Source organism: Aegilops tauschii, chromosome 7 (genome assembly GCF_002575655.3).
Source record: "Aegilops tauschii subsp. strangulata cultivar AL8/78 chromosome 7, Aet v6.0, whole genome shotgun sequence".
In the NCBI taxonomy this organism is placed as follows: domain Eukaryota; kingdom Viridiplantae; phylum Streptophyta; class Magnoliopsida; order Poales; family Poaceae; genus Aegilops; species Aegilops tauschii.
The window spans coordinates 62,580,042-62,650,959 of record NC_053041.3 but is presented as its reverse complement, the minus strand read 5'-3'; the positions used below and the strand labels follow the sequence as shown (position 1 = coordinate 62,650,959).

Genomic DNA, 70,918 nt, shown 5'->3' with positions numbered 1-70,918 from the left:
CTCCCTAAGGAGAAGTGGTTTAAATATCATCCTCCCATTGAAGTAAAAGTAGTTGAACCTATTAAAAGTTGAAGAAAAGACTATCACTTATAATGTTGATCCTATTGTTCCTACCGCTTATATTGAGAAACCACCTTTCCCTGTTAGAATAATGGATCATGCTAAAGCTTCAACTATGGTTCCTAAGAGTAATGCTAGAACATCTACACCCTCTGAGCAAATTAAAGTTGAACCTAGTATTGCTATGGTTAAGGATCTCTTGGTTGATAATATTGATGGGCATGTTATTTACTTCTGTGATGAAGCTGCTAGAATTGCTAGACCCGATACTAAAAATAAACATAGACTTGTTGTCGGCATGCCTGTTGTTTCTGTTAAAATAGGAGATCATTGTTATCATGGCTTATGTGATATGGGTGCTAGTGCGAGTGCAATACCTCATTCCTTATACGAAGAAATTATGCATGATATTGCACCTGCTGAGATAGAAGATATTGATGTTAGAATTAAGCTTGCCAATAGAGATACTATTTCACCAATTGGGATTGTTAGAGATGTTGAAGTCTTGTGTGGGAAAGTTAAATATCCTACTAATTTTCTTGTTCTTGGTTCCCCACAAGATGACTTTTGTCCCATTATATTTGGTAGACCCTTCTTGAATAATGTTAATGCCAAGATAGATTGCGAAAAGGATATTGTTACTGTTGGTTTAGGGGATATGTCTCGTGATTTTAATTTTGCTAAATTTCGTAGACAACCCCATGATAAAGAATTGGCTAGTAAAGATGAAATTTTTGGTCTTGCTTCTATTGCCGTGCCTCCTAATGATCCTTTAGAACAATACTTGCTTGACCATGAAAATGATATGTTCATGAATGAAAGAAGGGAAATAGATGAAGTATTCTTTAAAGAGGGACCTATTTTGAAACACAACTTGCCTGTTGAAATTCTAGGGGATCCTCCTCCACCAAAGGGTGATCCCGTGTTTAAACTTAAACCATTACCTGATACTCTTAAATATGCTTATCTTGATGAGAAGAAGATATATCCTGTTATTATTAGTGCTAACCTTTCAGAGCAGGAAGAAGAGAAATTATTGAAAACTCTAAAGAAGCACCGTGCTGCTATTGGATATACTCTCGATGATCTTAAGGGCATTAGCCCCACTCTAAGCCAGCACGAAATAAAAATTGGAGAAAGACGCTAAATCGGTTGTTGATCACCAACGACGGTTAAATCCTAAGATGAAAGAAGTGGTAAGAAATGAAATACTAAAGCTTCTGGAGGCAGGTATAATTTATCCTGTTGCTGATAGTCAATGAGTAAGTCCTGTCCATTGTGTCCATAAGAAGGGAGGTATTACTTTTGTTCCTAATGATAAAGATGAATTGATCCCACAAAGAATTGTTACAGGTTATAGAATGGTAATTGATTTCCGCAAATGAAATAAAGCTACTAGAAAAGATCATTACCCTTTACCTTCTATTGGTCAAATGCTAGAAATATTATCCAAACATACACATTTTTCTTTCTAGATGGTTATTCTGGTTTCTCTCAAATACCTGTGTCAAAAGAGGATCAGGATAAGACCACTTTTACTTGCCCTTTTGGTACCTTTGCTTATAAACGTATGCCTTTTGGTTTATGTAATGCACCTGCTACCTTTCAAAGATGTATGACTGCTATATTCTCTGACTTTTGTGAAAAGATTGTTAAGGTTTTCATAGATGATTTCTCCGTGTATGGAACTTCTTTTTTCTTAAGCAACCTTGATCGAGTCTTGCAGAGATGTGAAGAAACTAATCTTGTCTTGAATTGGGAGTGTTGGGGAACGTAGTAATTTCAAAAAAAAATCCTACGCACACGCAAGATCATGGTGATGCATAGCAACGAGAGGGGAGAGCGTTGTCCACGTACCCTCGTAGACCGAAAGCGGAAGCGTTATGACAACGCGGTTGATGTAGCCGTACGTCTTCACGATCGACCGATTCTAGTACCGAACGTACGGCAGCTCCGCGATCTGCACACGTTCAGCGCGGTGACGCCCCATGAATTCACGATCCAGTAGAGCTTCAAGGGAGAGCTTCGTCAGCACGACAGCGTGATGACGGTGATGATGAAGCTACTGGCGCAGGTCTTCGCCTAAGCACTACGACGATATGACCGAGGTGAGTTATGGTGGAGGGGGGCACCGCACACGGCTAAGAGATCAATGATCAACTTGTGTGTCTATGGGGTGCCCCCTCCCCCGTATATAAAGGAGTGGAGCATGGGGAGGAGGCCGGCCTCCTAGGCGCGCCCCAAGGGGTGTCCTACTCCCACCGGGAGTAGGATTCCCCCCCCCCCCCCACCTTCCCTAGTTGGATTAGGAGAGAAGGAAGGGGGAGGAAGGAAAGGGGGGCCTGCCCCCCTCCCAATTCGGATTGGGCTTGGGGCGCGCCCCCTCCTTTGCTCCATTCTCCTCTCTCCCACTAGGGCCCAATAAGGCCCATATACCTCCCGGGGGGTTCCGGTAACCTCCCGGTACTCCGGTATATTCCCGATCTCACCCAGAACCATTCCGATGTCCAAATATAGTCGTACAATATATTGATCTATATGTCTCAACCATTTCGAGACTCCTCGTCATGTCCTTGATCATATCCGGGACTCCGAACTACCTTCGGTACATCAAAACACATAAACTCACAATACCGATCGTCACCGAACTTTAAGCGTGCGGACCCTACGGGTTCGAGAACTATGTAGACATGACCGAGACTCATCTCCGGTCAATAACCAATAGCGGAACCTGGATGCTCATATTGGTTCCTACATATTCTACGAAGATCTTTATCGGTCAAACCGCATAACAACATACGTTGTTCCCTTTGTCAACGGTATGTTACTTGCCCGAGATTCGATCGTCCGTATCTCAATACCTAGTTCAATCTCGTTACCGGCAAGTCTCTTTACTCGTTCCGTAATGCATCATCCCGCAACTAACTCATTGGTCACATTGCTTGCAAGGCTTATAGTGATGTGCATTACCGAGAGGTCCCACAGATACCTCTCCGACAATCGGAGTGACAAATCCTAATCTTGATCTATGCCAACTCAACAAGTACCATCGGAGACACCTGTAGAGCACCTTTATAATCACCCAGTTACGTTGTGACGTTTGGTACCACACAAAGTGTGCCTCTGGTATTCGGGAGTTGCATAATCTCATAGTCATAGGAACATGTATAAGTCATGAAGAAAGCAATAGCAATATACTAAACGATCAAATGCTAAGCTAACAGAATAGGTCAAGTCAATCACATCATTCTCTAATGATGTGATCCTGTTAATCAAATGACATGTCTATGGTTAGGAAACTTAACCATCTTTGATTCAACGAGCTAGTCAAGTAGAGGCATACTAGTGACACTCTGTTTGTCTATGTATCCACACATGTACTAAGTTTCCGGTTAATACAATTCTAGCATGAATAATAAACATTTATCATGAAATAAGGAAATAAATAATAACTTTATTATTTCCTCTAGGGCATATTTCCTTCAATCTCCCACTTGCACTAGAGTCAATAATCTAGTTCACATCGCCATGTGATTTAACACCAATAGTTCACATCACCATGTGATTAACACCCATAGTTCACATCGCCATGTGACCAACACTCAAAGGGGTTACTAGAGTCAGTAATCTTAGTTCACATCGCCATGTGATTAACACCCAAAGAGTACTAAGGTGTGATTATGTTTTGCTTGTGAGAGAAGTTTAGTCAACGGGTCTGCCATATTCAGATCTGTATGTATTTTTGCAAATTTCTATGTCAACAATGCTCTGCATGGAGCTACTCTAGCTAATTGCTCCCACTTTCAATATGTATCCAGATTGAGACTTAGAGTCATCTGGATTAGTGTCAAAACTTGCATCGACGTAACCCTTTACGACGAACCTTTTGTCACCTCCATAATCGAGGAACATATCCTTATTCCACTAAGGATAATTTTGACCGCTGTCCAGTGATCTACTCCTAGATCACTATTGTACTCCCTTGCCAAACTCAGTGTAGGGTATACAATAGATCTGGTACACAGCATGGCATACTTTATAGAACCTATGGCTGAGGCATAGGGAATGACTTTCATTCTTTTTCTATCTTCTGCCGTGGTCGGGCTTTGAGTCTTACTCAATTTCACACCTTGTAACACACGCAAGAACTCTTTCTTTGACTATTCCATTTTGAACTATTTCAAAATCTTGTCAAGGTATGTACTCATTGAAAAAACTTATCAAGCGTCTTGATCTATCTCTATAGATCTTGATGCTCAATATGTAAGCAGCTTCACCGAGGTCTTTCTTTGAAAAACTCCTTTCAAATACTCCTTTGTTCTTTCCAGAAAATTCTACATTATTTCCGATCAACAATATGACATTCACATATACTTATCAGAAATGTTGTAGTGCTCCCACTCACTTTCTTATAAATATAGGCTTCACCGCAAGTCTGTATAAAACTATATGCTTTGATCAACTCATCAAAGCATATATTCCAACTCCGAGATGCTTGCACCAGTCCATAGATGGATCGCTGGACCTTGCACAATTTATTAGCACCTTTAGGATCGACAAAACCTTCTGGTTGCATCATATACAACTCTTCTTTAAGAAATCCATTAAGGAATGTAGTTTTGACATCCATTTGCCAGATTTCATAGAATGTGGCAATTTGCTAACATGATTCTGACAGACTTAAGCATCGCTACGAGTGAGAAAATCTCATCGTAGTCAACACCTTGAACTTTGTCAAAAACCTTTTTCGACAAGTCTAGCTTTGTAGATAGTAACACTACTATCAGCGTCCGTCTTCCTCTTGAAGATCCATTTATTTTCTATGGCTTGCCGATCATCGGGAAAGTCAACCAAAGTCCACACTTTGTTCTCATACATGGATCCCATCTTAGATTTCATGGCCTCAAGCCATTTCGCGGAATCTGGGCTCAGCATCGCTTCCTCATAGTTCGTAGGTTCGTCATGGTCAAGTAACATGACCTCCAGAACAGGATTACCGTACCACTCTCGTGCGGATCTTACTTTGGTTGATCTACGAGGTTCAGTAGTAACTTGATCTGAAGTTACATGATCATCATCATTAGCTTCGTCACTAATTGGTGTAGGAGTCACAGAAGCAGATTTCTGTGATGAACTACTTTCCAATCATCAAGTTCTACTTTCCTCCCACTCACTTCTTTCGAGAGAAACTCCTTCTCTAGAAAGGATCCATTCTTAGCATCGAATGTCTTGCCTTCGGATCTGTGATAGAAGGTGTACCCAACTGTCTCCTTTGGGTATCCTATGAAGACACATTTCTCCGATTTAGGTTTGAGCTTATCAGGATGAAACTTTTTCTCATAAGCATCGCAACCCCAAACTTTAAGAAACGACAACTTTGGTTTCTTGCCAAACCACAGTTCATATGGTGTCGTCTCAACGGATTTAGATGGTGCCCTATTTAACGTGAATGCAACTGTCTCTAATGCATAACCCCAAAACGATAGTGGTAAATTGGTAAGAGACATCATAGATTGCACCATATCTAATAAAGTACGGTTACGATGTTCGGACACACCATTACACTATGGTGTTCCAGGTGGCGTGAGTTGCGAAACTATTCCGCATTGTTTCAAATGAAGACCAAACTCGTAACTCAAATATTCTCCTCCATGATCAGAACATAGAAACTTTATTTTCTTGTTACGATAATTTTCCACTTCACTCTGAAATTATTTGAACTTTTCAAATGTTTCAGATTTATGTTTCATCAAGTAGATATACCCATATCTGCTCAAATCATCTGTGAAGGTCAGAAAATAACGATACCTGTCGCGAGCCTCAACACTCATCGGACTGCATACATCAGTATGTATTATTTCCAACAAGTCTGTTGCTCGCTCCATTGTTCCGGAGAACGGAGTCTTAGTCATATTGCCCATGAGGCATGGTTCGCAAGCATCAACTGATTCATAATCAAGTGATTCCAAAAGCCCATCAGAATGGATTTTCTTCATACGCTTTACACCAATATGACCTAAACGGAAGTGCCACAAATAAGTTGCACTATCATTATTAACTTTTCATCTTTTGGCTTCAATATTATGAATATGTGTATCACTACGATTGAGATTCAATAAACCATTCACCTTTGGTGTATGACCATTAAAGGTTTTATTCATGTAAATAGAACAACAATTATTCTCTGACTTTAAATGAATAACCATACTGCAATAACCATGATCAAATCATATTCATGCTTAACGCAAACACCAAATAACATTTATTTAGGTTTAACACCAATCCCGAAAGTATAGGGAGTGTGCGATGATGATCATGTCAATCTTGGAACCACTTCCAACACACATTGTCACTTCACCCTTAACTAGTCTCTGTTCATTCTGCAACTGAACTAGTATCAAATACTGAGGGGTTGCTATAAACACTAGTAAAGTACACATCAATAACATGTATATCAAATATACCTTTGTTCACTTTGCCATCCTTCTTATCCGCCAAATACTTGGGGCAGTTCTGCTTCCAGTGACCAGTCCCTTTGCAGTAGAAGCACTTAATCTCAGGCTTAGGTCCAGACTTGGGCTTCTTCACTTGAGCAGCAACTTGCTTGCCGTTCTTCTTTAAGTCCCCTTTCTTCCCTTTGCCCTTTTCTTGAAACTAGTGGTCTTGTCAACCATCAACACTTGATGCTTTTCTTGATTTCTACCTTCGTCGTTTCAGCATCACGAAGAGCTTGGGAATCATTTTTGTTATCCCTTGCATATTATAGTTCATCACGAAGTTCTAGTAACTTGGTGATAGTGACTAGAGAACTCTGTCAATCACTATCTTATCTTGAAGATTAACTCCCACTTGATTCAAGTGATTGTAGTACTCAGACAATCTGAGCACATGCTCACTGGTTGAACTATTCTCCTCCTTCTTGTAGGCAAAGTACTGTCAGAGGTCTCATACCTCTTGACACGGGCATGAGTATGAAATACTAATTTCAACTCCTGGAACATCTTATATGCTCTGTGGTGTTCAAAACATTTTTGAAGTCCCGTTTCTAAGCCGTAAAGCATGGTGCACTAAACTATCAAGTAGTCATCATGCCGAGCTTGTCAAAACGTTCATAACGTCTGCATCTGCTCCTCCAATAGTTCTGTCACCTAGCGGTGCATCAAGGACATAATTTTTCTGTGCAGCAATGAGGATAATCCTCAGATCACGAACCAAGTCCGCATCATTGCTACTATCATCTTTCAACTTATTTTTCTCTAGGAACATATCAAAAATAAAACAGGGGAGCTAAACGTGAGCCATTGATCTACAACATAGATATGCTAATACTACCAGGACTAAGTTCATGATAAATTTAACGTTCAATTAATCATATTACTTAAGAACTCCCACCTAGATAGACATCCCTCTAATCATCTAAGTGATCACGTGATCCATATCAACTAAACCATGTCCGATCATCACGTGAGATGGAGTAGTTTTCAATGGTGAACATCACTATGTTGATCATATCTACTATATGATTCACGCTCCACCTTTCGGTCTCAGTGTTCCGAGGCCATATCTGCACATGCTAGGCTCGTCAAGTTTAACCCGAGTATTCTGCGTGTGCAAAACTGGCTTGCACCCGTTGTATGTGAACGTAGAGCTTATCACACCCGATCATCACGTGGTGTCTCGGCACGAAGAACTGTCGCAATGGTGCATACTCAGGGAGAACACTTATACCTTGAAATTTTAGTAAGGGATCATCTTATAAAGCTACCACCGAACTAAGCAAAATAAGATGTATAAACGATAAACATCACATGCAATCAAAATATGTGACATGGTATAAAGGTATTCTGCTGTATCAAGGTGGACTAGCAACTGCATCAAGGCATTCTGCTGTTGGATCAACTGAGTGAACTTCGATGGGAAGACGCATGCGGGGTCACGTCTCGGAGGCATCTGATAGGTTTAGAGGGGTGAGAACAGAATAGAGTGAGTTATAAAGGAAATCACTACCCATATGCACATGAGAGAAACACATTCATTTCACACCACTCAATTCAAACAAGATCATACAATCGATCTAAGATACCGTTACAAAATCTCATGGACTATTACTATATATATGGCAGAATACTAATGGTAATATGGTGGTCAACTAGAAATTTTGATCGGTGGAAGACTCCATGATGTCCGCTCCAGCTTCGTCTTCATAATCATCACTGTCTTCATCATTGCTGTCGGGGTCAGAGCCTGTGTCATCTATAATGATGTAGTCTTCAGAACAGATGTCCTCCTCAGGTTCGGGATCACCCATGAATATCCCTAGCTTCTTCTTCAGGTCTTCATTCTTCTCCAGTAGTACGGCAATTTCTTCTTCATATCCATCGCGCGTAGACTTGAGTTCCTCTTCTAACTCCATGTTCCGGGTCATCACCTTCTTCATGCCTATCATATTGGCGCACATTTGGTTCTCCTAACGGTGAATGTGCTAATTTAACTCCTCGATGTAGGCTGCAATGGATCTATCCCTCCTCATGCAAATCATCTCCCATTGCTCATCGCGGCATCCACATATCTGGTAGATGGTGTCTTTAAGATCCTTGTTGTACACCTCGCCGATGCGTCCAATGGCGATGTGGGCGGCCATGCTCTTTCCTAGACTCCAAGATGGTGCATCCAAAGAAAACTCTATGGGCTCGGTAACTGGCGCGAACGTCCTTCCTGGAACATGAACTCGAATCATCCAGCACTCCTCTTCTGGTAAAGTGGTGGTGTAGGTGCCGGTGAAGCTTGGTATTCCGATGCTCAGGTACCTAGTGACTTCCTTCAAGTGTCGTCCGAAAGGGGTGTCGTCATCCGGTTGAGTGAACTTGTTCCTTGGGTCAGCCATCTATAGAGTAGAAATGGAGAAGAGTTAGAAATGAGTAGAGAAGAGTATCATGTGGCTTGTCCTAGTGGTCGTGTCCTACAGTCAGCGTGTGCTCTGATACCATCTTGTAGCGACCCGACCTCAGACGGTCAAGTCTCTGTGCTTAAGTGTCATCCCTGGATCGGTATTGCTGACACACACAGTACTCGAGGATTTATAACAGAGTTCAATCACACACTTATTACATCGAGTGTCTCAAATAGAGTACTTAATTATTACAATAATATGGCTGAAGGCCATCTAAATAAGATAAATGCGAAAGCATCGAAGATAAATGAGTCCATCCAACTCCACGGCAATACTGACTACTCGACAATGACCCAGCGCACCTTACTCTTCGTCTGAAAATTCTGCAACATGACCCACGCCTCGCACTCTGGATACTCTATCATGAACAAACAATAGCATACATAAACACTCAAGCATAATATGCAAAGGTAAAACCAAGAGAAAAGATCTAAACAAAAAGTTCAGGCGAAGAGCTTCGATTTGCAAAAAGAATCAATTGAATCGGAGCTACGAAACTCAAACTACGATCAAAAGAAGTTCCAAATTCAAATCTGCTTGAAACCAAATTTTAAATTTTCAAAATCATGTTCAAGTTGTTTATCTAAACAGAGGGGAACAAGCCGAAGATTTTGGCGTTGGTTTCACTGGATTTGGATAAACGAGCAGAAAGTAGTGAGGGTTTGAAGATCACGAACTAATCTGCGATAAGAATAATTACGGATAGGTCCCTGGACGAAAATAAACAAACAAAATCTATTGAATGAACGTCCGCTAACAGAGACTAACAAAAGAATTCGTTCGTTAACAGAGAAAATCGGGTGAACGCCCGCTAATTAACGAAACCTAAAATAAAAACCGATCTAAACGAAATAAACCGAACTAAAAACACTGGGCAGGTTAAATCGGTTTATACCGGTTCGGTGTGGGAAACTGGCGGCGGCGGTGGCATTCTCCGGCGAGCGAGCAAGGCGGCGAGGCAGCAGGCGGCGGTGTGCGGCTGCGGCGGCGGCGGTGTGCGGCTGCGGTGGCGGAACGATTTGGGGGAAGAGAGGGGGGTGCGGCTGGCTTGGGGAGGGGGCAAGGCGAGGCGGCGGCGCAGAGGAGGAGTCCGAGTGGGACTCCGCCGGTGGCGCGGTTCCGGGCGGGAGCCGCACTCGGGGAAGGCGGCGGTGGCGCCCTGGGCCGTGGCCTGGCTCGGCTGGGCCGGCCCAGTTCGGAGTTTTTTTAAGAAAAAAATAAATAATTTTGCCGAAAAGGAAAAAATCTAAAATAAGTATAAATAAAAATCCTAAAATCCCAAAAAAAAAATTCACGGTTCTCTCCTAATATTTAGGACAACATGAACATTTTTTTGGGCAAAATGCAATCTAAAATGCAATTTTTCCCTAATTTAACCGAATAAAAATTCAAATAAAAATATGTCTTTATTCAAAATTAAATTTCCATTATTTCCTCTGTTTTGAAGAAGTCATATTATCTTCTCTCATTATTTTATTTATTTTGAAATAATTGGAAAAATTAATTTCGAATGAAAATCACTTTGATCCATTTTTACCAATTTTGAAAATTCAAAAATGGAATTTTATGAAAACCTCCAACTCTCTCAAATGGTCCTTGAGTTGCTTAAGGTCTTTAGGATCAAAATGTTCAAATAAAACCAATTCAAAATGCAAGAATCATGGATGCATATGATGACCTAATGATTAACGTCCAAATTGAAAATTGGGATGTTACATTCAAGGTGTTGACTATAATGAGATTTTCTCACCTGTATCGATGCTTAAAAGTCTGTCCGAATCATGTTAGCAATTGACACATTTTATGAAATTTGGCAAATGGATGTCAAACCTGCATTCCTTAATGGATTTCTTAAAGAAGAGTTATATATGATGCAACTAGAAGGTTTTGTTGATCCTAAAGGTGCTAACAAAGTGTGCAAAGCTCCAGCGATCCATCTATGGACTGGTGCAAGCATCTCGGAGTTGGAATATACGCTTTGATGAGTTGATCAAAGCATATAGTTTTATACAGACTTGCGGTGAAGCCTGTATTTACAAGAAAGTGAGTGGGAGCACTAGAGCCTTTGTGATAAGTATATGTGAATGACATATTGTTGATCGGAAATGATGTAGAATTTCTGGAAAGCATAAAGGAGTGTTTGAAAGGAGCTTTTCAAAGAAAGACCTTAGTGAAGCTGCTTACATATTGGGCATTAAGATCTATAGAGATAGATCAAGACGCTTGATAAGTTTTTTCAATGAATACATACCTTGACAAGTTTTCGAAGTAGTTCAAAATGGAACAGTCAAAGAAGGAGTTCTTGCCTGTGTTGCAATGTGTGAAGTTGAGTAAGACTCAAAAGCCGACCACGGCAGAAAATAGAAAGAGAATGAAAGTCATTCCCTATGCCTCAGTCATAGGTTCTATAAAGTACGCTATGCTGTGTACCAGACCTATTGTGTACCTCGTGATAAGTTTGGCAAGAGGGTACAATAGTGATCCAGGAGTGGAACACTGGGCAGCGGTCAAAATTATCCTTAGTGGAATAAGGATATGTTTCTCGGTTATGGAGGTGATAAAAAGTTTGTCGTAAAGAGTAGCTTCTGAGTCTCGATCTAGATACATATTGAAAGTGGGACCAATTAGCTAGAGTAGCTTCGTGTAGAACATTGTAAACATAGAAATTTGCAAAATACATACGGCTATGAATGTGGCAGATCCGTTGACTAAATTTATCTCACAAGCAAGACATGATCACACCTTAGTGCTCTTGGGTGTTAATCACATAGCGATGTGAACTAGATTATTGACTCTAGTAAACCATTTGAGTGTTGGTCACATGGCGATGTAAACTATGGGTGTCAATCACATGGTGATGTGAACTATTGGTATTAAATCACATGGCGATGTGAACTAGATTATTGACTCTAGTGCAAGTGGGAGACTGAAGGAAATATGCCCTAGAGGCAATAATGAAGTTATTATTTTATTTCCTTATATCATGATAAATGTTTATTATTCATGCTAGAATTGTATTAACCGGAAACTTGATACATGTGTGAGTACATAGACAAAACAAAGTGTCCCTAGTATGCCTCTACTAGACTAGCTCGTTAATCAAAGATGGTTAAGATTCCTAACCATAGACATGTGTTGTCATTTGATGAACGGGGTCACATCGTTAGGAGAATGATGTGATGGACAAGACCCATCCTTTAGTTTAGCATAAATGATCGGTTAGTTTTATTGCTATTGCTTTCTTCATGACTTATACATGTTCCTCTGACTATGAGATTATGCAACTCCCAAATACCGGAGGAACACCTTGTGTGCTATCAAACGTCCCAACGTAACTGGGTGATTATAAAGATGCTCTACAGGTGTCTCCGAAGGTGTTTGTTGGGTTGGCATAGATCAAGATTAGGATTTTGTCACTCCGTGAACCGGAGAGGTATCTCTGGGCCCTCTCGGTAATGCACATCACTATAAGCCTTGCAAGCATTGCAACTAATGTGACTAATAAGTTAGTTACGGAATGATGCATTACGGAACGAGTAAAGAGACTTGTCGGTAACGAGATTGAACTAGGTATGAGGATACCGACGATCGAATCTCGGGAAAGTAACATACCGATGACAAAGGGAACAACGTATGTTGTTATGCGGTTTGACCGATAAAGATCTTCGTAGAATATGTAGGAACCAATATGAGCATCCAGGTTCCGCTATTGGTTATTGACCGAAGATGAGTCTCAGTCATGTCTACATAGTTCTCGAACCCGTAGGGTCCGCACGCTTAACGTTTGATGACGATCGGTATTATGAGTTTATGTGTTTTGATGTACCGAAGGTAGTTCGGAGTGCCGGATGTGATCACGGACATGACGAGGAATCTCGAAATGGTCGGGACATGAAGATGGATATATTGGAAGGTTATGTTTGGACACCGGAAAGGTTTCGGATAGGTTCGGGCATTTTCCGGAGTACCGGGGGGTTACCGAAACCCCCCGGGGGGTTAATGGGCCTTAATGGGCCATAGTGAAAGAGAGGAGGAGGCGGCCAAGTGGAGGGGCGCCCCCCCCAAGCCCAATCCGAATTGGGGAGGGGGCCGGCCCCCCTTTCCTTCTCTCCCTCTTCCCCTTGCTTCCCCTCCCAGTTGGACTAGGAAAGGGGGGAACCTACTCCTAGTAGGAGTAGGATTCCCGCCTTGGGGCGCGCCCTATGAGGCCGGCCGACCCCCTCCTCCACTCCTTTATATACGGGGAGGGGGCACCCCATAGACACCCAAGATTTGTCTTAGCCGTGTGCGGTGCCCCCCTCCACAGTTACACACCTCGGTCATATCGTCGTAGTGCTTAGGCGAAGCCCTGCGCCAGTAACTTCATCGTCACCGTCGCCACGCCGTCGTGCTGACGGAACTCTCCCTCGGCCTCAACTGGATCAAGAGTACGAGGGACGTCATCGAGCTGAACGTGTGCTGACCACGGAGGTGCCGTACGTTCGGTGCTAGGATCGGTCGGATCGTGAAGACGTATGACTACATCAACCGCGTTGATGAAACGCTTCCGCTTTCGGTCTACGAGGGTACGTGGACACACTCTCCCCGCTCGTTGCTATGCATCACCTAGATAGATCTTGCGTGATCGTAGGAAATTTTTTGAAATTACTGCGTTCCCCAACAATCTCCCCTTCAACCATCTCTTTATCATAACTCTGTTGTTTGCTACATCACTGCTTGACCCATGCTGCAAAGGCTGCCTGACACTTTCATGAAGATGTTGGACGGCCATCAGCCAAAGAATGTGAAGCTGCGACAGGCCGGTAGCGGGCTTCGCAGGCTGTGGGACGTGGAGGTGGTGTTCAGGTATGACCACATGTACCTGTGTCGTGGCTGGGAGCAGTTCGTCCGTGCCTACGACCTGCGGCACGGGTACTTCCTTGTCCTCAGGTACGACGGCAACGCCACGCTCACCGTGAAGGTGTTCAACATGACTATGTGCCGCATGCGCTACCAGGACAACGACGATGCCAGTACGCTCTGCCTCTTCTTCCTCTCCATTTGGCTTTGTCTCACACTGATTGTTAAAAAAAACTTTGTTGCATTTGGTCAGGCAATGGGAGCAGCAGCAGCGACTCTGGCTACAGCAAAAGCAGCAGCGAGTCTGGCTACAGCGAAAGCAGCAGCAAGGATGATTCGAAATGGAGTGGGGAAGAAGAGGAGCAGAGTGGGGATGAGGAGGTGCAGCCTATTCTGTCTGACGATGACCTCGCGATGGTGGTGGCTGACGATGGCCAAGAGATGGTGGTGGATGACGATGGGCAAGCAATGGTGGTGGCTGACGATGGGCAAGAGATGGTGCTGCCTGAAGATGGCCTCGCGATGGTGGTGGTGCCTGACAATGACCTCGCGATGGTGGTGGCACCGGCGATCCCACAGCCGGGCGACATGACCATGCCAATTGTGGTAGAAGACTACATCCCACTGCCTCGCCGCTCTAAGCGCATCAGGATGATGAAGGAGAAGGAGAAGAAGGAGGAGTGAAGTATGTCAGATCTCCAAAATGATCCATACTTAGCTTTGTTTCCTTCGGAATGACCTAAGTTAGCTCTAATATGCTAAGTTATCTCTAATATGCTTAGTTACCTAGGTTTGAAATGGCATAACAATCTTGGTAACCTCATATATGTCGTATAGTAGCTTATTTTCCTTGAAAATGACATAATAAGCCTAATTAGCTCCAAAATGATCAATTTTACCTAAGTTAGCTCCAAAATGACCTAAGTTAGCTCTAAGTTAGCTCTAAAATGCTAAATTAGCTCTAATATGCTTAGTTGCCTGGGTTAGCTCAAGAAAGACCTATACTTAGCTTACTTATGTCAAAAATGGCATAATATGCTTAGTTAACTCAAAAATGGCATAATTAGCTCCAATATGAAGACCAATTTTACCTAGGTTAGCTCCAAAATGACCAATTTTACCTAGGTTAGCTCCAATATGATCCATTTTACCTAGGTTAGCTCCCAAATGACCAAGTTTACCTGGGTTAGCTCCCATATGATCCATTTTACCTAGGTTAGCTCCCAAATGACCAAGTTTACCTAGGTTAGCTCCCAAATGACCAAGTTTACCTAGGTTAGCTCCAATATGATCCATTTTACCTAGGTTAGCTCCCAAATGACCAAGTTTACCTAGGTTAGCTCAAATATGATCCATTTTACCTAGGTTAGCTCCAAAATGACCTATTTACCTAGCTTAGCTCTAAAATGACCTGCACACTTAGCATTTTTACCTAGCTTAATTAGAAGAAGAAGAAGAAGATAAAGAAGAGGAGAGGAGAAAAAGAAAGAGAAGATAAATTCTTCTTCTTCTTTTTCTTCTTCCTTTTCTTATTTTTCTTCTAGCTAGTCTTCTTCTTCTTCTAACTTTCATCTTTCCCAATTTGCAGATTTGCTTTAGATGAGGAAGCTTGCATTGATGGAGTGTACTCTTCTCCTTGTGCTTCCTTTTTGTTTATGGAAACTTGTTGGAAACTTCTTTTGGATATGTATGTATATATGGATATGTTGTTGGAAACTTGTTTTGGATATGTATGTATATATGGATATGTTGTTGGAAACTTCTTGTTCGAAATCATTGTATGTTGGATATGTTGTTGGAAACTTGTATGTTTCTTATGTTGTTGGAAACTTTATTGTTGGTATGCTTGTTAAAATTATTTTGAAATGTGTGTGTGTGTGTGTGAAATTTTGTCAAATTGAATGAATTTAAGAAAATTTGCTGGCAAACGGCAAAGAACTTTGCCATCAGCCAGCAGATGACAAAGCTGCCACGTGTTAGCTACTTGTGCAACCTGTGGGGCACTTGGCTGGCCTATATGGTTTCTTTGCCATCTGCTGACAGACGGCAAATTGCATCTTTGTCGTCTGTCAGCAGACGGCAAGGCGCACCGTTAACCCCTTAACGGCCCTAAGCTGCCATGTATGCCGTCCAGGCTCTTTGCCATCAGCCAGCTGACGGCAAAGGCCTTTGCATCTTTGCCGTCTGCCAGCCTTTGCCGTAGCCTATTCAGTCGGACATGTTGTCATCCGCTGGCTGACGGCAAAGGCCTTTGCCGTCCGCCAGGCATGCCTTTGCCGTCAGCCATGGCAGATGGCAAAGTATCTGATTCCTGTAGTGTATTGCTCTGTTTATTGCTCTGTTTTAATGTGTGTACTCTGTTTTCCGTTCTTATATGTTCTGTTTCAATGTGTGTGTATATGCTTTCCATTCTGTATATGTGGATGATAACAGCTAGATACAAACTAGTATATGAAAACAGATAGAAAATAGAATTCATAATATATATTAATTATTCATTAGTTCATCACAGAATATATATATATATATAATATCATCCCATATTTATTCTAAATTTTCTTTTCTTTTCGTGTCTGGTTTTTTAGGATGTTGCCGGGCCGGCCTCCTAGTGTCGCCCGTGAAAGCATTTCTTCTAGGCAGCATGAAAGCGCCGAATAGGAGCTCCCCAAAAACTTCTCCAACTTTTACGCTACGAGCACGGTAGTGAATATCTTGTAATTTGGCCCTAAAACCCAAATGGAAGGAGTAGCTCATTGTAAGTAAAGGCACGAAAGGCCAAAGCAAGTTTCAATTATTATTTTTCACAAAATATTATGTATTAGATGACCAGTTCTACTCCCCCTTATGGAGTAGAGGACATGATTCCTAGTAGAGGATTTGCATGTAACCATATTGATCATTAAATGTTTTTACATGTGATGATTAAATGTTTTTAAATGTAATCAACGGTCGCTAAAGGATTTGGTTGCAATTAATAACCAAATGGATGTATCCACAATTGTGTCATACATTGCAATAAAACTTTGTTATATTTAACCCCTTATTAGTTGCTCAATGGTCTCGAGTGAGGATGTGGATGTGCTCACATAGCAGGTATTTAATGGTTCCATTTTTCTAATTTGTTTGGAAGTGTTTTAGTGGTTCTAAATAAGGATGTGAATACGCGCATATAGCAAAACATATAATTGTCAGTTCCAAAAAAATTAATGTCCTCATATATGCATAGTGTGGCTAACAACCAATATTATATAAAACTACCATCTTTACGAATTGTGTATGTTACTATTTACTACAGATTTGCATGATCCATGCATACACAAAAAGCAACCGTTATGTATCAATTGTTACTAAATTTGGATGTATGGATAAGGATGAACTTTAATACCTTCCATGTCATGCAAAAAATTATTGATCACCAAAGTTTCTTGTACACTATTCTAAAAGTGTCTCTGACAATTGGGCCTAACATGACTACACATAGATGAAACTCTTTTGACTGAACTATGTAGTATTAGTCAAACCCTCTTGTGGAAAATGGACAAGTTTTATGGTCCTTGGGGTGATAATTTTGTTTATAAATGTCCACTTCTATATAAGGGAAATACATCTCCACATCTCTCCCACTAATATGTCGTTAGCCAACGGTTTTAGTAAATCTTGTAGATCCTTTTGGTTCCTACTTATAGTAGTAAGTTTGTTTGTCATTATAGGATTTGGTATGCCAAGGAGGGGTAGGCGGTTGGTATCGCTTATGTCCATGACGACAAAGAGCGTGATTTCACCTTCTTCAAGTGACGTGGCGGTTTATTCAAGAGCGCTGCCGACCTCAATGCCATCACTGGTGCTAGGGTTGTTGTCATCCTGGAGACAGGAAATAAGAAAATGCACTCATTCGGGATGCCATCAGCTGGCCCCATTGTCGATGCTTTTTTGTCAGCAGCACCGCTAGGAAATCGACTCACTGAGAAGGAACAAGTGCCAAGATTGCCCGACTACAAAGTGAGGTGGCTCGACTTGATATGGAGCATGGGATGGAGGATAAGAGAAATCAACTCTCCATCCAACACGTGAAACAAATCCAAGAACAGTACCCAAGTATGGTGGCAAACCTTATCTTCTCGAAGGAACAAGATCTCAAACTGGAAGATGATAAAAAGCTCTTCAATGAACTCTCTCGTGTCCATGAGGACACTAGACGCCGGCTGCCTAAATTGCATCATAGCTACAAAGCCATAACTGGTGGTGCAAGCGTGATCTAAAACATGTTACCATCAAGTGGTCCACCGCCGAAGAGCTTGAAGACTATCCCTTCATCAGTGCACTCAATGTGGGATCACCATCTTCCGCAACACCATATGCCTTCCACTCCGCTAACACTGCTAGGGAAAATCCTAGCAGTAGCGCGTGTTTTAGGCCTATCAGTAGCGCGTGCAGGGGCGCTACTGGTATGGCTCTACGGCAATATTGACTTAGTAGTAGCGCTTTCTCCAAAGGGCGCTACTGGCAATTACTAGTAGCGCTTCTCCCAGCCCGCGCTATTATTCTGTATTTTACTTCTTTTTTATTTCATGTTGTATTCATACACCTTTATACAAGTTTTCATACAGCAGCAATTTAGAGATTGTTTTTACATCATATTGAGTTATTACATCACTGGGTGAATGAACCGTGGACTAGTTTCAAGTGGATGGACATCCACTTGAAACTAATCTGCGGTTCTTTCACCCAATGATATAATAAATATCATCATCATATCATTAACAACTTACCATCATAATACATCATTGTCATATAACACCTCCTCATGATCATCGTTTTCATCAATGAGACATCACATAGCAAGTTGGTCACTAGTCATAATCACAACTACTCCTCATCATCAACTCTAACACATTGTACCACATAATAAACATTGTACCTCATAGGACCTACTACATTCTCTTAGGACCTACTATATTCTTTTAGGTAAAATAGCATAAAACAAGATAGCCCCTGACTCTCCATTATGGAGAATGGAGACTATCCTGTCTCCAATTCTTGCCTTTCGCACAATGTTGCTTCCAAGAACCTCCTTACGACTGTCCATACATTTTTTCCATTCTTTGATTACCATGTGTTCACCGGTTTTAGAAATCTGATATGGACAGGTGAGATTCGTAGGATGACCTGGGTGTATGTTCAAAACATCAAGGCGACCATTCTGATACATCAGATGAGGCACACAATCCTTCGGGATTTTCTGTTGAAAAACATAGTAATAACTTCGTAGTTAGCAATGTAGTTCAGTTTTAGAAGTATGCAAAAGATGCACGGATGTCGTAATAGTAAAAAATCTTACCATGGCATCTCCATGGATGTTACTGTGGTTCAACATGTGCACTAGTGGCACGTATTGACCATAATGTGGAGGAGTTTGATAATAGGTATTGTAATTCTCAAGTTCAGTACAAAATGCAATCGTTGTAGTAGGTTTTGTCTACCATCTTCCGCACGTTGTTTGAAGAATGAAAATAAGCTGTCAATGGAAATAGGCTGTCAACTATTTTGAAATAAACAATATAAATTAGTTAATAACTATGTTTGAGAAACTCACATTGCGGTAGAATTGAAAGCATGTCAACAAGGACCTAAATGTCCATATTGTCTTGCTCGATGTCAGGATCACCAAGATCCATGGTGACAAGCATATCCTCATAAAAACCATACATCTTGCAAACTGCTTCCCAATTTATGCAACCAAAATGGGTTACGCTCTGAGAATTGTACAGATTTACTTCAAATCCATACCATGATGGGTCCTTAGGTTAATTTTCTTTGTTTCAAAACTTTCATGGTCTTCAAAACCCATCCTCTCCAAGACATAGCGTCTTGCATGGCATGGGATAAGTTAGTCGAATTGTAAAAGATGAAAATTACACGTTGAAATAGTTGAAGTCGTGCTTAATTACGAAAAAACACTTGTCGTCGTTGCATACCGTTTCAACATCGAAGATCTCCTGGAGCTTAATGTTGAAGCGCCGATCTTCGTCCAGGTGAGGCCTGTCGCACAGACCTCGGTCGTCGTTGCACCAGTCGCACTCCCCTGGAAGACTTTCGTCGTCCGAGTACGACATTTCCTATGTTCATAATTCAAATATTAAACTTGTACAATTAAATATATGTACTACAAAAACTAAATTAGATCATTATTTTTCATCACGGGTTGACTATCGGTCTGTCGAGTCTTTTCTTGAAAACTCTCAGCTCACGTGGTGTATACATTCGACCGTTGGTGATGGTCGCTCCTCCTTTCGTCCCCGAGTGCATTACACCAAAATTTCTAGCACACGGGAATGAAGGAGAAGCGACCCCACGACAACAGTCGGGATTCTTCGTCCTCTCATATATGGTGGAGACTCTCCCTCACTAATTCCTCTCTGACATTTGCGACCATCGGTGATGGTCGTTACTCCTCCTTCCCCTAGTGCATAACAAAGTTCTAGCACAAGGAAAATAAGGAGAAACGACCCCCACGACAACAGTCGGGATTCTTCGTCCTCTCATATATGGTGGAGCCTCGATAGACTTAAAGTCAACCCGAAATATCGTTTAATTATCTTTCTAGAAAATCCAGGCCACTCGATATTTCCTACATATTCTAGCACAAGTCATGCCAAAATTCATGGAAAAATCCGGCATGACCTTTGCTACAAAAAGGACATATCGAGCGCCTGAAATTTGCCGGAACAGAAATTAATCAACACTCCGGCAAAACATAGGCCACTCGGAGGTGTAACCTGCAAACATGACCGGCCACTTGGGCAAGCACATATCCTATATATTTGAGCAACACAAGATATACATGTTTTTATCTACATCATATCTTATAGGACTCATATTGACATGGAGATTTGGCTGGTCTCACCTCGAGGTCGGAGGGGGTCAGTGACGGGGACGACGGCGGGGATGATGAGGGGCTCCTAGATTTCTGCAGAAACAAAAACCCTATAAGCTATCAATGAATCAAATGCATACGCCTTGCATAGTGGGGTCCAATTTGAGCATTCAAAATAGGAGTACTTCTCCAATTTGAGCATTCAATAAGCAAAACCAAATCGTAAAATAAATAAGTATTCAAATTAGCATGCATTCAATAAGCAAAAGTAAATCATCTCTTGCGTCCGTACATCGTCGAATATTATCACTAATACATCCCGAATAGTATCATACATATAGCATCACTAATACAACTAAAACCCTAGCGAACGACGGGTATCGGCGCGGGCGGTGGACACCCAAAGAGAAGGAACCATCACAGGATCATAGCTCCAGTGAGATCCCTGGAGAACCTGCCAGGTATTGGAGAACCAGTGCTGCAACACAACCAAGTAGCGACGGACGTGCGCGTCCTCCTCGCTGACACGGTGACGTACCACCTCTGCGGGGTCCTCAAGCCTCTGCACCGTCACTGGCCCACGCGACCGCCACCAAAGAAGGTTCGGGTCAACGACGGGCTGGCTCCTCACCAAGTTGCGCCCCTCGGTAGGTAGCGCCTCCCAGTACCAGCCCGGCGGAGCCCAGTCCCGGACATGGCCATCTGGTCAAGCAGGTGTCCTCCGCCAAGTCGACGACGAGGATGCGGGATAGGCATCGTCGACGTCGATGCGGGAATAATTGCTTTAACTAAAAAAATAACAACAAATGTGACATGTTCAACTAGTTCTATTAATTCAACTAGTTCTTACTAAAAATAAACTTACTATCAATAAAAATAAACTAGTTCTTACTAAAAATAAACTAGTTCAACTAGTTATATTAATTTTCTTACTAAAAATACACTTGTTCTATTAATTCAACTAGTTCTTACTAAAAAAACTAGCTCAACTAGTTCTATTAATTTTCTTACTAATTCTATTAAACACTACTGCCCTAGTTCTTACTAACTAATTAGATGAACCTACCTAGGAACTACTGCCTAATTAGCATCTAATTTGATGAACCCTTGATGCAATCTAAATTTTGAAGAACCCTAGGAACTTTAGCTAGGCAGAGGTAGGGGAGGGGGAGGAGGAGGCGTGCTCACCTCGGGTGCCGGCGGCGAGGGAGGGGCAGGCGGCGTCGAGGTCGGGGTCGGGGCTCGGGCGCGCGGCGGAGGGCGGCGTCGAGGGCATGTGGAGAGCGACGGGAGAGCGCGCGGCGGCCGACGGCGATGCAGGGCGACGACGACGGCGACAGCGGAGGAGTTGGATTTGGGGGAAGTGGTCGTGGGGAAGAAAGAACCGTGCTGTTAAGTCAAAAGTAGCAGTAGCGCGTTCCAGGAAAGGCGCTACTACTACATTAGCCATAGCTAACTTAGCTATAGCGCGCCACGCGCTATAGCTAACTTAGCTATAGCGCTTTTCGGATAACGTGCTACTGCTATGCCTTTCTTTTTTTCTTTTTTCTTTTATTTTTCTTTACATTTTATTTTTTCCTTTCTCCTTTTTCTGTTTCTTTCATTTTCATTTACTTTTCTATTTGCTTTTCATTTAATTTTATTTTCGTTAGCAGTAGCGTCTTTCTACGTAAATGCGCTGCTACAAAACTAGTAGCGGTAGCGCTGTTTCTATAAGATCACTACTACTATGTGTAGCCTATCGGCTTAGCAGTGGGAATTTTAGTAGTAGCGCTTTTGTCGTTAGACGCGCTACTGCTACATATATATCTGTAGCGTGGTTTTCCCCAACGCGCTACTGCTAGTTAGCACTAGCGAGCTTTTTTAACAAGCTACTGCTAAAGTTCTGTGTATAAGGTTTTCCTAGTAGTGTAATATCACCACTAGATCACAACATGGAACCAGTTTTTCCTTGGGCAGCACAAATGTTCCATGTTGCACCAGCAACTTCAGCGCCACAGTTTGCTTCCCAGCTACAAGCCATACCTAATCAGGTACATGATCTGCCTCCAACAGATTTGCTTGTCGAGAACTATATAAGCCCTTGCAACACAGTGCACCCACCACAAAACAATGCAAGCCCTATCTCAACAACTGAGCATAATATGAAAGACTCTCCACTATTGGTCTACTCAAGTGGCAACGATTTTGTTGTGGATGACCCGTTTGGCCATGATCAATGGGGTTTTTCTCTAGCAGATCAACAACTCTACAATGCTTTTCTAGGGGTGGATGGTTACTTGGGCTATAATGGTACCGATGTAGGACAATCTTCTATGGGTAATGGAGGATGGGTTGATGCTCGTCCATAATCTTCTCCTAGCAAGCAAGATGTCGATGCTCGTATAGAGTATGGAGGACTTCCTTAGATGCTAGTTAGCAATTATATTTTAGTGCGACATTGAAATAAAATCTAGTTACATTTTCATTTGGAAAATTGTTATCATTTGGACTATTTACTAAGCCCCATTCAAGGCAATAATATGCATGTTCGGTATTCCATGTCTCAAATCATGAAGATTGTTTTATTTATGTGTCTCTTATTGTCTTCATAATAATCAAACATTTTATTTTTCTTGTTGAGATGATATGCATCTTATAGATGAAGGAAGGGAACCTGGATACAGGATAAATACTCTCTTCGAATACTGCAATCAAACCATTAAGGATGGCAATGGGTGAAGTTCGGACCGGGTTGAACAATATAAAATCCTTATACATATCCATATCCATGAAGGCAGTCTCTACCCACCTAGGAAAAAACTCACGGGCGAAATATTGTGTCCATGTCCAAACCTGATGGTATCCATCGTGTCCTCTCAAGACATATACATAAGACATAACGCAACGTTCACATAAACTCTCCCATTCTTCACCTCATGGCAGGCTAGGCTTCACTTATGGAAATCAACGTCCACTAATAACCTAACCTCATTTAGTATTTTTCTTCCTTGGGAACAAGGTAGACCTTCCCAGATTGTTAAGTTTTAATGAATCTTAATCATTCACATCCCTTTTGATTGAAATTAACTGATTTGGAAAAACATAATTACTAATTACATTGCGTATGTACGGATCATGTCATGTGTCCAAAAGTGAATTGTTTACTGATTTTTCTAGGGCCACCAACTAACCACCGAATTGTCCACCTCTATAAATATATGCTCCGATTACTACTCATAATTTCCAGAAATACTTGCAAAAACTCATGAACAAGCATGTGTTGCACATCCGTGTACAGGAACACTAGACGTAGCTGGAAAAACGTTCTTATATTATGGGACGAAAAGAGTAGGAAAAAGAAAATTAGCTCGAAAGCTGCCTTGCTGCATCCCCATGCCATTGTGCTCTTGTTCTTGCGTGCATGCGCGCTCTGCACGGGCGCGCATGACGCGTGCTCTACATTGCCGTGCTCACTGTCCTGCCTTGCCATTCACTGGCTTGCTTTAGCCCACTGCTGCACCTTGGGGTTAATGTGTGTGTGGAAAAGCGGAGACAGAGGATTCGAGGTGATATGGAGCTGCGTTGTTGCAGGCCAGTTGCGCTAGCTGCTGCAGTGCTCCACCATACGTGGAGGTAGTGGCGGACTGCGTCGGCCATCTCTAGGGTTGCGAGAGGAGTAAGTTGAAGAGACTAAAATGATGCTTAACAACGAGTCATCTAACGAGGAGATAAAAGGATGATAAAGGGCGTTGGAGATTGAATGTCAACTAATAAAAGTTACGGTGGGAGTTGTGCAATTTATTTTGCATGTTTTAGATAATAAAAGGTAAAATAACAGTGGGACATGTGACTGTGGGGTAGGGATAGCAGAATATTGCCCGTTAAGTCGGACTATCGGGTCAGGTTTGGATATACCCACGGATACAAGACTATGTCCAGGCTCTACCCACGAGTAACTGGGTCAGGTTTGGATGCCGCCCATGGATGTAAAAGCATATCCAAACCATGTCCATTCGGGTCGTATATCCATAGGTATCTATCTTCATGGGTAAAATTCAACAAAAAATAGTAGCTACGATCATTAAATAGACTGAAAGATAGTACAAATCTGAATTCCCGCTCAAGAGACAAGCATCGAATACTTCCTTTGATTGCAGAAGACTAACAAACTAATAACAACCCAATATAAGATTAATTTGAAATTATGCTAAATAACGGTTTATCTTAATAGATGCCAATGCATCTTGTCATTAAATTAAAACCACAGTCTATGAAGACATGGCAACAACTACACTTACGCACCAGTAACAACATAAAGGCGCCCCAAGTATATAGATCTCCATGAATATATTGTAAAATATATTTTTTCAAACATGCATATTGGCATTAGCTCTACTCATTAAGTACTATGCGACAAAGTTAGGAAGATGTGATGACCGCCTCATATGGACACGCCCAGTTAATTAACACAAGTACCAACATTTTTATACAAGAATAACCTAAATCTAGAAGTCGTGTATACTTTTTCATAAACTCGGTTCTTTTTAGCCGATAGAAGACGAGCTTTGTTCATTAGTTAAATTGTGAATAGCCATGCTCGGTACATTTAATGCATGCCACAAAAGCACAAATCCAAGGCCACGCCTATGTGCATGCAGCCCGTGCGATGGCACATGGCACCCAGTTTTCAGGGGCCCTAAGTTCGAACGCTTTAGATCATCAGACCCAATAATCCCTAGCACATACAGTATAATTTTTCCCCAAAGAATAGCAGAGGTCCTATATGACATATGCTGCATCAAAATGGCGGCCTCATGCAAACGGTGCTTCCTCATGGCAAGCCAACTCAATATCGGTAGCGCTACATCACTTTTTGTTTCTGCGTCTGGTTTTTTAATTTTCCTAAAAAAGTTGCAATTGGTTTTGTTTTTGTTTTCAAAAACATGAATATTTCTTACTTTTTAAAAGTAGACTTTTTCTATTTTTAATTGAAAATTACAAATATTTTTTTTAATTCCTAAACATTTTTTAAAACTATGAATACTTTTTTGAAATTCCTTTTTTTAAGTATGAACAGATCTTAAAAGCAACGACCATTTTTTGGATAAATCAAACTATTTATGAAATTCCAAATATTTTTTTGAATGTTTTGAAGAAAATTTTAAATTACACGATTTTTTAAAAACAAGAACAAAATTTGAAATTTCCAGCATTTTAAAAAAAATCCAAACTAATATTTGAACAGTTGAACACTTTCTAAATTTTTGTAGAAAAATTATCCAAAAAAACCCAAAGAAACCATTAAAAAAACATATCAGACCAGACCAGAACCTACTAGAATGTTCCCAAAACCAGATCTTTGGAAAGTACAATAAAAAATTAAATGGGCCGGTCCATCTCACTATGTCTTACGCAGCTCCCTCTGGTCAACAATCAGTCGCATCAAGCGCCATATAGGATTCACCCTGAATAGCACCCCAATTCCCAGATGTTGATGACGACCCATTAGTTTACCTTTTCCTGCAACGCTGAACAGACCTGCTTGTCGAGAGCAACTAATTAACGAGCGCTCCTTTGGGAGCCTCGCAACAATCAGTGTCACTTGGCGCGCTCCCAGCCGCCCACCACGTGTCGCGCTCTGGAGCTCTTTTCGGATTTTTTTTTCGCACACGTTTTTTGCTTTTTAAACGGATTTTTTTGGTTTTTTTCGATGTTTCGGTTTTTCACCGGTCTTCTTGAACTTTTGGACCAAAAAAGTTCGTAAAAACTTTCTTTTCGCGAAAAAACATGTTCTTTTTTCCCCTTTCGCGAGAGTCATGGTTTTGCTTCTGCGAGAGGCACGGTTTTGCTCGCGAGAGTCACAGTCGTGCCTCTCGGAAACGAAAAAAAACATAGATTTTTTTGGTTTTTTTGATGTTTCGGTTTTCCACCGGTCTTCTTGAACTTTTGGACCAAAAAAATTTGTAATTTTTTTTTCAAAAAAACACGTTCTTTTTTCCCCTTTCGCGAGAGTCACGGTTTTGCTCGCGAGAGTCACAGCCGAGCGGAAACGAAAAAAAATATTTTGTTCTTTTTCCTTCTGCGAAAGGCACGGTTTTGCTTTCGAGAGAGGCATGGTTGTGCTTTCACGAGAGACACGGCCATGCCTCTCGGAAACGTAAAAAAACGCGTTTTCTATTTTTTTTTTCCGCGAGAGGCACGGTTGTGCTTTCACGAGAGGCACGGCCGTGCCTCTCGGAAACGAAAAAAACGTGTTTTCTGTTTTTTTCTTTCACGAGAGGCACGTGTTTTCTGTTTCTTTTTTCTTTCAGAGAGACACACGCATCTTATAGCATTGAGTTAATTGCACAAAAATACCACAATTGGGGCATCACATGCAGATTGGTACCACGATTGCTAATTTTTGCGTGTCAGTACCAACATTGCTCTAGATTTTTGCAAATAGGTCTAAACTGCGTATAAACACGTATTGACGGTGTATCTGACTAGCGGGGCCCGCCCGTCAGGTGCCGACGTGGCATGTTTTTTGCAGAAAACCCCCGCCCTCGCCCTCGCCCTCTCGCTCCGCGCCCGCCTCGCCGCCCTCGCCCTCGCCCTCTCCCTCCGCGCCCGCCTCCATCTCCACCCCCGTGCGCTCCACGAGGAGTCGGAGGAGCCCCTGCTCCCCAAGCCAGCCCGCGGGAGGGGGTTCCGCCACAGGCTCGCGCTCGGGGCCTCCTCGGCGCTCGCCGCCGCGTCCCTCGTGCTGCTCGCGCTCGCCTTCCTGCTCCTCCCCGCGAGCTGGGAGGGCGAGGACGGGAGCTCTTGGGCCGCGGTCCAGCGCGCCTTCCTCGCGGCGCAGCTCCTCGCGCACCTCGCCACCGCGGGGACCGTCGCGGCGGAGAAGGCGGGGGCCACCCCGGCGCGCGCCCACCCGCCGCACCTCCGCGCCTTCTGGCTCGGCACGGCCCTGCTCGCCGCGCTCTTCTCCGGCTCCGCGGCCGCGCGCTTCGTCGCAGGTGAGCCCGTCCTCCCCGACGACCCCATCGCGTTCGCCGGGCTTGTCCTCTCGCTTCCTCTCGCCGGGCTTGTGAGCAAATCCACGCACGCATCAGAGAAACTACCGTGGCAAACTCATATCCTGCTCCTAGTAGAGTGTGGAGAGAGGGGTGAGTGACATGGGCACCGCACCTGGAAATCGTTGTTGACGATCATGCCGACGGTGCAGAAAGCGGTGGCGAAGAAGCCCATCACCAGCTGCATCTCCATCACCAGCGCGTACGTCACCACGCGCCCGCCGCCCGCGGCCCGCTTGTAGGTCAGCTCGATCAGCGGCAGCACCAGCCCGTACAGCGCCGCGGCGGCCAGGGTCAGCAGGAACCCCAGCCAGTACTGCCCCTTGCTCACCCCGGCGGGGCGGTCCGAGGACACGTGCAGCCCCAGCACCACGGCGTGCACACGAAGAAGACGGTGAAGGCCAGCTGCATGGAGATGAGGATCGCGGAGGTGGACACGGGCACGAACGACAGCCCGTACGCGTACAGGAAGTCGTCGGCGCCGGTCGCCAGCCCGAGCCCCACGGCGGCGAGCAGTATCCTCGGCAGGGTCAGCACCACCGGCGCGCTGGGGTCGTGCGCGCGTCGGCTGAGGTAGGAGGCCGCCACGGGGAGAGGGCGAGGGCGAGGGCGGCGAGGCGGGCGCGGAGCGAGAGGGCGAGGGCGAGGGCGAGGGCGGGTTTTCTGCAAAAAAAACATGCCACGTCGGCACCTGACGGGCGGGCCCCGCTAGTCAGATACACCGTCAATACGTGTTTATACGCAGTTTAGAACTATTTGCAAAAATCTAGAGCAATGTTGGTACTGACACGTAAAAATTAGCAATCGTGATACCAATCTGCATGTGATGCCCCAATTGTGGTACTTCTGTGCAATTAACTCAATGTCTATGAATATGAATGAGACCAAATTATATTTCGTCTAGATGAGTTCTAGCAAAACTGGTTTTTATGCCTTTTGATACAAAGATGCCGTTTTCGTTAGTCCTGTATAGATGGTCAAACCTTGATCAAAATATTAGGGGCCAATAGACCGGAATCAAGCGTACCACTACCACGGACAAAGTTTGACCAAAAGTACAACTCAAAAGGCTGTCGAAGCTCAAGCATTTTGTAGAGTGGAGTCATCGTTGACGCGGATACACAGAGTGCTACGCCGCCGAGCTCCGACGATAGAAAGAGAAGAAAGCTCGCCGCGCCTGCCGCCTCGTCGAGATGCCGCTGGAGCGCTTCGACCTGCGGATCGCGTCGCGGGAGCTGGTCCGGGCGTCGCGCCCGCCCCCCGGTTTCCCGGCCGTGCACGCCGTCTCCAACCTCGACCTCGTCCTCGGCCCCTTGCCGATCTACCTCGTCAGCATCTACCCTCCTCCGCCGTGCGGCCTGGACCCCGTGCTCGCCGCCGTCCGCGCCGCGCTCCCGGCCTACCTCTCCCGCTTCTTCCCCTTCGCCGGCCGCGTCGTGCGCCACCCGGACACCAACGTCCCCGAGGTCGCCTGCTCCAACGCCGGCGCCGAGCTCGTCGTCGCCGACGCTGCCGGGGTCCCCCTCGCCGCCATCGACTTCGCGCGCTTCGACGGCTCGCTCGGGATGATCCAGATCCCGTTCGACGCGGGGCTCGCGCTGTCGCTGCAGGTGGTCCGGTTCGCGTGCGGGGGCTACTCGTTGACCGTGGGCACCAACCACCTCCTCGCCGACGGCCGGGCGCTCATCGTGCTGCTCAACAGCCTCGCGGAGATGGTCCGCACCGGCGGGGGACTCTCCCGCGGGCCGCTGCTCGACCGGTCGTCCCTGCCCGTCCCGCGGTCGCCGCCGCGGTACAGCTCGTCGCTGGACGCCGAGTTCACGAGGTTCACGCCGGAGACCATGATCAACCCCCTCCTGGCCGCGGCCATGGAGCGGCGCGTGTACCGCATCGACGCGGCCGACCTTGTCGGGCTCCAGAAGGCGGCGTCCCCAGGAGGCGGCCGCCGCACCTCGCGCTTCGTGGCGCTGTGCGCGCACGTCTGGAAGCTCCTGGCGCGGGCCGTCGGGGACACCGACCCCAACTGTCGCATGGCGTGGATCCTCGAAGGCCGGAGGTGCATCCAGCCGTCGGAGGGCGCGCTGGACCTGTACATGGGGAACGTGGTCACATACACGTCCCGCGAGGCGAGCGTGGCGGAGCTGCTGCGCGCGCCGCTGCACGAGGTGGCGGCCGCCGCGGGCGCGGCCATGGCGTCGGTGATGACCAGGGACAGGTTCCAGGAGCTGGTGGACTGGGTGGAGGTGAACAAAACGGCGTACAAGGACGGCGGGAAGTGGACGGAGGCGGTGAACCTCGGCCTCGGGAGCCCGGCGCTGGTGATCTCCGGGATGCTGCCGTTCGCCATCGACGGGGACCTGGGGTTCGGGAAGCCGAGAATGGTGTCGCCGTGGCTGCGGCACGGACGGCTGGGGTCGGCGTCGATGATGGCGGTGCCCTGCCCGAGCGGGGACGGGTCGTGGTTCATCGGCGGCACGAGACTGTGGCCGCGGCTGGTGGAGGTGATCGAGGCCGGGCCCGACAGCATGCTGAAGCCGCTGACGGCGGCGAGCCTGGGGTTCGAGGCGCCACACGGCTCTCGCCTGTGAGCTCGCGGTGGACAGTGTTGCAAACTTGTACTCCCTCCGTAATAAGATCGTTTAGATTATTATTTTAGTGATCTAAAGACTCTTATATTAGTTTAGTTTACAGAGGGAGTAATAATAATGTTCTGTCAGTGAAGTGGTTCTCTCTGGGCGCGCTGAGTGTCTCAGCTCTCGAGCTCAAATGTGTTGCGGATGAACAGTAAAATTAAAAGCAATTAAAAAATCAGAAGATCCGAATGTTTTTGGTAAACTTTAACAAATGTTCTTAGTGCTTGTAATTTGGGCGCCCCTACGCGTCCGCCGGGACACATCCGCCGCCCTAAGAGCCGCTGGATTAGACACCCCATAGCCGTCGGATGCAACCATCGTAACTGATCAGGTCATTACTTCCTGCAACAGCCGTTCTGTTTCAGAAACATCAAGGGGATAGCATGAGCTCTAGCAATGCATCTGAAAGTCAAACCGACGGATAACAGAAAAAGATCGACCCCATCCCTGACCATTGGATGGGCTGCAAATGGACGTCTGATCTATTCACGTGACCACTCATCTTTGCAATAAATGTGTTGCTGCAGTCCGCCCTATGAAACAACTTGCTTGTGGCAATCACTCAAATACGTTTTTTTGCATAAGAGATCATGTTGTGATTTTTTTTGCAACTGATCTTGTTGCAGAAAATTAGCCGAAAATTTCCGCAACAGTTGTCTTGCTACAGAGTTTTTCCGCAACAGAGGTCTTGCTGCAGAAAATAAAATTAGCCGAAAATTTCCGCAACAATTGTCTTGCTACAGAATTTTTCCGCAACAGAGGTCTTCTTGCAAAAAATAAAATTAGCCGAAAATTTCCGCAACAATTGTCTTGCTACAGAATTTTTTCACAACAAAGGTCTTGTTGCAGAAAATAAAATTAGCCGAAAATTTCCGCAACAATTGTCTTGCTACAGAATTTTTCCGTAACAGAGGTCTTGTTGCAGAAAATAAAATTAGCCGGTGATTGAGCAGAGAAGAGACAGAGACGCGATAGGAGGGGATTAGACGATGCGATGCTTCTGGTTCTACTGTAGGAGGAGATAAGGTAGTGTTGTGGGGCCTAGAAGGCACGTGGCGAGCAGAGCGGGCGACGGACGCTCGTCCTAAAATCAGCCGGTTGATGTAAAGCTTTTCCCTTGTAATTTTCATTATGAGATCACGTTCGTGGATGGTGTGACAAAAAATAAAAATGGATGCTCCGAAAATGATATTTTCGAAAGCATTTTGGAGCACTGTATTTGTCTTTTTTGCCACGCCTTCCACAAATGTGATCTCATGATGAAAATTTAAAAACACATAGAACATTTATCAAAGCTTACCTAAAAAAATCAGATTTTTTTTGGATTTACTGTTTATCCAACCTCATTTGAGTGCGGCTTCAGCAGGCTCATTTGAGCTCGTCCTTGCAATTACTAAGCTCTCTAGGAGAGCTTCAATAGTGTACTCCCTCTACTTTTTTTACTCCTTCTGTTACCATTGTTCATAAACTTTGATTTGAGTACATCATTAGATTCATTACTAAATATATTTTCACACTATTTTTTGCAGTAATATTTCCACCGTAAATAGATTTGTTATTATAAATGTAAATATTGTTTGTATAATCTAGATCAAACTTTACAAAGTTTGACTTCAGTCAAAACTATTATGCTAAATGAATAAGAATGGAGGAAGTATGTTCCTACAAATGGACCCACCTGTAAGGGTCTGGTAGGGTTGTGCGTCTCATATGACAGTATTAGAACTAACACGGTCATTGGTTGGATGCTAGAGGGACAATGGTATCCCCAGCCCACCAGGGTTCAATTCGTGGCGCACGCATTATTTCCGGATTCATTTCAGGATTTCCGGCGATGTGCTTTCAATGGGAGGAGACGTACCCGTCCACGACGAGGCGCTTATGGTGACTTGTAAATCTCAAGATGATATGCTGGCTTAGTCTCTCGAAGGTGCTCATAGGGGTAGGGTGTGCTTGTGTGCGTTTATAGGTGTGAGTGTATGCGTGTATGTATGAGCGTTTGCGTCTGTACTGTGTTAAAAAAACTAACACGGTCGTGGCCCACGTAGAGTTATGTGCATATTACCCAAGCCTTTTTTCTCTATCGGTTTATCAACCGACTTCTATTCTGGTTGGTTCTTTATTATTAAATTTTATTATCTTTTTTTGTTGAAGTTAGGATTGCGAGCAAATGTGCGTAGGTCCGTGGCCCATGCGTACATCGTTGACCATATTTTCCCGTTCGTTTTTCATCCAAATTTTCTTATTTCATCCTTTTTTCTATTGAAAAGTTTTGATTTTTTCAAAAATATTAAGGAATTTCTAGTTATTTTAATTTAAGATATTCCTGTATACATTAAGAAACATTCAATAATTTACATAATGTTCATAATTTCAAAAATAACCAGCGAATACGAAAAATATATTCACAAATTGTAAATATATTCACAAATTGTAAATATATTCAAGAGTTTTAAAAAATCGTGATTTTAAAAAATTGACAAAAACTAAAAATGTTCACGTTACTAGCGGTTTTGAGACACCCCACGGCTCTCATCTGTGAGCCTGATATAGGTGTTTTTGGCATCAACGATGAACGTATGATAAGCATGCGAAGCTCAGCCCCGAAAAACATAGCTTCGAGGTTGTACCTCAAAGTTATCTCCGGCTAACGATATGCGCCTTGCTAGAAGAACTGAAATTTTGTGAATCGATTTTGAGTATGAGCTAATGCTATGTGCCTAGCTGGAAGAACTAAAATTTTGCATGGCTGTGCACTGGATAGCTCTGGATGTACTCCCTCCGTTCGGAATTACTCGTCCAAGAAATGAATGTATCTAAATGTATTTTAGTTGTAGATACATCCATTTTTGTGACAAGTAATTCCGAATGTATCTAGATGGCATCCTAGCTGTCTCAACTTTGGTTAGTTTGATTCAACTTTGGTTAGGTCCCAACTTTGGTTAGTTTGATTCAGCTTTGGTAGGTCTCAACTTTGTTGGTTTGATTCAACTTTGATTAGTAGTACTGTTTAGTAGTTTTAGAGCAGTTTTGAGGTGTGTTTGCCGGAGCAGTGAAATGCGAAAACATTTCCATCTTCGCTATTCAGTCATACGAACCATGTCATGTGGCTGCCTCTGTACTTACACTGCGTGTACCAGCAGACAACATTGATATGCAGCTAACGATTCTACGCTGTTCAGCGACAGCGAATTGGTTTATCGTAGGCAGGTTTCAGTGTCACTTCCAGTTCATCTTTCAATAACGAGCAGATCAGTATGCCTAAGGAGCAATTTGGAGTTGCAAATATGCGTCTGCCTAATGGAAAAAACAACCAAAACTTCAGTTGTTTATATATTGGCTCACAAGACTTGCAGAGAATCTGCTTGCCCGGAAGAACATATTTCTGAATCTCAAAGAGAAATAGCACAAGAATTTTACCCAGTGCTTCTATTCTGAATGAGCTCTACAAGTTACTGAATATCTAGAGAACCACAGCACCTGCTCGCCGCGAGCTCACAGACGAGAGCCGTGGGGCGCCTCGAACCCCAGGCTCGCCGCGGTCACCGGCTTCAGCAGGCTCTCCGGGCCGGCCTCGATCACCTCCACCAGCCGCGGCCACAGCCTCGTGCCGCCCACGAACCACGACCCGTCCCCGCCCGGGCAGGGCACGACCGTCACCGACGCCGACCCCAGCCGGCCGTGCCGCAGCCACGGCAGGACCAGCCTCGGCTTCCCGAACCCCAGGTCCCCGTCGATGGCGAACGGGAGCAGGCCGGAGATCACCAGCGCCGGGCTGCCCAGGCCGAGGTTCACCGCCTCCGTCCACTTCCCGCCGTCCTTGTACGCAGTCTTGTTCACCTCCACCCAGTCCACCAGCTCCTGGAACCTGCCCCTGGTCATCACCGACGCCATGGCCGCACGCGCGGCGGCCGCCACCTCGTGCAGCGGCGCGCGCAGCAGCCCCGCCACGCTCGCCTCGCGGGCCGTGTAGGTGACCACGTTCCCCATGTACAGGTCCAGCGCGCCCTCCGACGGCTCGACGCACTTCCGGCCGTCCACGATCCACGCCATCCGGCAGTTGGGGTCGGAGTCGCCGACCGCACGGGCCAGGAGCTTCCAGACGTGCGCGCACAGCGCCACGAAGCGCGAGGTGCGGCGGCCGCCATCGCCGGACGACGCCGCGATCTGGAGCCCGGCGAGGTCGGCCGCGTCGATGCGGTAGAGGCGCCGCTCCATGGCCGCGGCCAGGAGGGGATTGATCATGGTCGCCGGCGTGAACCTCGCGAACTCCGCGTCCAGCGACGGGCTATACACCGGCGGCGACCGCGCGGGTAGCAGGGACGACCGGTCGAGCACAGGCCCGCGGGAGAGCCCCCCGCCGCCGGCGCGGGCCATCTCCGCGAGGCAATTGAGCAGCACGACGAACGCCCGGCCGTCGGCGAGGAGGTGGTTGGTGGCGACGGTCAGCGCAAACCCCCCGCACGCGAACCGGACCAGCTGCAGCGACAGCGCGAGCCCCGCGTCGAACGGGATCTGGACCATGCCCAGCGAGCGGTCGACGCGCGCGAAGTCGACGGCGGAGAGGGGGACCCCGGCGGCGTCGGCGACGACGAGCTCGGCGCCGGCGTTGTCGCAGGCGACCTCGGGGACGTTGGTGTCCGGGCGGCGCACGACGCGGCCGGCGAAGGGGAAGAAGCGGGAGAGGTAGGCCGGGAGGGCCGCGCGGACGGCCGCGAGCACGGGGCCCAGCCCGCCCGGCGGGGGCGGGTAGATGCAGAGGAGGTAGATGGGGAAGGGGCCGAGGAGGAGGTCGAGGTTGGAGACGGCGTGCACGGCCGGGAAGCCCGGGGGAGGGTCGGAGGCCCGGACCAGCTCCCGGGACAAGATCCGCACGTCGAAGCGCTCCAGCGGCATCTCGCCGGGCGACCGGAGCGGAGCGCGCGGCGAGGCGGCCGGCAGAACAGGCCCCGCTTTGTTTTTATCCCCGAACAAAGTCTAATGGAATAAAGTGATCGTTGGCGATGCGATCAGCGCTGTTCGCTTGCTGGTGACGGTGACACCGGCTACCGCTGAGATCTGATCGGTTCACTTTGGAGTTTTCTACCCTGACATATGGATAGAGACACACGAACACGCACCCTGTTCCTAGTGTAAAAATAACACTCGTCATTGTTCGGTCGCCTAGCTCGGGCGCCCTGACACTGATGAGTGTTATTTCTACACTCCTCTAATTGGAGTTTAAATCAATATGTTCCATTAAAACTGATATATTCGTTTTAATATTGCCACTAATGACTAATGAATGCATATGGTTCGAATTATTTTATCTTTGTTCTGTTTCTACGGAATAAAGGAGATCAACTGGGAGGCGCACCAGAAGAAATAAGGCAAAATACGGCGTTTCATACGACCGCGCCCGCCCGTATGAGCAGTCATATGGTGTCGAAACCAAGGCTCCTCGTCTCCCTCAACAACCTTTATAAAGGGCCCGACGCCAACTGAAAGATAAAAGGGGGATATAATCGCAGAACAAGCCAGTCAGTATCATGTTATCTCTATCAAACCTAGCCGCCGCCATTTCCCCTCTCCATAGCCACCATCACTATAGTTTGCAGCAATCTAGTCATACTTGTAATCATGTATCACACACATCATCCATTGTAAGACACGTTATCAATCAATCCATCTTCATGATGTGTTCTTTGTGTGATCTGATCTTCATGTGTGAGTAGTTTGGTAAACTATGGGTTGAGGCAAGAGCCTTGCAACCGGATGAATTTGTTGGAGGGATCAATGGAAGTACTTTGAATTAACGTCTCGTATGTGTAACATAAAATTGTTCTGTATTTTTCTCTTGTCTCGTTCGCATTCTTCGTCCCGGCAGGTACCCAGGATCATGAAGAACGAGCCATGGAGAGGCTAAAGGCAGGGAGGCTGTGAAGTGTTATTCTGAACACTAGTGACAGAAAGGTTCAATATGGTAACACAGATCCTATCCTTGGGGATTCAAGAGGTGTAGTCATTAAATGTCAGTGCTTTTGCTTATTATTGCTATCTTAATTATTGAGGCACCCCCGTGCGATGGATAGGGCCTTCGGTTGGACAACTGACTCTTGATGAAAGACTCGTGCCGGTCAAGACGTAAGTTGGACACATACCCCACTCCGATAATTAACAAGCACATCTCGATGGATGAGTTCTAGAGCACAAATTAAGATCATATTTGGTCCCGTCACAAATATATGGTTGTAAGTATAAGACCTCATACCATGCTTATTTTTATTATAAGTGTTTTCAACGTCAGTTTGATTTACTGTCCGGTCAAAAGCTGGAATCAATTCTCTAGCAAAATCTTATTTGATACCCTAGCTTAAAGGGCATCGTCCACCCCATGGGTTCGATAACTCAGGGTCATCTCTGGGAAAAGAGCAAGAATCCTTTCTGCTCCATTTTCGGATCACCAAAGGAAGTAATCAACCACAAGCTACACTGCTTCGTTGTCGTCATCCAGTTCGACTCCATGATCTCCTTCTCGTCATCATCCTCCGGAACGATGATGGCCAGCGCCTTCACGACAGCCGGTTGATCGTGAGGAGTCCTAACAAGCCTCTACTTGGCCCATCTAGCTCTCTGGCCAAGAGCGGCTGCTCTGAATGTCCACGGATATAACGCCTTTGACTGGGCCAGGTATCAGCGTCTTCAACTCCTCATTCCTCGCCTTCATCACCACATCGTCTACCTCTTTATGCATGTCGTCCATGCTATTGAACTCAGATCACACCTTCATGGTCTTCGCAAACTTGGTGCAGTCACCGAGCGAGCATGCAAGGAGTGCCCTCCATCCAATGTCGTTGGGGAAGAGGTTGGGGATGTTCATGGCGACAGGGAGGTGGTGAGACAAAGAGATAGAGTTGTGGAAGAGGAGACGGTAGAAGACATAGATGGTTTGAAGATGTAGTGGAGTGCGGTGGTGGATAAATAAGGGCTTTGGACTAGGGGTTTGTATCCCCGAACAGAGTACTCCGCGTCAGCGTCAGCGTCAACGATGACTGCGCTCTGCATAAAAAATGTCTTTGGTGACTAAGTGTGATCTAGTGGGAATTTTGTGGCGTTCGTTGGGCCATGCCATGAGCGCATGATGATACGCTATCAAGTGAGCGTTCATCGGTGCCGCTACAAGTCTAGCCGTCTAGCTGTGATCGTTGGAGAAAAAGATGTGGGGCTCACAATTTCATGTTGGGGATGGAGGTGCAACTGGTACAATTTTGTGGCGTCCGTTGGGCCATGCCATGAGCGCATGATGATACGCTATCAAGCGAGCGTTCATCGGTGCCGCTACATGTCTAGCCGTCTAGCTATGATCGTTGGAGAAAAAGATGTGGGGCTCACAATTTCATGTTGGGGATGGAGTTGCAACTGGTACAAAAATGAGGTAATTACATCAGTGGTGCCTAAACTTGCCACCAATGTTCACTTGGGTGCATGAACTTGAAGAATACGCCGAACTAGTGCTAAAACTTGGCTCCTTGGTGTAAATATGGTTCAATCACGTTTTCATACGCCTGTGTTGCTGACTACGGATGCTAGCGTGTCGGCGGGACCCACTATCAGCGAGTGCGACCGTGCACAAAGGCATGTGGCACGTGGGTCGGTGATTTTTTTTCGTAAAACCCCTTTTTCTTAAGAAGCCCCTGAGCCGGTGGGACACAACAGCCCTGAATTCTCGCCCGTGTTCTAACATCTTGCAGATTAGTTCGATCGTGCATGTTTGTCTGTCTCGAGCTCTTCTCCTTGTCTCTCCTAGTTCGATTGTTTGGAGCCGCTGTCTGGGTGGATTGTGAGGACGCCATTGATCGTCGCGTGCGTGGATGGCGGAGCCTCATCGGTGAGCACTCGGCGATGCAGCCCCTCCATATGGTGAGAATTGCCTCGTCTCCTCTGCCTCTCCGTCCCCTGTTTTCGTTAGGGTTTTAGATAAATTCGTGGAGCGACAAGAACCGAGATCTGTATGGTAGGATCTGTATGGTGTGGGGCTGCTGTGATGAATGGGAATTGTGTTTAGGTTATTCCCCTATTACGCAATGACAAATAAGGATTTCAAAATTCTTTTATGCTGTTTGTTCACAGGTAATGCGTGGGTTAGAAAGTCGTCTCTTTTTTGGTAATTGCATGGACAAAAAATGCAGAATTGATGACATACAGGAAGGTGGATTTGATTTTATCAGAAATAGGCAGTAGGTATACTGAAAATTTTATCAGTAGCATTGCCGAACTTTCTGACAGATGCTTAACTGAATTTTGGACATTGAACGTTGGACAGTTGCTTGACTTAATGTTAGACAGTGGCTTAACTGAATTTTGGACACTTTTTGATAGAAGTTAATCTTAACATATTAGTATTTTTCTTTAGTATTCGATCAGTGCCCATGTGTTGGTGCACTGTGTGTGAGGGGATGACATCTGTCCTTGCGTCTGCTAACCTCAGCTCTAACTCCCCCTAATAGTAACACATACTCCCTCCGTAAACTAATATAAGAGTGTTTAGATCACTACTTTAATTATGTAAACACTTTTATATTAGTTTACAGAGGGATTACAAAACTGGATCAATTAGCCCCCAGGTTTTGGACTGAATTTTAGGTGGTTTTCGATGTCACCGTGCTGACTAGACTAGCTGACTTGTCAATGCTTAAATCAGGTGGTTTTCTTGAGAGGCTCGCTCATTTCTTTCTCCTTTCTCCTCTGCTCCCTCGACTACGCCGCCATCACCGCCTGGGCGGTGAGTCCTCTGCTCCTCTGATTTCTCTGCTTCCTCTGCCCCCACGATCACGCAGTTGTGCGAAAGCTAGATTCGATGAGGTTTAGGGGCATGGGGTTGGGGAGTGGGACTGGATGTGCGCCGCAGTAGCTACGGTTCGACGACATGAGAGGGAAGGACTAGATGGGAAATTTTTGTCTCAGTACCGTTTTTGCAAGTCAGCTAGTCCAGTCAGCATGGTGACAATGAAAACCACTAAAATTGACTCTAAAACCACCTTGGGGACCAATTGATCCGGTTTTGCACATTTGAAGGGGTGATTAATCCGGTATGAGAGTTGTGGCCTGCACCACAATTATCCTGCGAAGCAGGCCTGTTGGGCTGCTACTTCTGAGTTCCCGTGGGCTGAGGCTAAGGCCGAAAAATTACACTTCCCATAGAACAGGCCGGGTGATCCATCTCCTGGTCGCCTTGCCTCAGAAAAAAAGAAAAACCTCCTGGATCTCAAAAAAAAAAAGAAAAATCTCCTGGTCGCCGGTTCGTCGCCGCCGCCGGCTCTTCCTCACACTCTTGCGGACCCTCGCGCCCACGCTACGTCGGCGACCAGTCCCTGCTAGCCCGCCACCCGAGCCCGCTTCGCCTCCCCTCGTCGCCAGTCCAGCTCCGCCGGCGATGGCGACCGAGCAGCCGTCGGAGAAGAAGAAGCCGCCGCCGGAGAAGAAGGTCCCGCTCCCCAAGGTGGTCACGCTCAACAAGGCGCTCAAGCTGGTGAGCTCCGCCGTTCCACCGCCCCTCGGTTCCTCCTCCTGCTTACCCTTCCCTCCCTGTTCATGTTTTCCTCCTAGCTATAAGGGGTTAGATTCAGTCCTCTGTGCTTAGGTTAGGTGCATGTAGAACTGCACTGCTGTTGTTCTGAATCTAATTTGGGTAATTACCATGTCTTCCAATTAACCGATGCCGCGGCCATGGAAATTGGTGCAGCATAGACTTTTTTTTGTTGTATTTGTTGAGTGTTTGATACTTTGATGTAATTGTGTCATACTTATCCATTTCATATGTCGTTCTCAGGCCCAGACATGGGTGGACGAAATGAGTGCGCTGGAGCAGGATGAACTGAACGATAAGGACTTCGAGGGTCGGCCATCAGGGTATAATTCGTCTATCCTTCTTTTTAGCATTCATTCCTGGATAATTTATGTTAATAGGCTGAAGAACTTGTTGTAGGCTTGGTCTTGGTGCTAAAGTGGCGCCGAATGCGAAGCGCGCAGCTCCCACTGATCCAGTGGAGAGGAGGTTGCTTGGAAAGGTGAATGCGCAGAAGAGGAAGTCTGCGGAGGAGGATAAAATAAATACCCAGGAGGTGAATGAGGCGAGCGATGATGATAGCGGTGAGCCTCAAGGTAGAACCAGTGCTTGTAGCAAGAAGAGGCAATTGCCTTCCGTTACTTCAATGCCATTAGGGAAGAAGGCCAAGTGACAGTTTTCTGTATGCATGAAATACATGGCTTGATGTTCTAGTCACAATTTTGCAAACACATAGGCTGATTCTATTAGCATGTACTACTTACACCGTACAGATTTGACGGCCTTTTCTGTTATATCACCGTCATGGCATGGCAAAACCTCGTGTTTCTGCAACCGCATATAAGCAAAGCGTGCTTGCTTGATGGCAATTCAGCAAACCAAGAGTTTGTTGATGGCAAATAAGCAACTTCATCTATTTTTTAACGTTTATTGGTACTCCTTCTGAAGTTCACTAGAGACAGATTTGCTATAGAGTTGTCCTTCGAAAGTTCACTAGAGCTGGATTCGCCATTTGATTCCCTGAAATTTCTACTCCACCTATTCCAACTTCCTGTCGGACTTGCAACTTTATATCTCTCAGAATTTTATTTTTCGTTGACTAAATTGGTTTAGATGTTATCATTGTTTAATCAAGGAAAAAACAGATGTTACCTTATTGTATAGGGAAAAAATGAATCCTTATTTCTGAAGAATATATGTTTGAAGGTGCATCCAATACATCAAGTTACACTTTTGTTGTTATGACTATTTTAAGGAACAACGTTGTTAATGTTTTAACGGAATTGTATGCAATATACTCCCTCTGTAAACTAATATAAGAGCGTTTAGATCACTATTTTAGTATTCTAAATGCTCTTATATTAGTTTACGGAGGGAGTATGTGATATGTTGCAACTCATTCTTCTAGTATGATGAAAATTAAAGAAAAAAAATTGGTTTACTGTTTGTCCTGTCTTATTTCCTAAATGGTGAACCCATGTGGAAATGAAGGATCATCCTCCTCCTCTCTTGTTCTTGCATTGGTGCTATCCATTAATCGCCTCAGGAGAACACACCAGTAATTCGATCATGAGCTACCAGCAGCAGGGTATGTACTCCACTCCGGATTTCGTTTGGATCGGTTGCTCGCTGTGACTTCGTAGAAATAACCCAGATAGCAGCTAGCTGATGCAAATTAAGCCGGATTGTGGGTGTGGTTCTTGATTTCAAAGCCTAATTTATTGTCTCTGTTCCGGTTGGATGGGCTCTTCAAATTAGACACCTCCCTTATATGAGTGTCAGGCTACAGGTGAATGGATAAGCCAAGGCTGCTGCATTGCACAAAACTAACCCATGTAAGTATCAAACCTCTCAAATACATATCTTTTGTAAGTGTTCCCTTGAATATTTTATTTCTTGTCCATTTCGTCAGGTGTCCCAAATCCTTGTTTCTCTATACTGTTTCATTGATGAATTATATTTTTCCTGAAATATCACAATCAAAAGAGCTAGAAGTTGAATGACTTGTCCAGATTGCAATATCCAGACACACTAGATCAATGGACTAGTGACCAGACGAGTTGAACTTATTGCAAAAATATTAGGTGCATGCCTACATAGAACAAATAGGGAACAGGGAGGGGATATGTGTAGTATAGGGAAATTGTGAGAACTTAATCAAATCCTTATTTTAAGTACAGCTTCTGTCCCTGATGACAATCTACCATTCTGATCGGTATTAAAGGTATTATCAGAGGAGTTAACTCAAGGACTTAAAACTTACGATTTTTCAAATTAATAAAGATGGGCCTGTTTATCACATTAAATTTTGTGTTCTAGTTACTTTGAAGGAATATCATATCAATTCTCAAACGACGCAATGCTCAATTGTCATATATCAGTATGCGCAGCCGAAGCATCTCATGGACCTCAAGAGGACCATTTTAGTAAAGCTTAAGTCAAACTTATTTCTCTTGGATTACCTCTTGGTTGAGTTCTTCAATGGAAGCATTTCCAGCTTCCACCTCCAACCCACATGCCTCTCTCCATCTTTCAGCTTCCTGTTCTACTTCTTTTATCCCAACCTTTCACGTTCAAAAAGAGATTTCAGATTCTTCTCAATTACAGGACTAGCAAACAAAAGGAACTGCATAAAAATAAATAATGTATGCCTTCATTAAGCTTGATATCATACTCCCCATCCTGCTTTTCTCCATCCTTTGCTTCTCCGTGCACCCTTGAGAGGCTGACCTCCACCTCTCCTTGGCCAGATCATGAAGGCTACGAGCCTCCAATTCCAGGAACCCCAGTCCATCCTTCGGATCAAGGTTCAGTCGCTCAGAAATCCTTTCTTCTTTCTCCACAGAAGCTCTGTGCAGGATGTCATCTAAGATCTCATGCGCCGAGTGGAGCGAGTCTGACAATCTTCTGCGTGCCAACCTTGGTATGATGATCCATGGTTGGTAAGATTCTTACTTAGTGACTGATTTTGGTAATGTGCCAGCACCCTGACATAGCCTTTGGAGACGCGGATGTGCTTTCACACAGCTACACTCAGCTGGCGTACATAACTACATATTGCTTCATCTTTTGCTTGCTTAGTTCTTCTTAACATAATGATACAAGAGACAATTGTTCATGTGTTTACAACTGCATTTCTTTGGTAGGGAGACCGAGGTATGAACTGCCAACAGAGCAAACCAATTCTCCCAGGCGACGGTTCCTTGCCCTATCTTGTGGTAAGCATATGTCATACAGATCATGGTGTATCACACAAATGTGTCAGCTAGTAGCTTCTTCTCAAGATCCATGCGATCCTCACGAAAGTAAATGGACAAAAATGTTACAACTTTGTCAATGCAACAATAGAACACACTTCTCAGCCAGTATGCACACACAACTCTCTAAAAAAGTGGAATCCATCCCTCAAGGGTGACGACGAAAATGAATGGATCGAAAGAAAAGTCGCTCACCCTACCTCGAACATCTACCACCATACAACAACCCAAAATCTGGCCAATCAACCCGACACACACGGAGAGTCATGGTAATGGAACAGGTGTTCCCCACTGCCGGAACTCCACCAAATCTCTGTTCACGATCGACCTGTTGTGAAGCCAGAAGGTTTCTGCAGACTGGTGGAACCGCCTCACCTTCCTCTGCAGCTCCCACATGATGGCAGTCATCGCGGAGCAGGGCTCCGTGTCCAGGGCGTACACCCACATGCATCTCACCTCACGTCCACGGGCGATCATCTCCTCGATCCTTTCCTCTGCGTGAAAATTCCAAGGCTTTGATGCTCGCCCCAACAGGACTAGATGATGGTATAATTGCAGAGGAGAGAAGAAAAATGTGGGGGCATACCTGGTATCGACTCAAGGTACTGGAAAAGTTCAGGACCGATCTTGGACGATGGCCACTTTATCGATATCTCGGTGTAGTCAATCACATTCTGGAAAGGGAGCTCAACCTCATCTGATAAAAGAACTGGCACACATTCCTGTCATCAAAATTGAAAATTGTGGACAGCTGAGTCAGTTACTAGCTAGGTGTAGGTATGCACTCAATATTTTTTTTGGGGGGAAGGGAGAGCTCACCACAAAGAAAGATTCATAAAAGCGAAGTGTCCACGAAGACTCCCCACGAGGAGCTAGGCAAAACTTTGCATTCCTCAGGTGTTTGAAGTAATCAACCCTACCCAATTTGTCAGGCCCAGACAACTTCAGTTCTGGAGACTCCAGCTGCTCATAAAACATAAGCACATCCAGTCTGGATAGAGTATGTATAAGCCTCGTCAAACAGAAAGGAAACTAACCTAATAAATTTGAAAGCACGATTAACCTTGTATATTATATATATAAGTAAATACTCTGGCTAGCACCCTAGAATACCAACTTGTATGTCTTGCAATGTGAATTTCTGACAATAGAACATGGTGGAATAGCAATAAGAATGCAAATCAAGGTTCTAATCTTCTATGTACCAATTCATTCAGAATCATGTAGTTGCGAACATTGCCATAATAACTTCTGTTAACGGACCCACAGAAGCCATACTGATTAATATCATGTTAAACTATATTTGGATATCAAAAGAAAGACAAACCTTGTCAGGATATTGCTTTGCCAGTTCCACCAATTTAAGACGGCCTACTTTTCCCTGGGCACGACCAAGAAAGTTTGCCAAATACTTCCTTTTCGTCAACGGAATTGGTTGGACAGCACGAGCATCAGGTTTCACCATAGAATCATCCACATTCCCCGGGATAATAATGTCTTTCCATGTATTAAATGCGCTTATACCTCGCTTGTCAGTACGGTCACCCTAAAACGAGAATGCAAGTCGCTATGTAAAATGTCAGAAGTAGACTGCAAGTTGAGTTATATCGAAGATAATACTGCAGCAGTAAAAACCAAGTCAATTGCCTACACAAACACTGCAAACATGCTGCAGGCATCTCATGATATACATTAAACTAGATCAGCAGATGCAACTGCCAGTTTTTATGTTGGGATTTGGGAAAACATTGATATGATTATATTCAAGCAGATAGATCTAGATACGCTAGGTGTACATCAGATGACATAGCAAGAACAAATACAACATGTACCCTATATATATACAAACCCAAACTGAACTCTTGTCCCACTGTTAAATTAGGAAGCCTTCTTCTAATACAGTATCATATAAACATAAAACAGCAAAGACAGTCCTGGAAGCAATTCCTAATACTTTGATAAGTTAAACTAGACACGATTATCAGAAATGAGAAAGGGAAAATATGAAGAGCAGCACGAGTGGCTATCTACCTCTGGAGTGAGGATGATGGATCGATTCAGAAAAGTTGCCCACGAGCGAAACAGGTGAGCTCCAGCACCACTGCACACTCCACAAAAGAACAATGTTCTTACATGATGTAGAAAGGAACGTTTCTTCAACCAAAAGACAATGCTAACTATCTGTCTGATTTGATTTTGGGTGCTCAAACAGTAGTAGCAAGCGGTACCTTGGGAAGACAAAAATGTGGTCACGCCCACCCGATCTGCGGAAATATGACATCTGACTCAGAACCTGCAGGGAACGAAAAACGGTCCGGTTAAGAAGAGAACTTGCGGTCAGTAAACTTAAACACACCTGAGTAAAGTGATCAACAAGTTCTACTGGGGGCTGGTTTATATACCTTGACATATGTCTGATTGATTTCCTTGTCTGTGAGAGCTCCGGTCATGCGAACACATTTGACGTAGCTGGGAACAAAGAAGAGATGCGCTTCGTCCTTGTCCAGTGTCCTATACCTTGACCTCAGGAGAAGCTGGTGGATCTTCACCTATCACCGTACCAGGAAAAAGGAAAACTGAATGTCAATAATCAGTTAAAATTGGTTTACACACTGTAGCAGTGAGACATTCATGGCAACTGAGGTCTGAGGCCAGGTTTGCAGCTAGGAGTGACAATGGAGGAGGTCCTCCGTTGTGTAGTAAGCAGCAGCAATTAGGGAGTATATATCATGTGCGGCACAGGTATTGGGAGGAGATCCGTGTGGTGTGGAGTGTCCGTACCTGCGTTCCCCACTGGCCCTTGAGGCAGGTGGCGGCGGAGACGGCGCCGTCGCGGCCGCGGAGCAGCGCGCGCAGGCCGTCGACCTCGTCCTCGGCGTAGACGTAGACGCGGAGGTGGTCGGCCGCGGCGGAGAGCCGGGGGCCGGGGGTGGGGAAGGGCGGGGCAGGGGGAGGGGCGGAGAGGAGGCGGGTGAGGAGGAAGGTGACGGCGACCAGGAGGAGGGCGCCCGCCTGGTGGGCCGGCGTGCACTGGGGGCGGTTGTGCGGGCCCCGCATCGCCGGCGGCCGGACTCGCCCGCGGCGAAGCAGATGCAGTGGAGTCGGTGTGTTTTTTTATTCCTTCGAAGAACGCACTGAGCGCCGATTTGCCGTCACCCGGACCGGGCCCGGCCACCTCGGTTCTCCTCCGAAGGCCCTGGACGGCCCACGGCCGTCGAGCATCCGAGTCACGCGCCACGCTGTGCTCCTCCGTCGAACCACGTCACGCGTCCGAGGTGCCTCCCTCCCATTGGCCGGCGCCGCCACGCCCCGTCACGCATCCCGTGCCCTCCGATCACGCGCCCCACGCGCGAACCGACGGCCCGGATCTCGCCCGCCACCGCTTCAAGTCTGCAGCCACTGACCGAGCTGCAGGGGAAGAAGTGGAGGCAATTTCCATCGGAGATGGCGAGAGGAAGCGCTGCCCCGGTGGTGGTCGCCGTGGCCCTGGCGGCCGTGCTCCTCCTCCTGGTCGCGCCCGCGGCGGAGGCGGCGGGGCAGAAGAAGCCGGCGACGGCGGCGAGGCGGGAGGACGTGCCGTACATCCGGTGCCAGGTCTGCGAGCGGATCGCGCGGGAGATCTCCGCGCAGGTCGCCGCCAAGCAGCAGGCGCTCCCGCCCTCCAAGAAGGTACTGTGCTTCTTCTTATGCTGGCGTCTGGTTTGGCGGGCGAATTCTGATGAGTCGAGAGTTGTGTGTGTGCGGGGGCGTAGGTGCCGGAGATCGAGATCATCGACATCGCGGAGAATGTGTGCAACCTGAAGAAGCAGGAGGCGGACTGGATGCTCCGGATCGACATCGTCGAGAAAGGCGACAGGCTCGAGGTAAATTGTCTGGAACTGAGGCGGATTCGTGCGTTTTTAATTCTGCTGACAGGAAATTGCTCTGGATGAGCTATGAACTGCTTGCTGCTGGTTTGTCTCCAGGCTTGGAGTCTCCAAAAGATTTAAATCTGCTTCACTGCCACCATGTGCAATGCTAAATGCTATGCAAACAGTTCAAAAAAAATTTGTTAAGCAAATAATGCGACTCAGATCGTATACTTTGTTTCCCCGTGTGACCATATTTGGAACGCAACCAAGCAGTAATCAAACATATTGACAATCTAAACGGCAGTATGAATTGGATGGTTTCATTTAGGAAGTTACTTATTCTTTAACTCGGCGAAGAAGTTGACTCTTCTGGTTCATAATTTATAGCTACATGTAGCTAGTTTTGTTTCCTCCTAGAAATACTATTGGAAATTCTATTTCAAATGGAAGTCATCTTCAGTAGGTATAACTGGCCACAGCTTTTGTGATACTTGCACAAACCTAGCATCTCAATCACATTCTAATACACCAAATTATTTTACAGCTTGTGGACCAAGATGAGGAAGGGCACTGTAATTCCGAGTGCAAGACCATTGAGCGTGCATGCCAGGAGGTGAAGATCAATTCATATATAGTTTATTATGCATTTATACAATTGTACTGTCTATAACTTATTAACATGCTATGATCTTGGTTTCTTTAGAGGTGATAATCTTTAATGAATTCAACATCACTGTTGAGTAAATGATATGTTGATGGTACTCATCTAAAATTAATCATTGTTTATCTATGCCAATTGTTCAAATTAGTTGAGTTTTTCTTTCCACAATATTTAATAGTTACGTAGCGGCAAGGCAGCACCATTATTTCTGTTGAACCATGTCAACTTGTGCTCAACTGAAAAAAACTCTTTTTAGGTGATGGGTTATGCTGATACCGATGTTGCTGAGTTTGTCTACACAAATAAGCCTTCAGTTGATCAGCTGATAAAGTTTGTCTGCAAAGATATTACCAAAGCATGTGCTGCCGATCCACCACCAGTTCCCAAAGTAAGCATTCCCAGTCTTGTTTCTGCCCTCTTAGTTTGGTTATTATCAATGAACATTAAGCAAGTAGGCAGGTTTTAGCACATTAGTGCGAAGTAAATGTAAAATTTGACTCTTCTTCCCTACCACCGAGTACATGTTGTAGCGGTGATCAATCAGGGAATTTGCAAGATGGGTTTATTTTGGTTAGTTGCATCGAGGAAATAGGGGCAAATTATGATGTAGGTCAAATATGGACATGGATGCTATACTAGTCTTAGTCGAGCTTTATCTGTTATCTTTCCAGGCCTTTAGTTCACCATAGCTTTACTAGGCAGGTTTACTTCCATGTTGGCTAACTTAACCCAGAGATGGTTAAAATATGGTATTAACTATTAAGATCAGAGCACAAGACCACACAGAAATGCATCTATTGATATGTGTGCTGGACTGCTGTGTAGTAAATTCAGTTTTGTGTGTGTGTGTGTGTGTGTGTGTGTGTGTGTGAATTTATTACATGTTGATGCGCATTGATACAAATTCCATATAAGATAGACTAAAACAAACATTTCCTATAAGTGAAAGGAGTTTAATAGAACCTTCAGCCATGTAAGCAGATACCTCATAAAACCAGGGCATGATTTAGGACCTGATTATAATGCATGTCTGAATGCTCTGCTTGTAACTGTTAAGTGTCTGCTGCAAATAAGTATCTGGATGAGAGGATCTGGGAACAGATATTTTCATGCATTTCTGACATACAGCAATCTTAAAAATTGCAGGACCGAATCCCCGGAGAACCCTTTGCTGCAAAGCCATCAAAAGATGCCGAAATGGAGAAAATAATGAGGTCAATGGAGGTAGGTTATTTTGGCTGTGATATGTGTAACTATATACAAGAATATACGAAGATAGAAATGTTACATTACACTATTGTTGATGGCAGGGCATGCCGGGAGCCCCAAACATGAAGATGTACTCCAGAGACGATCTGATGAAGAACAACTTTGGCGTTGACGGTGATGAGGATGATGAAGATGACGATGAAGAGGAGGATAACTTACCCAAGAACTTGGTATGTTACCATAGGTTACCCAAATACTCCTATGTCACTAGGGCTGGCTCCTCACAGTTCTCTGTAACTTCTCAGCCAAATATGTTTATTTGAACTGCTGAGGGTTAAATCATACTTTCTCTGCTCCTTCCAGGGAAACATTCTAAAAAACAAGGGTCCGCAAAAGAAAGACCTGAAGCAACAGGTCGTGAAACAGATCAAGGATACCGGCAAGAAACTGAAAGGGCATGTGAGCAAGGTGTCTAAGGTGGTAAAGAATTGGTGGAAAGGGAAGAAGAAGCCTGTGAAATCCAGCAAAAGCGAGCTATGAAGAACACGGCAGCATCCTCAAATCGCTTCGGCGCATCAACCTTCTGTCCAGAACTTGGGTAGAGAAGTGCTACATAAACGTGCACGATGATTTTAAGGAACTTTTAGTGTACACTAGTAGAAAGAAGTGGACTCCACTCTGGAGCTCGATGGGAGGTAGTTTTACAAGGTTGCTCAGGCTCCAGTTGATTTTTCGTGTATGTGGTACTCTGTAAATGAGCGGACATACTCTGTAAACTACTAGTGGCCATACTATTTTAACGTGCACAAGTTTTTTTAGACACATTTAACGTGCACAAGTGTTGTGAAGCAAAGCGAGAGGCAGAGCAATGTGGGCCGCGTCCGGACAACTGTGAGGGCAGCTGACGTTACACGTCCCAACCCCACCTGTGAAATGCTATTTCTCGCATTACGCGAGACCGTACGAAGTTTCGCCGCGAGCTTAAACAGTATCGGGCCGGCTCACTCGCGCACACTTTAAAGGAAAAATAGTGAAAAAGGAGAGCTGTGGCTCACTCGTGCACACTTTAAAAGAAAATAGTTCTCGCACACTTCAAAGGTTTATGTAGTAGTGTAAAATATGTTTGAAATGAAAAAGTATTAAATGGAAAACATAAAATTAAAAAAAAAATATACCATAAACCCCTAAACCTTTTAGTCCCTTGGTGTAACCAACCGGGACTAAAGGGCTTTCAGCCCCGGCGCGGACTCGTGCCACGTGGTGGGCCTTTGGTACCGTGCCATGACGAATCAGGACTGGGGGGGGGGGACCCTTTAGTCCCGGTTGGTAAACCGGGACTAAAGGTCCTTACGAATCGGGACTAATGCCCAATTCTGCATTAGTGATCATAAGGTGTAATTTCATATTTTATATATTTGGTATGGTAGATATAAATAGTTTTTTTATAAACTTGATCAAATTTTACAAAGTTTGATTTTTCAGAAAATCTATATGCACTATGTTATGAAAAAAAGGGAGTACCTATGTTAATCCCACTATGACCAGCCCTATGGACCACAGGTCGCCAGGGTGCGGGTATACCTGGGCATATCTCAGGCCGGGTTGGGCCAAAAAAGCCTGGTGCTGAAAACCCAGGCCTAAACCCGGCCCGGCGCAACCATCGGGCCTACTAAATCAGGCCCGAGCCCGGCTTGAGCCCAAAAAAGTCCGACACGGCCCGGCCCAACCACGACTAAAATGTTGTTTTCCGCAAGCCGAAGCCCGGTCCGATCTGCCCGTCGAGTTCAATTTCCAGGCCCGAGCCCAGCCCGATGGCACGCTGGGGCTCAGCCCGGCCCGGGCTGCCTATGGCCAGGTATAGGTACGGGTCGTCGAGGCAAATCAGCAGACTGTCGGCGTGGAGGTTACTCTCATCCGTGAAGCCCAAGGAGGAATACTCCAGCAGTAATCCCTCTGTGGACAAATACCATGCAACGCGTCCTTGGCTGACCCACTTACCCCATCTACTTTGCCACCACTCATCACATCTAGCAACCGCGTTTTTCAAAGTCCGCATGCGCGGTTTCAAAAAAAGGTCTGCATGCGACAAACAACGGGTGATGAATACGGGTTTGTAGCCTAGGAAGAGAAGAGCTCACGAGCTTTCCTTAATTTCAAGCTAATCATTAGCAAAGTTATCGAGAGCTTATATAAGCTAGCCAAAATCGGCTCCATTCTTCCTCCAGTAGGTAAGTCGCCCTTCTTTGAGCTTTTCATTCATCGAGTCGAGAACTCACAAGCAACCTCGAGACTCGAGATCCATCATTGAGGTGGTGGTGAGCGCGATCGTCAAGGTGGTGGAGGAGATAGTGAAGGCGGTGGAGACGAACCGGCAGAACAGTGAGAGCTGCCTTGACCTCGCCGGCCGCGCGCGCGCCGTCGGCCACATCCTCCTCCTCGACTCCTCCACGACGAGCATGACCAGCAGCGGCAGCGGTACACGCCCTCGCTGGAGAGGCTGAAGGCCGCGCTCGACGACGCGCTCAAGCTCGTCAAGTCCCATGAGTCGAGAGGCTTTGGTGGCGGGGTCAAGAAGCTGATGACCAGTAGCTCGACGGCCGCCAAATTCCAAAGTATCGAGACGAGGATCACCGCCTGCGTCGTCGACTTCGGCCTGGCGGAACAGTTCGCCTCTCGCCGTCGTGCCCGCCACGCCAAGAATGGGACCGTCTCGGCACCCGCCCTTGCTCCGGAGCGTCACCACCAGAGCTCGCAGTTTGCGCCGTCGCCCTCGCAGCACCAGCAGAGCTTCCTGTCCACGCTGGGGTCGTCACAGCAGCACGAGAGCTCGCGGCCCACGACGTCACCGTCGCAGCCACGCCGGAGCCCACGACTGGCGCAGCAGAACCAGAGCTTCCAGTCCGAGGAGTGGTCGACCCAGCAGCAACGGAGCTCGCACACGACGCCCCCGTCACAGCAGCACCAGAACATGCGGCAACACCAGCAGCAGCGGAGGCTCCAGTTGGGGGAGTCGTCGTCGCAACAGCAACAGAACTCACAGTCCGCGGTGCGATCGCGGCAGCAGCGTCGTAGCAGGCGGCAACACCCGGACTCTCAGCCCGCAACTCCGCACCACCACCGTCGCAGGTCCGCACTAACACCTAATCAAGCGCGCGAGCTTGCATCAGCAATTAGCTCGCAGCCCGCACTACCACCCCGCGGGGCAGCAGCACCATAACTCTCAGCCGGCGACGCGGCTGCCTCAGCTCAGCGGCACCAGAGCTTTGCAGAGCTCGCAGTCCGTGCTACCACCGTCGCAGCAGGACTAGAAGCTGGAACGTTGATAAGCGATCCGGCTTGTGGCGAGGCGAGGAAAGCAGGCATGTATCGAAGGTACAGTTAGTACAGTACCGTACAGTAGTATAGCCGTCCAATGGGCCCATGGTGTCCTGTCCTGGAACTGATTCCCCATAGAACGTGTATTGGACTGTGTAACTAATAAGCCTATGATGTTTCTTTGTTTTCATTTCGAGGGAAATGTGCACATAATGATGATTACTATGTAGCATTTGATCCATACCATGGGACTGTGTAGACTGACTCGCGTAGTGCCTGTACAGCACCAAGCACTTTAGGGTGAGGCTGTACACTTCTGTCGACTAACTTTTCCGAATTGGCTCAGTCGAATTTTCGAACGTCCGATCGACATCCAACGGCTCCCGGCCTTTCTTCTACCTCCATCTCTTCCCCTTCTCCTCTAGACCACCGCCCGGGCCGCCGGCCGAACCGCCTGCATGCGACCACCACCTGCGGCCGGCGGCGCTCCCGCGCTCGCCGCCCCGCCCTTGCCGCCCCGCCCTCCCCAAAACCACCTCCCACCGCCGGTCTAGCCGCCGCCCCCGACCATCCCTCTAGGCCCGCCCGCTTTTAGGTTTTTTCTCCGGCGAAGTGCACCACCGCCCCCCACACAATCGCCGTCCACCACCGCCCCCACCCTGAACCCTAAGATAGATACTGGGGTAGCCCTCCGGCGAGCCCCTTCCTTCTCCTTCCTTACCTCCGGTCACTCCGGCCAACTCTCGAAAACCGATTGACCCCATTTCAGAATCAGTCGATTGACATTTAGCTAAACTGAGCACTTTAATCACGAATTCGTGATACAATTGGAGGAAACTGGGACTGGTAAGAGCAAGGGAAGAGAAGGAGATCGGCTACCTTCACCTTTCTTTTTTATGTAAAGAACAGGCTACCTTTACCACGTGTGAAGAATCATTTTCTGGACAAATGGCGTGCTTTCTTAATCCAGAATGTAGCAACAAGCGGGTACAAAATCATGACACGCGACACCGATCTCTACATAACTAAGATGTACACAACCAAACTTTATGGTCTAACACAAGTAAATAGAAAACCGACATATTAGCAACAATAGAGTCATATAACTGACACTATACCTATATCGAAGGAGGTGGTGGATCGATCTGGAGATTATACTGCCATCCATGTTGGATAAAAGCCTCCATGGTCACCCACCCAACTGGATACACACCGCCTTAAACGGTGGTTCATGCTTCGTTGGATGTAGCATAGACCATGTATGCAACGAATGCGTACAACGCCTTGGATATGTGTGCTGTGTAGTAAATTCAGTTTTTTTTTTAATTTTTACATGCTGACGCGCATTGATACAAATTCCATATAGGATAGACTAAAAGAAACCTTTCCTAGAAGTAAAAGAAGGAGTTTATAGAACCTTCGGCCATGTAAGCAGATACTCCCTCCGTTCCAAAATAAAATAAGTGTTTCGACTTTTTACTAACTCTAGTATAAAGTTATACTAAGTTTGAGACACTTATTTTGGGACGGAGGAAGTATTTCATAAAACCAGGGCATGATTTAGGAACTGATTATAATGCCTGTCTGAATGCTCCGTTTGTACTCCCTCTGTCCATGAAAGAATGTACTTCCAACTTTGTTGGAAAGTCAATTTTTTTTATGTTTGACTATATTTATACAATAATACACCAACATTTATGCTGTCAAATTAGTAGCATTAGATTCATAATATAATATATTTTTATTATATACCTATTTTGTTTCACAAACATTGATATATTTTTGCACAAACTCGGTCAAACTTTGAGATAGTTTGACCCTCCAACAAAGTTGGAAGTACACTCTTTCCAGGATGGAGGGAGTAAGTTGTAACAGTTAACTGTCTGCTGCTAATAAGTATCTGGATTTGAGGCTCTGGGGACAGATATTTTTATGCATTTCTGACACGCAACAATATTAAAAATTGCAGGACCGAATCCCCGGAGAACCCTTTGCTGCAAAACCATCAAAAGATGCCGAGATGGAGAAAATAATGAGATCAATGGAGGTAGGTTATTTTGGCTGTGATATGTGTAACTATATCCAAGAATATACGAAGCTAGAAATAGGAAATTCAACTCCCGGGAGCACATGCTCCCGGGCCCAAAAATAATTTTTCAAATGTCAAAGAAATCAAGACAAAAATTTTATGTGATCTTAGCCACATACAAATGCTACCTACTAATTTTGAGGCAAAAAGGTTAAGCATTTTGGCCTGTGCAAAAAAACAAGTTGAAGACAAAATGTCACCCCAAATTTTCATTTTCACCGATGAAACGTTGCTGCTCTGTTTCGCATGAAATTTATCAAGCATGCTTGTGACACTAACATGAACATCTACAAAAAGTTTCAGATTTTTTTACTTGTTTCTTGGATTTACTGTCCCGAAATTACCCTATTGTTGATGACAGATTGACAGGGCATCCCGAGAACCCCAAACATGAAGATGTACTCCAGGGACAATCTGATGAAGAACAACTTTGGCGTTGAAGGCGATGAGGATGATGATGAAGACGAGGATAGCTTACCCAAGAACTTGGTATGTTACCATAGGTTACCAAAATATGTTACTAGGGTTGGCTCCTCACAGTTCTCCGTAACTTCTCAGCCAAATATTGTTATTTGAACTGCTGAGGGTTAATTGTATTTACTCTGCTCCTTACAGGGAAACATTCTAAAAAACAAGGGTCCGCAAAAGAAAGAGCTGAAGCAACAGGTCGTGAAACAGATCAAGGATACCGGCAAGAAACTGAAAGGGCATGTGAGCAAGGTGTCCAAGGTGGTGAAGAATTGGTGGAAGGGGAAGAAGAAGCCTGCAAAGTCCAGCAAAAGCGAGCTATGAAGAGTTGAAGACGTACCGCAGGATCTCAAAGTGGTTCAGTAAATCGAACTTGGCTAGAGGACAGCTACATAAATGTGTACAATGATTTGAAGACACTTTTAGTGTACACTAGTAGAAAGGAGTGGACTTCTGGAGTTGAGCCGGGATGGTTCATGGGAGGTAGTTTGCAAGGTAATTTATGCTCAGAAATCCAATTTTGGTATATGTGATACTATGTAAATGAACTGCCATGTCATTAAATTATATCATTGGTTGTCTTATGGCTTCTATTGCTAGTACATGACATAATAACCAACTGCTCATATATGCAAGTTCACTCTTCTCCACCCTCGTCGTCGCACTGGCGGTTATGGTGGTGTTATCTCTTTTTGAAATCCTCCTCTAGCTTGAATCTCGTCACAGGAATACAAAGTTTTTGAACGACCTGAACACTACAAAGCATCTACCCCTCATCGGAAAAACCTACAACCATCATAGCAGTTTACATCTAGAGGCAACAAAGCATCATGTCCAAACCGAATTATTACAGAGGTCCAACAAAAAGATAGGAAAGATAGGAAACGAACACTAGTAGGAAAAGGGGCTTTTACCCCGTTTGTAAGGGCCTTTTGTCCCGGTTTTCGAACCGGGACAGAAGGTCCTCCACGTGGCCGCTGCTGCCAGCCCAGGCAGGGGGGCCTTTGGTCCCGGTTGGTGCCACCAACCGGGACCAATAGGCAGGGCCTTTTGTCCCGGTTGGTGTCACCAACCGGGACCAATAGGCATCCACGCGTCAGCATTTCAGGGGTTGGGGTTTTTGTTTTTTTTTTGAAGGGGGGGGGGGGGTTGGGGGGTTTTGGGGGGTTAATTTAGGTGTTTCATATATTGTGTTAGCTAGCTAATTAATAGAGAGAAGTGTCCTCTCTTATCTCCGTGCTTGGTCGACGCTACGTACTATATACGTATGGAGAGGACTAGACACGCTAGCTAGTAAGCAAATGAAGGAAACAGAAGATCGTCATGAACATATGCATACAGAGAGAAGTGATATCGACCACCTCTCCTTCTCCGAGAGATTGGTAGAACAACAAGTTCTCGTATATCTATCTGACACTACCGGCTACATATATACAATAATTATCTCTTACAATATAATCTCCTAATTAAATTGTAAGAACACAGGGTCCACATAGTATTCTCTGTTTTCAGCGATCACGTGGTCAAGGAAGAATGCCGCCAATTCCTCTTGAATTGCTCGCATACGATCTTCTGCTAGGAGTTCATCCCGCATCCGAAACATCCAATTTGAAGAAGGGGGTCAATACATATATATATATGAATAAATGAAACTCGACACAAATGATGGTAATAAAATAAAATTGTGAATATTATTGCTTACGCACTTCATATTGTTCGTCAGAGTAGCCCCGCTCACAGGTCGTGTGGCGGATAGACTCGCAAACGTAGTATCCACAGAAATCATTCCCTTGTTCCTGCCACAACCAATTTACAAGAAATAGAGGTCAATCTAACTGATAAGCAAGCATGCTAAATGGTATTGATGAAACTAGGGCTTGAATCACTAGGAGATGTGCGGAACATGCTACTATAGTACTTACTTTCGGGTGTCTAAATTACAGCTTCTTCGGCAGTCCCGGAGCTTTTGTGGTGAATTTTCTCCAAACCCTGCCAGACAAAGAAAACAATTACTTGATATCAGGAAATGAACAAAGTTGCTGATATGGTGGATAATGATCGATTTAACTTACTTCTCGAGCATTTGAGTCATGTCCGCATAGTCCTGGGGATCTTTTCATCTCGAGTCTAAGACGGTTACTACTCCCTGCTCAAGCTTAATCTCTAGGAGAATATAGTGAAAGCTGCGCATGCATGCATAAGTCATCAATTACATTACCATAACCTGGACTAATAAGGGAAACCGAATATGCACAAGATAGTAACACTCACTTGAAGTTGTAAGGAAAGAGTATTATATCTTTGTTTTGATTTAATACCAACGATCGTAGCAAGTTGGCATCGGCTTCTTTGGCATGTTTTTCAACCGTATATGCATCTATGAGATTTGTGTTAATGAACCCAATATCACCGATTTGTCTTTTCTTCAATTCGGCGATCTTCAATCTGCATAATATAGTGAGGATAATTATAAATACATGCAATGAAAGAGCTGACCTATATAGAGAGACTTAATGACAGAAGTAGTACTACTTACAGACAGTAGCAAGTGATCGTTGATTTATCGAGGGCCTTTTGATTGAAAAACTGGAAGAACTCCTCAAATGGAACATTCAGCAGTTCAATTCCAACGAGGTCATGCTCCGGTTTAACTCTCAGCGTCAAAGTATTCATCCCATCAGACTCTCTGCAGGTTTTCATGTACCAATCATGTAATCTTCGCATCATCGTTGTTAGAGATCTTTCATCTTTGACGAGAGGCTTCCCGTAATGGTATTTGTGTTCGTCCACCTCCATGATTTCATAATGTACATCGTCGGGCAGGTAATCTCCAAGATTGCTATAACCGGCCACCATCCTCGGATCATTAGCGACGATGTCTTTAGACACCTTGAGCGGGGGGCACGATTGGTTCGCTTGTTCGCCGAGCTGGGCAATTTTTTTCCCATCTCGTCGTTCTTTTAACCTTTGATCACTGACAGTACTTTCCGACCGCTCCGCTTCGACAAATGTCTTTCAATAATGCGCTCATAGTTGCCTTTCGGCGGAGACTTTGGTGGTTTTGTCAGGGCATCCAGAGTGCGCTTCGCTTTCACCGGATCGACCTTCTCCTCCGGAGGTGGATGTTTCTTTGCTTTCACCCCTTCAAAGAAGTTCTTCACTTCGGCTCGCACGATCTTCGCGTTGTCCTCCTCGGTCCTCTCGTATGGTAACTTCTCTGGAGTCTTCAGAGAAGGACCGAATCTGTATTGCCTCCCGCCTCTGGCAGCTGTACTGCTAGACGTCGGCAGAGCAGACGGAGCGGCTGCGGCTGTCTTCTTTCCTTGCTTATGAGGCGGAGGAGAAGGATTACGACGCGCCGGAGCAGCCGGAGCGGCGGCGGGTCTCTTCCGCCCTTGCTGACGAGGCGGAGAAGGAGGAGGCTGGCTGCTCTGAAACGCCGGCGCGGGCGGAGAAGGAGGCGGAGTGCCGCCACGCGCCGAAGAAGGAGGCTGATGAGTGCCCTGATCGCTCGCCGGAGGAGGCGGAGGAGGAGGCGGAGTGCCGCCACGCGCCGGAGAAGGAGGCTGAGTGTCCTTATCACTCGCCGGAGGAGGAGGCGGCGGCGGAGTGCCCTTACTCGCCGGAGGCGTCCAGTTCGGAAGGTTAATGAGCTCCTTCCGCCATAGGCACGGAGTCTTCAGAGCTAAACCCAGCTGAGTGTCCCCTTCACCGGTAGGGTGGTCAAGCTGGAGGTCCTCAAATCCCTCCCTTATTTCATCCACCATCACCCTAGCATATCCTTCTGGAATCGGCCGGCAGTGGTAGGTTGCGCCGGGTTCAGGAGGTAAAACAGAGCCAACAGCCGCCTTGACTTTGAAGTTCTGCCATTCCGCCATAAGGTGGCAATGTTGAGACTCCGTGATAGCATCCACGAGGTAGCTAGGAGGAGCCGTCAAGACATGCTCCGGCTGAAGCAGCTCGGTGGAAGCCGCGCTGCTTCTCCGCTGAGATGGCGGGGTAGCTTCGGGGGTAGTTTCGGCATGTCGATTGCCGTCTCGTTCCTCTAGCGCTTGAACCCTTTCGTGCAGCTTCTGAATTTGGGTCTGCTCCATTTTTTTCCTCCTCTCCTGGCTTTTGTAACCGCCTGCGTCCGGAAAACCAGCCTTCCACGGAACGGAGCCTGGCGTGCCTCGTGTCCGTCCAGGGTGCTCAGGATTCCCGAGGGCCATTGTGAGCTCGTCGTTCTCTCTGTCTGGAACGAACGTCCCTTCCTGCGCTGCATCGATATATTGCTGAATCTTCTTGACTGGTATTCTCAAAGCTCGTTCGTCCAAACGCACCTCCCTGATACAGGGTCCAAGGTTCCGCCAGCCCCGAAGAACCAAGTCCGGCAACGGTCTGTCCAGTTCATTGTCTGTGGTTCGATCCCTTTTTCAAGCAGATCATTCTCAGCCTTGGCCCACTTAGGCCGGGCTTTGAGGTAGCCACCTGACCCCGTGCGATGGTGAAGCTTCTTCTTCGCAACATTCTTCTTGTTTGTCGCTGACATCTTCTTACTCTTTTCCGATGTCTTGTGGGCCACAAATGCGGGCCAGTGATCTCTGATCTTCTCATACCGGCCGATGAATTCTCGTGTCTCTTCTTTGTCGACAAACGTTTTCAGCTCATTCTTCCACCTCCTGAATAGGTCTGCCATCTTCTTAAGAGCATGAGACTTGATTAATTGCTCTTTAACTGGCTTCTCCGGATCCTCCTCTGGCGGTAGGGTGAAATTTGCCTTCAGCTCAGTCCAAAGATCATCTTTCTGTATATCATTGACATAAGACACCTCAGGGTCTTCCTTCTTAGGCTTATACCATTGGTGGATGCTGATCGGGATCTTGTCCCTAACTAGAACCCCGCACTGAGCAGCAAATGCATCCTTTGTCCGGATGGATTCAATCGGTTGGCCGTCGCGCGCGATTGCTGTGATCTCAAACCTTTCATCCGAGCGCAACTTTCTCTTCGGGCCTCGTCTCTTTACCGAAGTTGTGCTCGATCCGGAGGGCTAGAAAAATGAAGAAAGACGAGTGTTAATTAATATGTGTACATACCAAAACAATGAATGCATCAATTAGCTAGTCAGCACAGGCTTAACTAATATATTTACCTGGCCGGACTCTGTTCGGTCACCGGAGCTGTCACCACGGGCTCCTTCTTGCACCAGCATTGGGTCACCGGAGCCATCATAATCATGTCTTTCCTCCTCCACTCTTCGATCACCGTAGCCTGCTTCTTCACCCTGTTCTTCCAGACCATCATTGTCGTTAAGATACGACAAGATATCACCTCCGGCTAAGATTATGTCCCCAACACCTCTTCTGCTTGCTCGTCTCGTCCGTGCTCCATTGTTTCTGCAAATATTACAACATGGCAATTATTACACAAACATGACAACAGGTGGATATATTAGTGCAAACGTAGACCTAGCTTATTCCGGGTTTGGGGTGGCCTCGGCAACGCTTCAAGGGTAGGGGCGCAGCGGGAGGGGGTAGGAGACCGACATCGCTTTTTTCTAGGGTTTGGGTGTCCTCGAGAGTTTTGGTCGAGCGAGAGGGCCGGGGGGGTGCTCTAGTGGTATAAGTTATCACGGTCAAGAGGGGGTATAAATATCGACCGTCCATCATGTCGAAGTTATCTGGGAGGGAGTTATATATATCGACAACGACGACATACATACATGGGAAAATAATGTTATCGGGGAGGGGGTATATCGACCCCCCCCACGTGTTGAAGTTATCGGGAGGGGGTTATATCGACAACGACGACATACGTACATGGGAAAATAATATTATCGGGGAGGGGGTATATCGACCCCCCTCGTGTTGAAGTTATCGGGAGAGGGGTATATCGACGACGACAGACCCGATAAAACATAAGAAAATGAAGAAGAAACAAAAAGAGGAGAAGAAGAAAGGAATAGAGGAGAAGATCGAAGAAAAAAAAGAAGAAAAAAAAAGAGGAGAAGAAGAAATTTTTTCAATTTTTTCTTCTTCTCTTCTATTCCTTTCTTCTTCTCCTCTTCTTTTTCTTCTTTTTTCCTCTTCTTATTTATTTCTCCTCTTCTTCCTCTCCTCTTCTTCTCCTTTCTTCCTCTTCTTATTTTCCTTTTTCCTCTCATTCATAAAAAATGTTCAAATAGAAAATTTTGAAAAAAGTAAAGGTTTTGCCTAATGCATTGTTCATATGAATATACAAACATTTGCATATTCTACAATAATTAATATCACCAAAAAAATCTATGAACAGAAAAAAATCCTAACTTTTCTAAAAATCTATCTTTTGCATATATACATGAACATATATATACACAGAGAACATATATACACAGAGAACATATATACATGAACATACATATATATACATAGAGAACATATATACATGAACATACATATATACATTTTTATAAAAATGCAAAAAAAGACAGGGAGGAAGGGGGCAGTGCCGGCCCTGACCAAGGCGACGGCGGCGCGTCGGGGCAGGGGCAGAGGCGACGGCGGCGTGGTTGGGGCAGGGGCAGAGGCGTCGGCGGCGTGGTCGGGGCAGGGCGAGGCAGAGGCGACGGCGGCGTGGTCGGGGCAGCTGGGGCGACGACGACGTGGTCGGGGCAGGGGCGCGCGGCGTGGTCCGGGGGGGGCCGCCGGCGGCGTGCTCGGGGAAGGGGCGGCTGCGCGTCGACGAGGCAGCAGAGGGCGGCGACGGCGTCGACGGGGCGAGCTCGGGCAGCCTAGCGGCGTCGTCGGGGCGGGGGAACTGATGCAGAGATGAATCTGAAAAACGCTAAGTGCTTTCTTATATACTGAGAGCATTGGTCCCGGTTCGTGGCACCAACCGGGACCAATGCCCCCCTTTAGTCCCGGTTGGTGCCACCAACCGGGATCAAAGGCCTCTTTTCAGCAGCCCAAAGGGCGGGAAGCGGCGGCCTTTGGTCCCGGTTGGTGGCACCAACCGGGACTAAAGGGGGGCATTGGTCCCGGTTGGTGCCACGAACCGGGACCAATGCCCCCCTTTAGTCCCGGTTGGTGGCACCAACCGGGACCAAAGGCCTTGTGCTGCCCCGCGTCAAAAGTTTAGTCCCACCTCGCTAGTTGAGAGAGCTCGAGAGTGGTTTATAAGCGCTGCTGCGCCCACCCTCTCGAGCTCCTCTCAACTGCAGGCTTTTGGGCCTAACCGTTCTCTTTGCCTGTGGGGCCTACTGGGCCTTCTGCGGGCCTGAATCCTGGCCCATGGACGGGTTTCAAGTCGTATTCAGGCTGTGGTGGCCCAGCAGGTGGCACTTTTTTTTCTTTGTTGCTTTATTTATTTTATTTTGTTTCTACTTACAACAAAATACTTACTGTTGCTATTTTTATTTATTTTATTAAAGTTTATTTTTTAATTCTTTTTGCTTTTAGGTCACAAAAATTATAAACTTTCTGTTAGTGCCATTAGTTTTCAAATTTGAATAGTTTAAATTTGAATTCTTTGAAATTTGTGTGAATCACTAGTTTGTGATTAACTTTACTATAAAAATAGATTTTGGAGTGACTCTTTTTCCTGCTATTTAATATTACTGTGTTTTATGATTCTATTCAAAAACAGATTTTGTTATTTTAGTTTCTAACAAAAAATCTTTATGATAATGCTTTTTGCTATTAAAGTTTCTAACAAAAACATTATTTATGAAAATTCCTTTTGCTATTGGAGTTTTATAAAAGCTTTTTAGTTGATTCTTTTGGCTATTGAAGAATATTATAGTTTTGTTTTAGTTGATCATAACAGCATATTTTAATTGATTATTTTTAGTTCATTCTTTTTGCTATTAGTTCATGAGCTATAAATGACCCTGAAATTGAAAAACACTACAAATGAACTCTGAAAAGGTTGAAAGTTGCCATGGTGTCATCATTTCACCCACATAGCATGTGCTAAAAAGTTGAGAGGGTTACGGCAAAAACTGGATGCACTTCGTGTACAAAATGGACAATCTCTTCCGAAGTATCAGGGTTTCGAACGGAAACTCGTCTGTTACAAAGGGATTTCATTTTTTTGAACTTATTTGAACTCCAGACTTTTTGTGTGTTCAAAATGCACCATTCAAAGCCACATCATCAATTTTCAACCCTTTCTGACTTCATTTGTTATTTTTCATGCATTTACTAATTATTTTGAGCTATAAGACCCTAAAATTGAAAAGCATTTCAAATGAACTCTGAAAAGGTTGAAAGTTGGCATGATATCATCATTTCATCCACATAGCATGTGCAAGAAAGTTGAGAGGGTTACGGCAAAAACTAGATGCACTTCGTGTAGAAAACGGACAATGGTATCATACTCGTCTGTTGCAAAGTTGGCATGGTATCATCATAATAGTTGCGGGAGAAAGTCTTCACTTCTTCTTCGCTTGTGTCATTTGCTTATTGCGCCGTAACCATGGATAATCTTCATCCTTTATCAAGATGCTTGGGTCAGCCTTGACTTTGAAGGGAGGAATTTCATGAAACTTTTCATAATCTTCAGACATGTCTGTCTTGCCCTCCACTCCCACAATGTCCCTTTTTCCTGAAAGAACTATGTGGCTCTTTGGCTCATCGTATGATGTATTCGCTTCCTTATCTTTTCTTTTTCTCGGTCTGGTAGACATGTCCTTCACATAGATAACCTGTGCCACATCATTGGCTAGGACGAACGATTCGTCAGTGTACCCAAGATTGTTCAGATCCACTGTTGTCATTCCGCCTCCTGACAGATTGACCCATTTGCACTTAAACAAAGGGACCTTAAAATCATGTCCGTAGTCAAGTTCCCATATGTCCATTATGTAACCATAATATGTGTCCTTTCCCCTCTCGGTTGCTGCATCAAAGCGGACACCGCTGTTTTGGTTGGTGCTCTTTTGATCTTGGGCGATCGTGTAAAATGTATTCCCATTTATCTCGTATCCTTTGTAAGTCAATACAGTCGAAGATGGTCCCCTGGACAACGAGTACAACTCATCACAAACAGTGGTGTCACCTCTGAGACGTGTTTCCAACCAACTGCTGAAAGTCCTGATGTGTTCACATGTAATCCAGTCGTCACACTGCTCCGGGTGTTTGGAGCGCAGATTGTTCTTGTGTTCATCGACATACGGGGTCACCAAGGTAGAGTTCTGTAGAACTGTGTAGTGTGCTTGAGACCAAGAATATCCGTCCCTGCATATTATTGAGTCCCCTCCAAGCGTGCCTTTTCCAGTCAGTCTCCCCTCATACCGCGATTTAGGGAGACCTATCTTCTTAAGGCCAAGAATGAAGTCAACACAAAACCCAATGACATCCTCTGTTTGATGGCCCATGGAGATGCTTCCTTCTGGCCTAGCGCGGTTACGGACATATTTCTTTAGGACTCCCATGAACCTCTCAAAGGGGAACATATTGTGTAGAAATACGGGCCCCAGAATGACAATCTCGTCGACTAGATGAACTAGGACGTGCGTCATGATATTGAAGAAGGATGGTGGGAACACCAGCTCGAAACTGACAAGACATTGCGCCACATCACTCCTTAGCCTTGGTATGATTTCTGGATCGATCACCTTCTGAGAGATTGCATTGAGGACTGCACATAGCTTCACAATGGCTAATCGGACGTTTTCCGGTCGAAGCCCCTCAATGCAACCGGAAGCAGTTGCGTCATAATCACGTGGCAGTCATGAGACTTTAGGTTCTGGAACTTTTTCTCTGGCATATTTATTATTCCCTTTATATTTGACGAGAAGCCAGTCGGGACCTTCATACTGAGCAGGCATTCAAAGAAGATTTCTTTCTCTTCTTTCGTACGAGCGTAGCTGGCAGGACCTTCATACTGCTTCGGAGGCATGCTGTCTTTTTCGTGCAAACGTTGCAGGTCCTCCCGTGCCTCAGGTGTATCTTTTGTCTTCCCATACACGCCCAAGAAGCCTAGCAGGTTCACGCAAAGGTTCTTCGTCACGTGCATCACGTCGATTGAAGAGCGGACCTCTAGCTCTTTCCAGTAGGGTAGGTCCCAAAATATAGATTTCTTCTTCCACATGGGTGTGTGTCCCTCAGCGTCATTCGGAACAGCTAGTCCGCCGGGACCCTTTCCAAAGATTACATGTAAATCATTGACCATAGCAAGTACGTGATCACCGGTACGCATGGCGGGCTTCCTCCGGTGATCTGCCTCGCCTTTGAAATGCTTGCCTTTCTTTCGACATTTATGGTTGGTCGGAAGAAATCGACGATGGCCCAGGTACACATTCTTCCTGCATTTGTCCAGGTATATACTTTCAGTGTCATCTAAACAGTGCGTGCATGCGTGGTATCCCTTGTTTGTTTGTCCTGAAAGGTTACTGAGAGCGGGCCAATCGTTGATGGTTACAAACAGCAACGCGTGCAGGTTAAATTCCTCCTGTTTGTGCTCATCCCACGTACGTACACCGTTTCCATTCCACAGCTGTAAAAGTTCTTCAACTAATGGCCTTAGGTACACATCAATGTCGTTGCCGGGTTGCTTAGGGCCTTGGATGAGAACTGGCATCATAATGAACTTTCGCTTCATGCACATCCAAGGAGGAAGGTTATACATACATAGAGTCACGGGCCAGGTGCTGTGATTGCTGCTCTGCTCCCCGAAAGGATTAATGCCATCCGTGCTTAAACCAAACCATACGTTCCTTGGGTCAGCTGCAAACTCAGCCCAGTACTTTCTCTCGATTTTTCTCCACTGCGACCCGTCAGCGGGTGCTCTCAACTTCCGGTCTTTCTTACGGTCCTCACTGTGCCATCGCATCAACTTGGCATGCTGAACACCTCATGTCCATAGGAGGTGAGCTAGAGCACCCAAATACCCTCCCCTCGCCGGCCAGAAAAAACAGAGCACTGTGGAGTGCTCTGCTGTGGCGATGGGGTATATATAGGCAACTCATTGGTCCCGGTTCGTGGCACCAACCGGGACTAAAGGCCTTTGGTCCCGGTTGGTGCCACGAACTGGGACCAATGCCCCCCTTTAGTCCCGGTTGGTGGCACCAACCGGGACCAAAGGCCTTGTGCTGCCCCGCATCAAAAGTTTAGTCCCACCTCGCTAGTTGAGAGAGCTCGAGAGTGGTTTATAAGCGCTGCTGCGCCCACCCTCTCGAGCTCCTCTCAACTGCAGGCTTTCGGGCCTAACCTTTCTCTTTGCCTGTGGGGCCTACTGGGCCTTCTGCGGGCCTGAATCCTGGCCCATCGATGGGTTTCAAGTCGTATTCAGGCTGTGGTGGCCCAGTAGGTGGCATAATTTTTTCTCTGTTTTTTGTTTTCTCTTTTGCTTTATTTGTTTTGTTTTGTTTCTACTTATAACAAAAAACATATTTATTTTATTCCATTTTGTTTCTAATTACTTATGTATTTTACTTTATTTATTTTACTGCTGCTATTTTTATTTATTTTACTACTGCTATTTTTATTTAATTTATTAAGGTTTATTTATTTTAGTTACTATAGTTTATTTTATTTTATTTTATTTTATTTTATTTATTTTATTAAGGTTTATTTATTTTATTTACTATAAAAAATGAACATAGATGCGCCTATAGAGAAAATTCAACCTAAATTCATAATAAATTTCTATGAAATTCAAAGAAATTTACTGTGAATTTAGGTCAAATTCCCTGTATAAGGGCATCTATTTTCACTTTGAGAGGAGCTCAACAAGGCAGAGAGGGACGGGCTTATAAACCGGTGTGAGCGCCCTTCGGTTGGCGAGGTGGGACTAAACTCTGACCGCAACTAGGACCAACCCTTTAGTCCCGGTTTGTGGTATGAACCGGGACTAAAGGGTGAGCCTCTGGTCCCGGTTCAAGCCACCAACCGGGACCAATGGTGGTGGGCCAGAAGCGAGGCCCATTGGTCCCGGTTTGTCCCACCAACCGAGACCAAAGGGGCCGGACAAACCGGGACCAATGCCCCCACGAGGCCCGACAGGCCCCTGGCCGCACGAACCGGGACCAATGCTCACATTAGTCCCGGTTCGTGACTGAACCGGGACTAATGTGAATATTGCCCTGTGACCAAAGCCCAGTTTTCTACTAGTGGAAGAAAAATGGGTCCAAATCAGAGCTCCAGGGATGCTCCACTATCTCCATCGCCCCGATTTTCAGTTGGTCCCCCCCAGCCTCACTTCCAAGCAATCCGGAGGAGTTCCCCACGCCGTTTGTCCAGCAGTAGGATGCATCATTGTAGAAGCTTTGCTTGCCCATCGTCGCAAAGAACCATCCATTGGTGTAAAAAGCAGCTTAGTTTTGCAAGAATGCATTTCACATTTTTCCACTTGCGCCCCTGAAAACAAAATCCATTCCTTAGTCTCCACAAGCTCCACAAGGCAGCAGTTGTTACAATATTCAAAACAGCTTTTTCTTTATGTCTATGCCAAAAGGACATAATTTGTGTAAAACAGGATATTCTATCAATATTAAACATATCTGCAATAAGATTCCACACTTGCTGGGCCACCACACAATCAAACAACAAGTGTTGAACGGTTTCAAATTCCGCACAGAATAAGCATGAAGGGTCTTCCACTTCCCTCCTCTTCGCAAGGTTATCTCTAGTAAGTATCTTGTTATGAACACATAGCCACAAGAATACATGAATATTCTATGGGCATAGGATTTTCCACATCTTAGGGCTAATGTCAGAAACCACCCCACCAAAATTGATTTGTTTATAAAAAGACTTAACTGAAAATAATCCATTTGGTTCTAAACCCCAGATTGGGGTGTCCATTTCATCTACTAGAGGGTGTTGCTTGACCACACAGACAAGCTGATCCCAGCGTTCCATACCAAGGTGATCAACACACCTCCTGAATGTTAGTTTTAGTTCATCCCCGTCCCAAACCTGGGCTACAGTGTTGTCAGTCTGGTTACAAATACAAAATAAATCCCAGAACTGCACCTTAAGGGAACAATCCCCTATCCACACATCATGCCAAAAACTAATGAGTTTTCCATTTCCCAATTTCCAGGTATAAAAAGTTTTTGCAGCTGCAAGCGCCCAAGTAATGCTCTTCCAGAAGGTAGAGCCCCCTTCACTTTTAGCCCAAAGGAGATTGGGAGAATTAACACGATATTTATAAAGCAGAAGCTTAGACCAATCTGAATCAGGGTTATTAAAAAATCTTTTTCCCCAAGAAGCTAATAAGGCCATATTATATTCTTTAATATTTGGGACCCCCAAACCTCCATATTCCTTTCTTCTAGTAATTAACCCCCAATTAGCTAGGTGGTACTTGTGTTGATCTCCCAGATTCCCCCAAAAGAAATGAGCCATCTGGGAGTTAATTGCATTAATTGCCCACTTAGGAAATTTGATCACAGACATCAAGTAAGCAGGAATACTGATCACACAAGCACATAGTAGGATAATTTTTCCTTTATAAGTGAGGTATCTGCCCAACCAACCAGAGATCCCTTTAATGATTCTATCAATGATATTCTCTTTTTAGTTTATCATAGTGCAGAGGCACTCCCAAGTACTTAATAGGAAAAGAACCATTTCTACAGCAAAAAATTTGAGCAAATTCCTTAGCAATTGCATCATCCATATTTATGGTCATGAGATCACTTTTATGGAAGTTGATTTTCATCCCAGACAGGTTTTCAAAACATGACAGAAGCCATTTAAAATTTCTTGCTTTTTGGACAGAATTTTCCAGGAAGAGTATGGTGTCATCTGCATACTGCAGACTAACCACACCTCCAGGGATCACATGGGGCAGAAGCCCAGAGATTAGACTTTGAGAAGCAGCTTTTTTGAGCATTTTGGTAAAAACATCAGCAACTAGATTAAACAACAGGGGGGAGTGTGGATCCCCTTGTTTGAGGCCTTTTCCTCCTACAAAGTAGGGACCTGTTGTGTCATTAATCCTCACACTGAAAGTGCTGTTAACAAGGGTGCTTTTAATCCAAGAAATCCATTTGACCAAACCCCCTCGAGTGAAGCATATCAAACAGAAATTCCCAACTAACTCTGTCATAGGCCTTCTCATAGTCTAACTTGAGAACTAAACCTTGCGATCCTGATTTTTTAATCTCATGGATCACTTCATGTGCCATCACCACACTCTCTAGTATGTATCTCCCCTTTATGAATGCAGTTTGATTAGAAGAAATCAGCCTGCGCCCAACAGGGGAGACCCTATTGGTCATGGCCTTAGAGAAAATCTTAATCCCACAGTTACTTAGACTAATGGGGCGAAACTTCTTCATCTCCCTGGCATCAACTTCTTTAGGAATGAGCACAATCAGGGCAAAGTTTAATCGTTGTAAATCCAGTTTTCCTGCTTCAAAGTCTCTCACCAGGGCCATAAAGTCACTTTTAATAACATCCCAAAAGGTTTGGTAAAACAGGAAAGATAGTCCATCCGGGCCAGGGGCACCATGGGCATAAGACCCAAATATTGCCTCTTTAATCTCCTCTTCAGAAAAGTTTTTCTACAAGAGGTCGTTCTCTTCCTGGGTAACTAACTCATTTTCCTCCCAAAAGGAAGGCCCAAGACAGATATTGTGCTTGTTTTCAAAACAAAACAAGTTTTTATAGTAGGTAGTAGCCACCCCCAGCATTTCCTGAGTGGTGTATATTGGACCATTTTCTCCAATAAGCTCAGATAAGTGGTTTTTTCTATGTCTATGATTGGCCATCGTATGAAAATAAGCATTGTTTTTATCCCCATCCATAATTCTACAGTCTCTGGAACGCTGCCACAAAGCAGTCTCCTCTTTGCTCCAATTCTGTGTGAGCTCTTTCCTAATTTCCTCCATTCTAATCTTATCCCTGTTATCAATTTGATTTCTCTCAGAAAACACATCAAGGATGTCAAATTCAAGCAAAAGCTCTCTCTTCTTCTTCTTAATACCAGCCTCAATATTAATACTCCAACCTCTAGCTTTTTTCCTAAAAAGTTTACTTTTATTCATCCAAATATCCATAGCTGTTTTTCCAGGAACTGAAGTGTTCCAGGTATTGATCACCATTTTTTTAAAATCAGGATGGTCAAGCCACCATTTCTCAAAGCGAAAAATTCTCGGGGAGGTAACCCTCCTAGCTCCGGTGTCTAACAGCAGTGGTGTATGGTCACTCCCCACACGGGGGAGTGCAGAAACAGCCGACAAGGGGAAGTGGGCATCCCAAGAAATGGAAGCAAAAACCCTATCTATAGTTGCAAAAATGGGATTACCTTGATTATTATTCCAAGTATATTTTCTATTCGCAATATTAATCTCCATGAGACACCATTTGTTAATCCAGTCATTAACACTACAAAAAAAAGACACATCCGTGACATTTTGGGCCGAACGAAATTTTTTCTGTCATACATATGACACTTCTATGACGATAATTGTGACAAAACCCGGTATCATCATAGATGTGGTGGGCTCCTACTTCTATGACAAAAAATCATGACAGAAAATGGACTTTTCGTCCTGGACGGGCCGGAGATGCAGCTGCATGACATTCTTTGGGCCGTCCATGACGGAAAAAACCGTGGTAGAAGCGAGGGCGAGGAAAATTTCGGGGAGTTCCCGGTTACGGTGGGAGGTCGGGGGCCGAGCGATGCGCGTTTCTCTCGTACACGTACGCGCGTGTGTGCGAGGCGTTGGCTCTAACTGAACCCGAGCGAGGCGTTGGGCTCTAACTGAACCCGAGTGATTGCACTGCAGGCTACGCGTTACTGAACCCGAGCGATCGATCGATGGCTGTTAACTGAACCCGATCGAGCGATTCCTTCGCTACTGCTGCTAACTGAAGCCGATCGATGCTGCCTCTGGATGAACAGTGAGCGTTGCTGGGGGGGGGGGGTTGGATGAACATTTCCCGGTGGGGGTGGATGAACAGGACCCCGTGGTGTTGCCTCTGGATGAACAGGACCCCGATTGATCGAGCCGGTTGGGGCTGGATGAACAGGACCCCGTGGAGGGCAAGATGAACAGGACCACCCCGTGGAGGGCAGAATGAACAGTAGACGATGGAGGGCTGGATGAACAGTAGCCCGTGGAGGGGTGGTTGAACAGGAGCCCGTGGAGAGGGCTGGTTGAACAGTAGCCGATGGAGTAGCGCGTGGTGGAGGCTGGATGAACAGGAGCCCGTGGAT

At 45.5% G+C, this 70,918-nt stretch overlaps 5 protein-coding genes and 1 pseudogene across 5 annotated transcripts; 3 read left to right on the top strand and 3 right to left on the bottom strand.

Annotated features, from left to right (window-relative positions):
* Positions 1-27,818: 27,818 nt before the first annotated feature.
* On the bottom strand, positions 27,819-28,438 carry LOC141026817 (purine permease 1-like; annotated as a pseudogene).
* A 39-nt stretch (positions 28,439-28,477) lies between these two features.
* LOC109785730 (coniferyl alcohol acyltransferase-like) lies at positions 28,478-30,595 on the top strand. Its single transcript, XM_045231766.2, has one exon. The coding sequence runs from the start codon at positions 28,954-28,956 to the stop codon at positions 30,346-30,348; it is 1,395 nt and encodes a 464-aa protein (XP_045087701.1). The 5' UTR covers positions 28,478-28,953; the 3' UTR covers positions 30,349-30,595.
* A 3,099-nt stretch (positions 30,596-33,694) lies between these two features.
* LOC109785728 (coniferyl alcohol acyltransferase) lies at positions 33,695-35,470 on the bottom strand. The gene has a single exon (XM_020344322.4). It carries the CDS (start codon positions 35,287-35,289, stop codon positions 33,889-33,891), a length of 1,401 nt encoding a protein of 466 aa, XP_020199911.1. The 5' UTR covers positions 35,290-35,470; the 3' UTR covers positions 33,695-33,888.
* A 4,096-nt stretch (positions 35,471-39,566) lies between these two features.
* On the top strand, positions 39,567-40,865 carry LOC109785727 (uncharacterized). The gene is made up of 3 exons (XM_020344321.3): positions 39,567-39,901; positions 40,202-40,281; positions 40,358-40,865. Exons 1-3 carry the CDS (start codon positions 39,806-39,808, stop codon positions 40,608-40,610), a joined length of 429 nt encoding a protein of 142 aa, XP_020199910.3. The 5' UTR covers positions 39,567-39,805; the 3' UTR covers positions 40,611-40,865.
* Positions 40,866-43,183: 2,318 nt separating this feature from the next.
* On the bottom strand, positions 43,184-46,251 carry LOC109785731 (probable glucuronosyltransferase Os03g0107900). The gene is made up of 8 exons (XM_020344325.4): positions 45,976-46,251; positions 45,597-45,743; positions 45,423-45,487; positions 45,226-45,295; positions 44,522-44,740; positions 44,014-44,157; positions 43,781-43,916; positions 43,184-43,688 (listed from the first exon to the last, which is right to left on the bottom strand). The coding sequence occupies exons 1-8, from the start codon at positions 46,249-46,251 to the stop codon at positions 43,459-43,461; spliced, it is 1,287 nt and encodes a 428-aa protein (XP_020199914.1). The 3' UTR covers positions 43,184-43,458.
* Positions 46,252-46,528: 277 nt separating this feature from the next.
* On the top strand, positions 46,529-49,737 carry LOC109785732 (uncharacterized). Its single transcript, XM_020344327.4, has 7 exons — positions 46,529-46,863; positions 46,947-47,057; positions 47,590-47,658; positions 47,963-48,094; positions 48,853-48,930; positions 49,017-49,145; positions 49,279-49,737. The coding sequence occupies exons 1-7, from the start codon at positions 46,639-46,641 to the stop codon at positions 49,453-49,455; spliced, it is 921 nt and encodes a 306-aa protein (XP_020199916.1). The 5' UTR covers positions 46,529-46,638; the 3' UTR covers positions 49,456-49,737.
* Positions 49,738-70,918: the final 21,181 nt, after the last annotated feature.

Excerpts from the sequence above, each read along its gene's own strand:
- LOC109785730 (XM_045231766.2), top strand. The coding sequence starts at position 28,954 with ATGCCGCTGGAGCGCTTCGACCTGCGGATCGCGTCGCGGGAGCTGGTC.
- LOC109785727 (XM_020344321.3), top strand. The coding sequence starts at position 39,806 with ATGGCGACCGAGCAGCCGTCGGAGAAGAAGAAGCCGCCGCCGGAGAAG. Across the intron at positions 39,902-40,201 it reads TCAACAAGGCGCTCAAGCTG|GCCCAGACATGGGTGGACGA; the intron begins GTGAGCTCCGCC and ends TGTCGTTCTCAG. Across the intron at positions 40,282-40,357 it reads TTCGAGGGTCGGCCATCAGG|GCTTGGTCTTGGTGCTAAAG; the intron begins GTATAATTCGTC and ends AACTTGTTGTAG.
- LOC109785732 (XM_020344327.4), top strand. The coding sequence starts at position 46,639 with ATGGCGAGAGGAAGCGCTGCCCCGGTGGTGGTCGCCGTGGCCCTGGCG. Across the intron at positions 46,864-46,946 it reads CGCTCCCGCCCTCCAAGAAG|GTGCCGGAGATCGAGATCAT; the intron begins GTACTGTGCTTC and ends GCGGGGGCGTAG. Across the intron at positions 47,659-47,962 it reads TTGAGCGTGCATGCCAGGAG|GTGATGGGTTATGCTGATAC; the intron begins GTGAAGATCAAT and ends AACTCTTTTTAG.
- LOC109785728 (XM_020344322.4), bottom strand. The coding sequence starts at position 35,289 with ATGCCGCTGGAGCGCTTCGACGTGCGGATCTTGTCCCGGGAGCTGGTC.
- LOC109785731 (XM_020344325.4), bottom strand. The coding sequence starts at position 46,251 with ATGCGGGGCCCGCACAACCGCCCCCAGTGCACGCCGGCCCACCAGGCG. Across the intron at positions 45,744-45,975 it reads AGGGCCAGTGGGGAACGCAG|GTGAAGATCCACCAGCTTCT; the intron begins GTACGGACACTC and ends GTACGGTGATAG. Across the intron at positions 44,158-44,521 it reads CAAAGCAATATCCTGACAAG|CTGGAGTCTCCAGAACTGAA; the intron begins GTTTGTCTTTCT and ends TTTTATGAGCAG.